A 58095-nucleotide genomic window follows, 5' to 3' on the forward strand; every position below is an offset into this window, starting at 1 on the left:
TCGGATTGTGATGATGCAGTTGCACACAGCGTACTTTCTTGCTGCTTCGTTTTATTGCCTCAATTCTTGGAATTTTGCATTTCTGTTCGTCTCAATTTTTTTTTTTGGTAGTCGCCATTTTCATAAACAATGCTTGACTTGGCAAGATTTTAATGCCTTGCCTGAGGATGGCTCAGTTACTCTGGTTTAGCTCTTATTTTTTGCCGATATAAGTAACTTCAGGTTGAATGAATAGAATGATGGACTCTTCTGATCCTGTGTCGGCGTCTGTCTGCGGAAAATTATCCTTGCTGACCAAGCGCTTTAGCAACTATTGCCTTGTGAACTACATTTCCAGCTTGACAGCTCAGTTCGAGTCATTTCGATTTGGGCGCATGGCAAAAACGGCCTTGTGCTGCGCGGTGTGAGTGCATGTTGAACTCCAGATGGTCAATATCAATATCATATATCCTCATATATCATCAATATATGACCCCCTCTCTCTCCTCTGTTATTGCCTCCTTCATCAGTTCACCCATGGCGTGGTTAGGTGTCCGTTTAGAGTGAGAGAATTGTTCCACCTTTCCTTTGCTGAAAACCACCACGACCGCACACCCAGCACCACCACGATCAATAACTTTTCATTAAAGCTGCATCATGCTTATTGCCACGCCCATTCAGATGCTGTGCAAGAAGCAATAAACCTATGGTTAGCTCAACAGTGGTTGGAAGCAAACTTTAACTATGCAGTGCAGGCTTGAAGAGGCTCTACTGTATGCACATCAGTGTGCTCAGTCCAGCACTGACGTTCTATATGAGAGCAGTATCGCCTCCGATGGCTCTTTCTTGTCGCTCTGCTATTTGATACCGGACGTTTTATTCGTGATGTGCATCCCTGCCTCGCTCACCACGAGTTGAGACTCGCGCAACTGGAATATTTGCGCCCGAACAAGCATTAAACTGTCAAGCTTTGTCAAGCCTTCTTGAAGAAGCTGGCCGCGGGATATGCGGCATGAATGGAAGCATGTAGAGTGCGGAGAGTGGATGACACATGCAACATAACTTTATTTACTTCACATTTTAACAACAGAGGCGAGAGAAGAAGCTTTACACAGAAACATGTGTCGCCCTATGGTGAAGTGATGTGCCTAGAGGAAATGGTCGATCACGTGGATGACGCCGTTGGAGGCGACGTTGTCCGGGTTGTTGATGTTCACACCGTTCACTGTGATACACTCTGAAGAGGAAAAGAAAAAAGTGCGCGATTTGTTAGAGCTGTTGAAGAGCCAGTCGTAAATTTGAAGCAGCCAGTTTCGAAAGCTTGCATTTGGCTTTAGTTCATTCAAACTAGTATAATGCAGCTATAACATTCCAGATAGTACCTCTAAAGTGTAAAGACTCCGTTTGATGGTGACCAGGCGTTCATTATAAAGTATAACAGCAGATCCCTAAATTGGCACAATTGATCATGATCGGAACAGACAGTAGAATGAAACAAATGTGTCATGCATTAACAAATCAATGCTGGAGCTAGACACTGGGAACCTACTTAGTGTGTTAAGGAAATGCAAACGGGAAGTGCTTCCTCTTAACCTGACAAAAATGCGTTAGTTTTCATTATCATCATCGACACGGTTCCGTCCCAGGACAAAGCAAGAGAGCAGAAATAAACGACGAAGTGAGAAAGGGCGTACCTGGGATGATGCTCATCTTGAGCTCAAGGCCTCCCACGGTCTTGAGGACCTGGTTCTCCTGGACTCCAGCACTGTACACAGTGCCCAGCACGATGTGGCGGAGCAGCAGGGCTGTAAAAAGAAGCGAGCATACACGGTCAGTACGCGCATACTAAGGCACACTTTCCGAAGTATTTCGCTGCATCTATGAGCCTAACTGTGGCTGTCGGCGCTTCCTTGCTTATCTAATTGTGCCGAAAGTTGGTCTTGTAGTGTACTGTCTGTCTTTCTTGACGCTCCCAACGACAAGGAAGTAATAGAATAATAGGCACTTGGAAGTGTTTTCTTTCCTGTTAGCGCAGGTTAGTACATATGACAATCGTGATCCGTCTGATACGCTCTCACGTGTACGGATATTGAGAAAATGACCTTTTTGGGGAAGTGGTCCCGGTATACGCACCTTTCAGGGCTTCCCTGTCGCGCAGTACGTTCTCCATGCCAACGGCGTTCTTGAAGGCCTGGTCACTTGGCGCGAAGATGGTGTATGGTCCGACGCCTGCAAAGCAACGGTGAGATGAAACGCCGTTAGCTATACGTTGTTTTTTGGCGGAACGAACTAGTCGGCTCAGGCTCGAAGTGCGTGTCGGCATAGCAACCGCTAAAACCGTCTTGTACAGACCGTGTAGATGGCAAGGGACATAATAAGATTAAGACAAGTGGTGAACAAAACATAACTGGTGAGTGCTTGAGGATACAGTGTCAGTTGTGGCAGTAACTGCAACATCTGACGAGACATCGCCTCCTGAGAGGAGCAATGCGAGCTAGACAGATTATTTGAATTTCACTTAGAGACGCGATCGACACTGGTTTATTAGTCTTTGCTTAGATGATCCAATGCTTTTATTTTCGACTTGGCGGGCTATCGTAGAAACTTTCGTTATCCTGCTAAAGCTTGCAGATAGGGCACACATGATCATAAGTATAGCGTAGTGTAAAGGTATAGTTTCAGACGCCGCATACCTCGTGCGAGCGGCAACATCGAGTTTTTAACTGGCTGTCCCTTTGCTAAGATTCTTCCAGCAGCAGTAGGCTTAGCAATATAGAGTGTTGTTTCTGAAACTGAGCACAAAACAATACACCGCGATTGGTAATGCAACAGCGTGCTGCACAATAACAGGAGCGACAGGCAGAAGAAAGTTGAAAGGGGCTTGCGTGTTGGGGTAGGTGCTTCAGCGTCAGGCTTTACAGAAGTCACATGTACGACTGTCTTGAGTATGAGGAATCAGTAAAGGGGTCATAGTCATGTGTGAGGGATTCCCCGCTAGGTTACCCCGTATTTTACCGATGGCTCAGCGATTACAAATGTTCACGTGACTTTCCTGCGCGATGGCGTCATTTCATGCGAGTGACGACCGCGATGGTTTGGGTGGTCGCGGCGATAACAATGAGGCGCTGAACACTTACCGGAAAGGTACTCCTCGAGCCCGGCAAACTTGATGGCCTCGTCCAACTTCGGCAGGAGGATGGACTGGTGAATGACGTCCAAGATGCTGCCTCCTGGCCGGTGAAGCACACGGTCAATAGTGTAGAACACGAAGTTGCCTTGCTGCTTCTTGGGACCGATGATTCCGCCGGAAGCTGTCACAACCTGCAAAAACAGGGCGCAATGCGCTATGGTTGGCGAGATATGACTGGCTTCTCATAACTGCTTTCAGACAGCGATCTTTTAGCGAGCAGGCTGGTTTTAAGTTCCCGGATGAATATTTTTCAGGTGCCACGCTTAGTGTATATTATTGCAACGCATTTTGCGCCACTCTGAACTTGAAGGAGCCGTTCTCAAAGTGCGTGTGTTCTGTGCCTCCCTGTTGCCAGTTTAGTGTTGTAACCTGACGTCGGTTCGTAGTTTCTGTTGGAAACGAGGTGTTTGAGAGGTGCTTTAAATAAACCTGAAAGCCCCACAGATCACGATGCGGTGTCTAGCATGCAAAAGGAGAAAATTTTGGCGGAAGCTCTTGTCGTCACCTGGTTTTAAAAGCTCCATGATAAGGTTTGGCTTAAAGAAAGCATCGCTTACCCTTCCGTTGAAGTACTTGTTGAACCGCAGCAGGCTTCCTTCATCAAGCGTGGGGAAAGTGCGGTCGTTGTCGATGGTAACCTGGCCAGGAACAATGTGGTACAGCACGAGCTGCCTGAGAAGCTGAGTGTCTCCCTCTAGCTTCGAAAGCAGCTGGCCTCGGATCTGGGCGATGGCGTCATCACTAGGAACGAAGATGGTGTAGGCAGCTGTAACGACGAAAAAATCCGAGAAAAATTGTGATGAGACGCATTCACATAAGCAACGAGCAACGAGCAATCGAGTATTCTTTTCTTTGTACTGATATAGCAGCCAAGAGCAATAGGCTACGTTTGTTACGATTACAAGCGATATCAGCAGCGATCATTGTTTTGTACGTATAGTTTAGTGTTCACAGCTTAAGTGCGAACGAAAGGACGGTAAACAGCGTCTGTGCTTTCTTCTCATCTTGTCTAGTTGTCAAAACCGCAATTCTCAGACGATGCCGCACCTAAATTTTCTTTTGTTTCTGTTGCCGTTACATACCTATATTGCAAGTTTTACATCGGTTGCCCGGGTGGAAGAAGAAAAAACAATCATACGACGCCAAACCTGGAAGTACTCCATTTCGATCTATTCGCAGTGTTCATAACGGAACTAACAAGCTCTCGACACCGACTCTCATTAGCACATATAAAGTGAAACTATCTCTTTGTCCCATCGAATGTAGGAGGCCCTCACGCTTTTCTGAAAGAGCCCTCAGTGGAATGTGTCGCACATGCTCATTTGCGTATTAAACTGCTAGATACGATATCAAACGAAAGCGCGCACATCCCAGTAAAAATAAATGGATTTCATTAGCCATTGCAATGAACCTTAGGCTAGTTAAAGACATACCTCCATCATTGATGAGCTGAAGGACACCGGTTTTCTGCAGCCAGGAGAGGTAGCGTGTAGCCTTCAGCTCTTTCAGCACAAGCGTAAAGTCCAGTGGCTTGCCCTGAAGCTGAATACTGGGACCAGAAATGCCATACACAGCAGATGGCACACCGCTAGTCTTCACTGTTGTTCCGAATGTTTGTGTAACAACTTGACCTGGGATAACGTAAGTTGTTGGAGGTTGGATGTGAAGCTCAGTCTTTCCGTATGTGACTTGGCGACCAGGCTGAAGCAAAACAGATGTCTGAGGCAAACCAACAGTGACTTTAGGAACTCCGACGAGCCTTCCACCGAACTGGATGCTTGTGATGCCAGGGGCGCCAGGTACGACAACACCACTTGGAGTCAAAGACAAGCCAGGAGCAGACGGTCCTTTGGGACCAGCTGGTGCGCTTGGTCCACGTGGACCACCAGGGCCGGCAGGCCCCCTTGGTCCGCTTGGTCCACCAGGTCCACTTGGTCCACCGGGGCCGCTAGGTCCTCCTGGTCCGCCGGGGCCGAAAATAAATGTGGCAGTTGGAGCCTTTGGCCCACTTGGTCCAAAAGGCCCGCCTGGTCCCCTTGGTCCGCCTGGTCCTCCAGGTCCTAGTGGTCCACTGGGTCCTCTAGGTCCGCTTGGTCCAGATGGTCCGCTTGGTCCAAATGGTCCGCCAGGCCCGCTGGGTCCACTTGGTCCTGATGGTCCTCTTGGTCCGAATGGTCCGGATGGCCCGCTTGGGCCGCTTGGTCCTTTAGGTCCAGATGGGCCACTTGGGAAGGGTCCACTTGGTCCTGCAGGTCCACTTGGTCCCCCTGGTCCACTTGGACCGAATGGTCCACCAGGGCCGCTTGGTCCCCTCGGTCCAGATGGACCGCTAGGTCCTCTTGGACCACTTGGTCCAGATGGGCCACTTGGGAATGGTCCACTAGGTCCTGCAGGTCCACTGGGGTATGGTCCTCTTGGCCCACTTGGTCCAGATGGGCCACTTGGTCCTCTTGGCCCACTAGGTCCACCAGGGCCTAGAGGTCCACTAGGTCCCCTAGGTCCACTAGGTCCTGCAGGTCCACTGGGGAATGGTCCACTTGGTCCAGATGGTCCACTGGGGCCCAAAGTAAATGTGGCACTTGGAGCTTTTGGCCCGCTTGGTCCAAATGGTCCTCCTGGTCCCCTTGGTCCACCAGGTCCAGATGGTCCACTGGGTCCTCTAGGTCCACTTGGTCCTGATGGGCCACTTGGGAATGGTCCGCTTGGTCCTGCTGGACCACTTGGGTATGGACCACTTGGTCCTCTCGGTCCAGATGGTCCGGAAGGTCCGCTTGGTCCTCTTGGTCCAGATGGCCCACTTGGTCCGAATGGTCCGCCTGGCCCACTGGGTCCTCTCGGTCCTGATGGGCCGCTTGGGTCTCTTGGTCCAGATGGACCACTTGGGAATGGTCCGCTTGGTCCGGCTGGTCCGCTTGGGTATGGACCACTTGGCCCACTTGGTCCTTTTGGCCCAGATGGTCCACCTGGTCCACTTGGACCGAAAGGTCCGCTTGGCCCTCTTGGTTCAGAGGGCCCACTTGGTCCGAATGGTCCGCCAGGCCCACTAGGTCCTCTCGGTCCAGAAGGCCCACTTGGTCCTAATGGTCCACCAGGACCACTTGGTCCTCTCGGTCCGGATGGGCCGCTTGGTCCTCTTGGTCCAGATGGGCCACTTGGGAATGGTCCGCTTGGTCCAGCTGGTCCGCTAGGATATGGACCACTTGGTCCTCTAGGTCCAGATGGTCCGCCAGGTCCGCTTGGTCCTCGTGGTCCAGATGGCCCACTTGGTCCGAATGGTCCGCCAGGCCCGCTGGGTCCTCTCGGTCCTGATGGGCCGCTTGGGCCTCTTGGTCCAGATGGACCACTTGGGAATGGTCCGCTTGGTCCGGCTGGTCCACTTGGGTATGGACCACTTGGCCCACTTGGTCCTTTTGGCCCAGATGGTCCACCTGGTCCACTTGGACCGAAAGGTCCGCTTGGCCCTCTTGGTCCAGAAGGCCCACTTGGTCCACTTGGTCCGAACGGTCCGCCAGGCCCGCTAGGTCCTCTCGGTCCAGAAGGCCCACTTGGTCCTAATGGTCCACCAGGACCACTTGGTCCTCTCGGTCCGGATGGGCCGCTTGGTCCTCTTGGTCCAGATGGGCCACTTGGGAATGGTCCGCTTGGTCCAGCTGGTCCGCTAGGATATGGACCACTTGGTCCTCTAGGTCCAGATGGTCCGCCAGGTCCGCTTGGTCCTCGTGGTCCAGATGGCCCACTTGGTCCGAATGGTCCGCCAGGCCCACTTGGTCCCCTCGGTCCGGATGGGCCGCTTGGTCCTCTTGGTCCAGATGGGCCACTTGGGAATGGTCCGCTTGGTCCAGCTGGTCCGCTAGGATATGGACCACTTGGTCCTCTAGGTCCAGATGGTCCGCCAGGTCCGCTTGGTCCTCGTGGTCCAGATGGCCCACTTGGTCCGAATGGTCCGCCAGGCCCACTTGGTCCCCTCGGCCCTGATGGGCCGCTTGGTCCTCTTGGTCCAGATGGCCCACTTGGGAATGGGCCACTAGGTCCTGCAGGTCCACTGGGGTATGGACCACTTGGTCCAGATGGGCCACTTGGGCCTCTTGGTCCACCGGGGCCGCTAGGTCCACCTGGTCCTTGTGGTCCACCTGGTGCACTGGGGCCCAGAGTGAATGTGGCACTTGGAGCTTTTGGTCCGCTAGGTCCGAATGGTCCAGATGGCCCACTCGGGAATGGTCCGCTTGGTCCCGCTGGGCCACTTGGGTATGGGCCACTTGGTCCTCTCGGTCCAGATGGTCCACCTGGTCCACTTGGTCCTCTTGGTCCAGATGGTCCGCTTGGTCCGAAAGGTCCGCCAGGACCGCTGGGTCCTGATGGGCCGCTTGGTCCTCTTGGTCCTGAGGGTCCACTTGGTCCCCTTGGTCCAGATGGCCCACTTGGGAATGGTCCACTTGGTCCTGCTGGTCCGCTTGGGTATGGACCACTTGGCCCACTTGGTCCTCTCGGTCCAGATGGTCCGCCTGGTCCACTTGGTCCTCTTGGTCCAGATGGCCCGCTTGGTCCGAAAGGTCCGCCAGGACCGCTGGGTCCTGATGGGCCGCTTGGTCCTCTTGGTCCTGATGGTCCACTTGGTCCCCTTGGTCCAGATGGCCCACTTGGGAATGGTCCACTTGGTCCTGCTGGTCCGCTTGGGTATGGACCACTTGGCCCACTTGGTCCTCTCGGCCCAGATGGTCCGCCTGGTCCACTTGGTCCTCTTGGGCCTGAGGGCCCACTTGGTCCGAATGGTCCGCCAGGCCCACTGGGTCCTCTCGTGCCTGATGGACCACTTGGTCCTCTTGGTCCACCTGGTCCAGATGGTCCACTCGGGTATGGTCCACTTGGTCCTGCTGGACCACTAGGGTATGGGCCACTTGGTCCTCTCGGTCCAGATGGTCCGCTTGGTCCTCTTGGTCCAGATGGGCCGCTTGGGCCGAATGGTCCGCCAGGCCCGCTGGGTCCTCTCGGTCCTGACGGGCCACTTGGTCCTCTTGGTCCAGATGGTCCACTCGGGAATGGCCCGCTTGGTCCTGCAGGTCCACTGGGGTATGGTCCACTTGGTCCTCTTGGTCCGCCTGGTCCGCTTGGTCCTTTGGGTCCACCTGGGCCACTAGGTCCTCTTGGTCCGCTTGGTCCACTGGGTCCACCTGGTCCACTCGGGCCTAAGGTAAATGTGGCACTTGGAGCTTTAGGTCCACTTGGTCCTGATGGTCCACTTGGTCCGAATGGTCCGCCTGGCCCACTGGGCCCTCTCGGGCCTGATGGACCGCTTGGTCCTCTTGGTCCAGATGGCCCGCTTGGGAATGGCCCGCTTGGTCCTGCTGGTCCACTTGGATATGGTCCACTTGGTCCAGAAGGTCCCTTGGGGCCACCAGGTCCGAATGGTCCGCTTGGTCCAGTGGGTCCTCTTGGTCCTGATGGACCACTTGGTCCTCTAGGTCCGCTTGGGCCCGACGGTCCAGTCGGGCCACTGGGTCCAAATGGTCCTCCTGGGCCACTTGGCCCTCTTGGTCCTGACGGCCCGCTCGGGAATGGGCCGCTTGGCCCACTTGGGCCAGAAGGTCCACTTGGCCCTCGTGGTCCACTGGGGCCAGAAGGTCCTCCTGGTCCGCTTGGTCCAAATGGTCCGCTAGGTCCTTTAGGTCCAGAAGGACCACTTGGTCCGCGAGGCCCGCTTGGTCCGCCTGGCCCAGAAGGACCACTTGGACCGAATGTGAAGGTGACAGATGGAGCCTTTGGTCCACTAGGCCCACTTGGCGTTTTTGGAAGGCCGGGGAATGCAAACGAAAATCCTCCGGGTGTAGTTGGCCCGACTGGGCCTCCAAGCATAAATCCTGTTACTCCAGTAGTAAAGGTTGTCACAGCCGGTGCACCAGGGAAGATGGTGATTGAAGGTGCGCCTGGAACCAATAAATAAACATTTTTATTTGGGACTGTTCTTATTTTAAATAGGACATCTTTGAGATACCTTCCTCTGTTGCATTTTTTCGCTGCATTGAATTGCTAAGTGGAAGTATAAGCAACTTTTTTCATTTAAGGGTACATCTCGTCGTAATGGTAAAGGAGCTTATTTGACTGAAAACGGAGCTCTATGAATTGGCAACTGTCAAAAGCTGAAATGGATACTACTGCCACACACTGTTTTAATAACCTGGCTGTTGTCAAGCACTTCTTCTGTGGCCCTCTGGATTCTAGTCAACACCGTCATCCACTTAAATTCAGTGATTACAGAGTTCAAAATCATATCGACTGCATTACTTGTCAAAAGTCGGAGCGGGGGTAGTGAATACTTGAACTTTATGTCGAAATGTTCCAGCGCTAAATGCATCCATTCGAGCTGAACAAATACGAACAGAGCGAAATCTACCGGACTTATTAAAAACAGAAATTGGATGGACTGGTAAGTGACCCTCTGAGGTCGAGACCTGAATTTCTTCTGAGTCAATAATTATCTCGGGTACTACCGTTAAATTTGGCAGCATTTGTTTTCGTCTAATGGGTAATGTTTTCAATTTTTTGTTTTGTAGGCTAAAAATTATTAGCAGTCCCTCTGCGCCATTTGGTGGCGCATAATGTACATGATGCCTTCGCCCTTAGCCCACGGATGACTACAGGCTTTCTTTTGTCATTTTTCGGCTGTGCACGGATTAAGTTTTTTTGTGCTGCGATCTGGTCGGCACGCTCCTAAGAAGTTATTTTGCGTTCTGTCTGCTGGTGGCTGTCAATCTAGTTGTATTCTTCGGTACCTGCTGGTGACAGGTCGCATAGGAGCTTAGCGTGGACAGGAGCATGATGGATTATGAAACTCGGTAGCCTCCTGTTCCTGCTTATATTTTCGTGTTTTTTTGGACACTGGATAGTAGCTTCAGAAGCACCGAACATTGTAAACATTCTTTACCTAAAATTTTTCGCATCCGTAAGTGGAAATATAATAAGGAAGGCATGTTATAACCGAAATCGAACGCAACCAGTTCTTGTGAACACGACGCATGCTCTGTTTTTACTGTCAACTGTAGTGAGCAACAAGCACGATAAGTGCACCGAGCTGAAGAACCCCGTGATGTGTATTCATCAACGGGTTCTGTACTGATGTCGAACACCGCGCTCGAGTAATGAGGCAGTTGCTAGCTAGCATATAAATTTGGCCTGGCGGTACATGCTTACAGGAAGGAACTTGGCGCGACAATGCTGTCGTTGGCATCTGACCGGAATAGTGCCATGTTAGCAGCAGCGTTTCTGGTGAAAGACGAAAATTCCCACAGGAAAACTGCACCTTATGAAATCGGTTCGGGTAATTTATACCGCCAGAAACAAATGAAGCATTGAGTACATTTGCTAGACGCCCACTCTTGTTACCTGCTTCTGTTCCAACTGATATTATGACAAATTTACCGTTTCCTGAAGACATAAGATGTCGGATCAAGTGTCTAAACTACGTTTTGAAGCTGTCACCGCAGTGAAACATAAGAAATCACTGCCTTTTACACGATTATTGGTAAAGATATACCTACTTAGCGTTGCTTGCGAATATCGCCAGGAGGCACGAAAGAAGGCTTACGCGAACTGTGCAGAAAAGCAGCAATACGCTTTCTTCGCATTGTACTCGGGCTATCTTATCCTAAACGGTAGATTAAAAATACTATTGAAGAGAGTCAACTTACCACATGGACCAGCAAACTACACAGCCAAAAAAATGCCATCGATCAAGAAACCCTGAGCTTCTATATAAATTTCTATATGCTTTATCAAAATGAAACGCTTAATTTTATGCAATGTCCCACCAAAGGCCTTTGAGGCCTCAGTAAATGATGATGAAGGGTTTCACACGTTTCAGGGTAACAGGAAACACTTTCCGCCTCCTGTCAAGTCCGTTGGAGCCATTAGGGCACAATTTAGGCCTTACATAGTTGTGCTGTGTAAGAACTACTAGATAAAACAAAACAAAGCTATGCTCGCAATTACTTTAAACTATATAAATACCAGACCTTTACTAAAAAACGTTCGCTGGCGGAGCTGGCCTCAATTTTCTGTGCCATACAGCTCGTTTTTGTGCATGCCAAGAGCTCCCAATATAACCACGTGTTGCAGAAAAGCCTGCCACTAATTTAAAAGAAGTCTTTTTGAGGTAACGAGATGACTTTTTCAACAAAGTAATACTAGTGTTGGCGGACGTCAGAAAACGAGTGAATAATTTCATTAATTAAACCTGTTAACTTAATTATCATAGCAAATTTTGAACTATTACAGCATAGATAGGCACCTGGTGGTAGTTAGAGATTTGCAGCTCACCCATAATAATAGCTATATCTGCTTGGCAATTGGCAGTGGCTGCTGTATTCGCGTATGCTGCAGTTTGTACTCGCGATCTTGCACTGCTTACGAATATTTCCCCCCAGAAGTGTGAGTCTATTTTTTCATGTATGGTGCTCTTAGTACAGTATTTTGTTTCGAGCGTGGTAGGGATCTTTTCTCTCTTTGCAAGAGACCTTGTTTCTTGAAAGTGATGCTATTGCTCGTAAAAGCATTTGCTGAGAGGACTGAGAACCTTGAGCGCTATAATGGGATGCAGGCGCCTTTGACGGTATACGTGAGCCGATGCAGCTGCAATGAACAATGTGCTAAAAAGTTTCCCCGGAGTCCGTAAAAAATTCATGATCACAAGACATTTTATACTGCAAATTTACAAAAGTTTTTCGATATTACGCACACTATGATGGTTAGGGTAGTGTAAACTGTAGAGTTCGTGTTCCGCCGCACTTCTGTCCTGAAATAGTGAAACTGAGGGGAGTTTGTTGCCTAAAGTTTGCTTTAGTTCCGAAAATTTTATCATCCACTCGAGCATCCATACCTGGTGCCTTTGGAACAGGAAGTCCACTGATGAAAGTCAATTTTCCGACGCCGGCTGGGCCGCCTGGCAGCTGTGGGAAGCCAAGGGTAGCTGGCCCTTTAGGTCCGCCTCCAATTGGCAGCCTTGGTGCACCAGTCACACCAGTAGCGCCTGGCAGTTTTGGCCCACGGGAAAGGCTAGGAGCACCCGGAACTTCTCCAGGGAGTGGCACATAGCTAGGTGGCTTCCTCGTTGGTGTTCTGGATCCGCTTGGACCTCTAGGTCCACTTGGCCCTGATGGTCCACCTGGCAGTGGGAGGCCTGGAACCTTAGGAGCAGGTGTGGCAGATGGGCCCCCAAACAAAAATCCTCCTGGCCCAGCAGGTCCACTTGGTCCTCCTGGTCCACTTGGTCCGAATGGTCCACTTGGACCTTTAGGTCCGCTTGGTCCTCCTGGTCCACTTGGAGCACCAGGTCCTTTAGGCAACCTCGATCCGAAGGTAAATGTGGCAGTTGGACCCTTAGGTCCGGCTGGTCCACTAGGGCCGAACGGGCCGCTTGGTCCCTTAGGTCCTCCTGGACCACTCGGTCCACTGGGCCCACTTGGTCCACCAGGGCCGAATGGCCCACTTGGGCCTCTTGGTCCAGATGGTCCGCTTGGTCCCTTAGGTCCACCTGGTCCGAAAGGACCACTTGGTCCGCTTGGGCCCGAAGGTCCGCTTGGTCCTGATGGCCCACCTGGGCCGAATGGTCCGCTTGGTCCCCTTGGCCCGCTTGGTCCTCCTGGCCCGGATGGCCCACTTGGGAATGGCCCGCTTGGTCCTCTTGGTCCGCTTGGTCCGCTTGGTCCACTAGGACCGAATGGACCGCTTGGTCCCCTTGGTCCGCTTGGTCCTCCTGGCCCAGATGGTCCACTTGGGAATGGTCCGCTAGGTCCCCTTGGTCCGCTTGGTCCTCCTGGCCCGGATGGCCCACTTGGGAATGGCCCGCTTGGTCCCCTTGGTCCGCTTGGTCCACCAGGTCCAGATGGCCCACCAGGACCGAATGGACCGCTTGGTCCCCTTGGTCCGCTTGGTCCTCCTGGCCCAGATGGTCCACTTGGTCCGGATGGTCCACCAGGACCGAATGGACCGCTTGGTCCCCTTGGTCCGCTTGGTCCTCCTGGCCCAGATGGTCCACTTGGGAATGGCCCGCTTGGTCCCCTTGGCCCGCTTGGTCCGCTTGGACCTAATGGCCCACTTGGTCCTCTTGGTCCGCTTGGTCCACTAGGACCGAATGGACCGCTGGGTCCCCTTGGTCCGCTTGGCCCTCCTGGACCAGATGGTCCACTTGGGAATGGTCCGCTTGGTCCCCTTGGTCCGCTTGGACCTCCAGGACCGAATGGTCCTGCTGGCCCAGATGGTCCTCTTGGGCCAGATGGTCCACTTGGCCCACTTGGGAATGGCCCGCTTGGTCCCTTCGGTCCACTCGGTCCTCCAGGGCCAAATGGTCCGCTTGGTCCTGCTGGTCCAGATGGTCCTCTTGGGCCAGATGGCCCACTTGGTCCCCTCGGTCCACTCGGTCCACCAGGGCCGAATGGTCCACTTGGTCCTCCTGGCCCAGATGGTCCTCTTGGGCCAGATGGTCCACTTGGGAATGGTCCGCTTGGTCCCCTAGGCCCGCTTGGTCCTCCAGGGCCGAATGGCCCACTTGGTCCGCTTGGACCCTTCGGTCCACTAGGTCCGACAGGTCCGAATGGTCCACTTGGCCCACTTGGGAATGGTCCCTTTGGTCCAGAGGGGCCGGAAGGTCCTTTGGGGCCAAAGGAGAGAGAGGCAGTTGGAGCTCTCGGTCCGCCAGGTCCACTTGGTCCTCCAGGTCCAAATGGCCCACTTGGACCGGCTGGCCCAGATGGTCCACCTGGACCGAATGGTCCACTTGGTCCTCTTGGTCCGCTTGGGCCACCAGGGCCGAATGGCCCACTTGGTCCCTTTGGTCCTCCTGGTCCAGATGGTCCACTAGGTCCGAATGGTCCGCTTGGCCCCTTAGGACCGCCTGGTCCGCTTGGTCCACCAGGGCCGAATGGGCCGCTTGGTCCCCTTGGGCCACTTGGTCCCCCTGGTCCAGATGGTCCACTAGGTCCGAAAGGTCCACTTGGTCCGCTTGGTCCCCTTGGTCCGCTTGGTCCACTTGGCCCCCTTGGTCCTCCTGGTCCTCCTGGTCCACTGGGCCCGAATGGTCCGCTTGGTCCCCTTGGTCCACTTGGCCCCTTTGGTCCTCCTGGTCCAGATGGTCCACTAGGTCCGAATGGTCCACTTGGTCCGCTTGGCCCCTTAGGCCCGCCTGGTCCGCTTGGTCCCCCAGGGCCGAATGGGCCGCTTGGTCCCCTTGGGCCACTTGGTCCTCCTGGTCCACTAGGTCCGAATGGTCCGCTTGGTCCGCTTGGTCCGCTTGGTCCCCTTGGTCCGCTTGGCCCACTAGGGCCGAATGGTCCACTTGGCCCCTTAGGGCCGCCTGGTCCGCTTGGTCCACCAGGGCCGAATGGGCCGCTTGGTCCCCTTGGGCCGCTTGGTCCTCCAGGTCCAGATGGTCCACCAGGTCCGAATGGTCCGCTTGGTCCCCTTGGTCCACTTGGCCCACTAGGTCCGAATGGTCCGCTTGGCCCCTTAGGACCGCTTGGTCCGCTTGGTCCACCAGGGCCGAATGGGCCGCTTGGTCCCCTTGGGCCGCTTGGTCCTCCTGGGCCAGATGGTCCACCTGGTCCGAATGGTCCGCTTGGCCCCTTAGGACCGCTTGGTCCGCTTGGTCCACCAGGGCCGAATGGGCCGCTTGGTCCCCTTGGGCCGCTTGGTCCTCCTGGTCCAGATGGTCCACTAGGTCCGAATGGTCCGCTTGGTCCCCTTGGTCCACTTGGCCCACTAGGTCCGAATGGTCCGCTTGGCCCCTTAGGACCGCTTGGTCCGCTTGGTCCACCAGGGCCGAATGGGCCGCTTGGTCCACTTGGGCCGCTTGGTCCTCCTGGGCCAGATGGTCCTCTTGGTCCGAAAGGTCCGCTTGGCCCCCGTGGCCCACTTGGTGCTCCGGGACCAGATGGCCCACTAGGACCAAATGGTCCGCTTGGTCCCCTTGGTCCGCCAGGGCCGAGTGGCCCACTTGGACCCTTTGGTCCTCCTGGTCCGAATGGTCCGCTTGGTCCAGATGGTCCACTAGGTCCAAATGGCCCACTTGGTCCACTTGGTCCGCCGGGCCCCCGTGGACCTCCTGGTCCCTTTGGTCCAGATGGCAGTGATGGAACTCCAGGACCTTTAGGAAGTCCTGGAGTACCAATCTGGAATGTTATTTGAGGCGCTTGGCCTGGCAGGAGAGGTTGCAGAGCCCCAGGGCCTGTAAAGAAAAACGTGAAAAGCTCAAAGCACTGAAATCTGGCTTAATCAGAATGTTCCATGCCATAGATGTGAGCATGCTAGCATTTGTATTCGTTCTTATATTCAAAACCTATAGGTTCTTTGCATTCCTAACACCAGCTGGTAAGGTATTGTAATCTAAGGGTTGAAAATTTCAGACTGACATTCATGTCACGGCTGTGTATTGACAAATTTTTTGTGTGCGCAAATCGATAATAATATCTCGTGATTTCTTATTGTTTTTCATTAGTTTATCTTTTACATTTCTGAACCCACCAGTGCTGGGTGAGATGCTTGATGGCACTTTAGAGTCTCCACTTGTTGTCTTTCTTGTTCCAAATAGTTCCCGCACTGGTGCCTTTGGCGAAAGAGTGTCTGGTGGCCTCTGTGTGTCATCTGTGGGCGTGTATGGCGTTCGGTCTTGTGTCCTTGGTGATGCATACTGATCTCCTGGTTGCTGTTTGGGTCGTGATGTGTCTGAAGCTGGTCCACCAAAAAGAGAACTTCGTGGCAGCGATGGCGTCTCAAGCGGCATGGAAAGCACTTTTACCTTTTCGCGATCTACGTTCACAACTTTAGGTTCACCAGCTTTTCTCAAGGGATGAGTAGGAGGTAGTGCCTGGCTGATCAGTTCAAGGAAGGAGTTGTCATCGCATGGTGGGAACGTCTTAAATATAGGTGATAACGGCGGGGCCTCGCGGGGATCTTGCAGGGGAGTCTTCAACTTTAAGAAACGGTCGGGGAATTTCTTGTCTCCGGCAGCTCCGGCGGGCGACGTTTGCGCCAAGCCGGGTACCTGGTCTGGAGCTTTTGACTTCGTGGGCCTCAATGGTGCTATTCTTTGGAAAGGCGTTCCGAAAAGAGCCGAGCCTTCTTTCGGTAATCTCTCCGGTGCAGGTTTTAGTGGCGGAAGATTCAGTACGTGGAGTGTAGGGGGAATTCTGTGACTGACCTCAAGCGGAGGAGCCGTTCCGGGCGGATTTGCAGGCGGTGACAGTGGCCTCACCTTTTCCTCGTTGTAAGTGTCCTTTGTTGCTGGCTTAAACGTAAAACTAGGTCCGGTTATGTCACCCGGTCCTTTCGTAAACTGCGGCCCGCGCTTGGGGACCGTAGCACGATTCGATTGGTCATCACTGACGGGGCTAAAAGAGAGAGAGGGAACAGTGGGCGGGGAAAGCGGCTTGACAGATTGGGGGGTGGGTTGGGCTATGGGAACAGCGCCTACATTAAAGGAAAGCGGTGGGACGGCAGGGGCGGACAGGGGCTTAGGTGGCCGCGCGGGCGGTGCGAATTGCAGCGAACCTTGTGGAGCACTGGGCGGCCTCCTAGCGCCGAAGACGGGCTTAGCGGGTTGACCGGGGCTCAGTCCGGGCAAAACGGGAGTGCCAGGGAGACCTGGGAACGCGAGTGTCGGGGCCTTTGGAGCGAGCCCCGTGGGCGATATTGGCCTAGGCAAGACACTGAGCGGCTGCTGACCTAGGACAACGGTCTTGGGCGGAGACACGATGTGGGTGGTGGTCTGCGTCACTCTGCCGGGCACCACGACGTGCTGCACGAGTCCAGGAATCTGCTGGCCCACGATGGTGGTTCCAGGGAAGCTGATTTTTCCTCCCGTGAGCAGGCTATCCCCGCCGCCGTGCGATGGTACGCAGCCGCAGTCTTCGATCACGCTCTGTGGCACCAGCAGTCGGTTAACAATGTGGATGACTCCGTTGGTTGCACCGTCGTCCCTGCTGACGAATGGGACGCCATCGATGAAGAGTTGGCCTGCAAAGTGAAGAGGGAAACATGCACGCACGCTCAGGGGTGATAATGGCAGTAGTAGAGCGACATATATTAAATAGCTCAGCACGAAAAGTTTATTCAGATTCGAGAGAAGCGCTGTCCGAGTGTTTTAGTGACAGACAAATGAACACAAAATTGGAGCAACTGTACAGCTCCCAACAATGCGCCTTTAGGCCATACGCTTTAAGTGCGAATGATTTTATGTCGCTGTTATGCACGTTGAAAGGAAGCGAATTGTTGCTGGTAATAATGCCCTCCCGAAAATGACATTGTTCGGTGTCTGAGCTGTGTGGCGATAAATTTGAATGGCGGGGGGGGGGGGGGGGGGGGGCGGAGTGCTGTTGAATGCCGAGAAGTACAGAAACTAAGACAAGCCAGGATTGACGCAGTTAAGGGGAGTTCTGAATTTGCAATCTATTCTAGTTGCAAGCATAAACAATACAGTCTCATCGGATTATCTTAGTTCGTTGTTTCGTATACTGTGTAAAAACATCGCAAAATCATGTGAAATGACAGCGTGTAATGCCTAAATATGTAGGGAAACACACAACTGTTTCAGCTAAGCATTCCGACAAGGTAAGAAGAAACGTACGATACTGCTGAGTGTATACAACGGTGCAACAAATTGATACCCATGAAGATATGCATCGTTTACTGTATGTGATAGCAGAACCGATAACCGATAGTTTATCTTAATGACAGTGAATACTAAAAAAAGACTGATGTATTTAGGAGCATCAGGATATAAAGTGGTGTGGTGAAGTTAAAGTTGCTTCGAAAGGATGGCCGCGGTTATCAGAAGATAGGGTTAACGAGTTCACTGGAAATGGAGCCTGTCCCACTGCATATCTGACGTGGCTGACAGCGGTCGGGACGATGATATCTCACCGGCTTGGGTTGTGATCTTGAGAACTTCGCCGTCGAGTGGGGTCAGCGTTGCGCCATCCTTGAGAACAGCGCTGAACTGAAGACCAGGGACAATGTGGTGGGAAATAACACCTGAAACGAGAGATATCAACACGACAGGTCACCGGATTGTTACTTATCGCATTGGCAGAGAGCTGAGCGCTTCAGACGCCATAAGAAAAGCTCTCTGTTGTTGACTGATTCTATATGTCCAGGCTGAACGAAGGCTATGGGGCCTAGACATTAACGCTTCGTGTCTATGTGGCCTAGACATTAACGCTTCGTGTCTATGTGGCCTTAAAATTAACGTTTCATGCGTGTTGGCATTTCGGTCAAAGCATACGTACGCTTAAGGAGCTCGCTGTCTGACAGGATCTTCTGCGAGGTCTCCGTCGGCAGGTTGTTGATGGCGTCTTGAGTTGGGATGAAGACAGTGTACAAGTCACCTAGAAAAAAAAAGTAATATGCATGAAATTTAGCATAATAATGGTTACAATCGGGATTCTAATTCCCTTCTGTTCACACGCTTCCTTTCCTTTCGTTTGCTATGCACATCCCCTATAACGCTAGCAACGTCAAAACCTAGATTTTTATGTTTTATATAATTTTTGTTATATATAATTATACAAGTATAATTTTTATTGGCCTTTGTTGGAAAATTTAGGCTAGCCGATAATTCGCCAAGTAGGGTGGGCGCGGCAAGCTTAGGAACGTTCCAATTCAAAATACAAGTTACATTTGCTCTAACACAGCAGTTGTCACCTTGTCAAAGCAATGTAGTTCTGCGACAAGAAAAAATTTCGCACGTCCTTGTCATTAAATTCAAATGTCATATTATGAAGCCGCGATAGTCTAACCTTGGTACCACTTTGTTAATGATCTGACGTAACGCATTTTTAATTCCGAATTTAGTGGATAAAATCTGTGAACTGAAACCAGGGACCAGCGGTAAGTGTAACATCTCCGCCTAAAGGGGAGAGGGTTGAGCGGAAGAATCACGCGAAAAACACAATTTGCACAGAGGACTCACTGTTCAAGACGCTGGCGAAGCCGCTGCTCTGGAGAAGTCGGTAGAAGTATCCGAACTTGGCCTGGATGGTCTGCGAGAGCAGGCTGTCGGCGATCGGGTACAGCACGCGGTCCACGATGTGTACGATGACATTCTCGTACGAGACATCACCCAGCAGGATGTTGGCACCTCCAATGGAGATCGTCTGCGTCACAAATGTAAGGGCATAGAGCACATGACTAAATGAACTCTAGGACAATCAACAGGATAGATAAGCGGGCGAGTTGGTGATACATTATGCGAAAAAACAGCGCGAACAAACGGGGACGAAAGGAAGAATGCACAAGAACAAGCGCTTGTGTCTGTGCATTCTTCCTTTCGTCCCCGTTTGTTCGCGCTGTTTTTTCGCATAATCTAGGACAATGTCGAAGCAACTTCGTTGAGTTCAGTGATCCCGTATTCAAGCACTCACGCACTCATGATGCAAGGCGCCAAGTGAGCCGGTCGGATACGCTTGTAAATTAACATTAGCGAAAGCGACGTCCGCTCACCCTGCCGTTGTCGTAGACCTTGACGAGGATGTTGTCGCCGCCCGCCGTGGTGATCTCGAGGTCGCCGCGAAGGCTGCGGCTGTTCACCGAGTCGCCCACGATGTGGTGCAGCACGAATTTCCTCAGGAATCGACTGTCCGTCTCCAGCATCTTGATGACGCTCGGCGGCAGGGCCGCGAACGCCAGGTCATTGGGTGCGATGATTGTCAGGGACGCTGCGTAAGCAAGGCAGTGACAGAGTTCACCGGCATGCGCTAGTTAGGCATTAGATCGCGATACAGTTGAACCTCGTCATAACAAAGTTGAAGGAGACCGGCAATTACTTCGTTATAACCGTAGGTTCGGTATAGCCCGTGTTGACCGAGCTTCCAAGGGGAATAGTAATTTCTTTGTTATATCCAATATTTCATTATAAACCGTTTCGTTATAACGAGGTTCGACTGTATGTGAAAACGCGACAAAGCGTTTTATACTGCACTCTGAGTCGAAACCGGATAAAATGAGATTAAAGTGCTTAGTCTTCAGGCGAACGGTTGTACCTCGTGGTGGCCGTGTTTACGCCGTCGTGCAGACTACAGCTATGCTTGTGTTTCCTTTGTATTTCGTCTCTGAGAGAGTTATGGTCGGCCTTTTAAACAACTAATGGTTGCGACAACGCGGTTACTCATCAAGTGCTAACACATGGGCCGTTTTTAGTTCTTCCTGGCTGATAGTTTAAAGCTCTTAGTACATTAAATTGAATTTGCATTTCTGCACCCCTCTCGTGTGCCGTAGATTTAGAGACTATGAAAATATGCGCTGAATAATCACGAGAAAAAAAACTGTGCAGTGCGCAACCAATTTGAATGTGTCCATCCTGATTGAAGACCTTCTTCGGTACACATTCAGAATATGAGGAGCGGAATTCCTAGTTCAAGGGTAGACAGGCAGAATATTTGCGGGCAAGACGATTTTTGCGTACATGCTCGCGGCGTGTATCAATATTTCTTTAATCTGTCGTTAGGAGAAACAGAAAGCAGTTTTGCTCAAATATGGCAGCATGCAGCGGCTGTGACGTCCGCTATGCTTGTTGCGCCTTCATATGCACGTGATCAGATGTTAAAACTACCACCAACAGTTAATGGCCAGAATTAACTTCTGTGCTGGCTTACCAGCTCATGTCGTATGCCTGACGAAAATACGAACGGTCGCTTGTACGTATGCAGCCCTGACCAGTCAGTATTAGCACAGCGCTACACTGAACTAGCCGGGTACCAGTCGCGCATGCGCAGTGGCACGCGTGCGTCCCCATTGGCCACGGCGCATGTCTAGCTGGTATCTGGCCGATATGATAGACGTATGCGCTATAGTCTTGTACAAGTGAGGAGTCAAGTGGCAGATGTCCCTCAAGGGAGGTTCTGCAACCAATGGTGTCGGTCTACTGTCACGACGGCGCGGTCAACCGCATTGCAGCTGATAGCGGCGGGGGACAGGCCACATATGGTCTGTAGACAGTGTGCGGTCCGTCTGCTAAATTTTTGCTGTGAAGGCACCGCTATTTCACGCTTTCGTTAGTATTTTTTTTTTCAAAGACACGTTGGCATGACCACAAAAGTGAATACTCACGCAGGGATGCGAGGACGTCTTCGACCTGGGCACGACGCAGGTACTTGCAGAAGACGGTGGAGTCTCGCTGCTGGAGGAACTCGTAGAGGCCGCGGAACTGGCCGACAGCCCGTGCCTCGCGAACCAGGACATCGCTGGATTGCTCTGCGAAAAATAGAGGGGTAGACAAAGAAAGGTCGGTCAACCTGAGTGAGATTTCGAGCTTCGGGACGCCATCAACAAACGCGCCAATTTTTTTACACGTAAAACCAACACCTTGTCTAATGTGACCTAAGGTAAGGGCCACCTAAGGTTCATTCGTACCAACTCGCCCAATTCTCAACCCTTTTCACCTAAGGTTACAAGGTTAGGGTTACCTCCTGCCTGCTTTGAGGTACGAGTATCAAAAACTGTCAACGGAAACGTCGATGTTGCCGCTGGTGAATATTGTGACGGTTGAAGACAATATTGACAAAGAAAAGGAAAGGAAATACACACACCCGCAGTAATATAATGGTGCTGCAAGGCAGTGTCATAAAATAACTGACGCTAAAGGCAGAAGGGCAAAAGCGAAACGAGCTCAGGCCAGCCAAGGACGTATAGCGACCAGTACCTCTAAATGCTTTCCCGGAAACGCAAAGAAACCAACAGGAAAAGGCAACCACATTAAACTAGCAACCACGCATTGCGTTAGCGATAAATATCAGCGTTTCGTGAGTACCTCTGAACTTTTAAATCTTGACCCATTTCGGTTGCAAGTCAGGTGCAGTAAAACATGTGGGAAGAAATGGCTCTCGCAGAGATCGTGAACTGTGTCCCTGTGAAGAGCGAGAAGCCACCGCGTTCAGCGGTCGTCGTACCATAAAGGTCGTGAGCGCAGACCCTAAAGAGTCCCCCGAATGTAACTGTCAGCTATCGGGGTAGTAGTGTGGAACATATGGACGCATATCTTCTCGGTCTATATGCTGTAACAATGTAATCTATAGGTTAAGGGGACACGTGAGTCGGTGTCGTACATCGTCCGTTTCCTGTCAGAAAGTGAACGTCACCAAGTGAGGACCAGCGAGGGATGAGACGACGAAATTTAAAAAAGTAACCTTGGGTGACCACCCCATTCTCATAGCTCGCGCTCGAGTACATGCGTATACACATTTTTACAGCGAGCTTGTGAATGTATGACTGTGAAGGGACGTTCATATACGTGCAGTTATTTTCTTTATTATTTGTATGTCGCCTTTGTGTGAATGTAGGCGCATGCTGTATATAGTTTCTGCCTCTCCCTACTAACCTTTATTCTGTCATTTCGACACCCATCTTTTTATTCCTTTTATTATTTTCATTTTCAATTAGCCACCACTACTATAACTGCAGCTGCTGCTACTACTTGACGCCGCTGAACGGCATCCTCTTGCAAAGGCACGCAGAGCTCTGTTAGCGAGATACCAAAAATAGTTTCATGCAGTGTCTATTTTTCTGTTTTCTACCAAAAAGAAGAGTATTGGACTACAATTCTAGGCCCCGTGCACTGTGTTTCACGCTGGCTTAGGCGTCCTTTGTTAACCAGTAAAGTGCCTTGAATGAGGTCGTCCGTATTTCACACGCCCCTCTGCGCAACGGGTGACGTCGCTCATGACGTCACTGTATAAATCCTTATGGATGAGCTCAGAGTTATATTTAATGCAGTACGGGCCACTGGAATGTGTCCTGTCGGATTAGCTAACGGCACGGGCCGCTGGTGAAGCCTAGACGCCAAAAATGACACGCAGTAAACTATTTCACGCGTGTCGTAGTTCGTGCTAGCACCGATGGCGTCGCCACAGTCATTTTTCGACGCTGCTTCGCTTTAAAAGAAAATCAAAGACTTGAAACAGGGACGAACGCTGTAATCGGACCTAAACAGTGTACTGTACAGCGAAGGATAGTAATCCAATATATGGCATTAACGTGCAGCTGAGGTTCACATATATACTTACGAAGCTAGGCACATTCTATCTGCAGTAAGCACTAGGCTGACGCACGTAATGTGAGTGACTGGTAGCGCGTTACCCAGAGCCGTGCGGATCTTTTTTTCAGCTTGCGTCTCACCACCACGCGACCACCACTTTCGAAAAGCGCACGCGAAAAAAAAGTCAGGAATCAAGAATCAAGAAAGCCAAGAAATCCAGCGAGTCCAGTCCGGGAAGCGTCCTCCTTGAACTGAAAATATGCCCAGATTGAAATCAGCGCCGGGAGGAAAGTTGAGAGAGAGGCGTATGGAAAATAAGAAACCGCTTTGGCCGAGCTGCTCGCCGTTCCGCACTGAACGCGCGTGGCTTCGTTTCGGACAGGATGAGATGCGGGATTAGCGGCGGCTTTTTTATCTGACCTTTGGACGGCTCGACCACATCCGCGGGGATGCGCTTCGCAAGAATTATGGCTCCCCATCCGAGAGCGCCTTCGTCCATTTCTTGCTGGCTGCCCATAGCTCCCCCCCCCCCCCCCCCCTCTCCTGTCTCCCTGGCCCCTGTGCCAACATACCCTCCCCCTCCACCCTCGCCCTCACCCAATGTCGCCACTGGCCATCGCTAGTCGACAGAGCACGAAGAAGAAGGCCTTGAGGGGACGCCAGTCAAATAAAAAAAGAGCAAAAATAACAATAAAAAAAGCGGCCCGACCAGTCAGCAGTAAGTAACGGTTCCTGCGATCCGTCGCATCTGCTTTCCTTCACTCTTTCGCGTGCCTCCGCAAGTCTCGCCACCGAAGGCGACCGGACAGCGGTGGACGACAGGCTTTTGCAAGAGTGTTCGATTCCACTGGACTACCAATGAAGATGGGAGACCCAGCCACCGTCTCGCCAGCTGCATTAGTGCAGCTTGCTTTTTATTTTTTTAAATAAAGTTGAAGATCACGTTCCGCATACAGCTCGAACATGGTCGGCAGCGAGGATGCCTAATCAGCCCTGTTCCGATTCGTCCAGTCAAGGACGTCTTTGGACGATCCGCATCTAAGCGCACGCAACCAGTGCTCATCGCGACTGTCGCGCTCATTGACATGGAAAGGCCGTCGCCGACTGCACAGCGTCGCCGGCCTTGGGTGTCGTTAGGGGGACGCGCTTTTCCGAAGAAACCAAATGAGCTATATTTGTACGTGACAACTTACAAATATAGTTCTAAAAGAGCATTAGCGTCCAGAAAGTGGTACTGGCAAGTATGTTGAAAGGCCCGTAAGGGATACCATCATATCAAGCGCCGATGTTTGCGAGCTGTATGCAAGCGAGCGGCTTTTTCACTTCACGTGATGCGAATGTAAGTTTGTTTATAAGCATGACTTGCTTAGGCTAAACGACGTTGAAACGAATTCGACTGACAGCGACACTTATGGGATACAACTGTCCATAGTTTTATTTTCTGGGAGTGCATTATCGTTTTGAACCTTGCTGGCTGTTGTGTGTTGCTATTATGATGTTGCTATCATGTTGCTAAACTTGCAACAACCATGTTCAGAATTGTGTACTTGCTTGTGCTTCTTCGTACTAAATATTCTGTGTTGGCATGTACGGTCTATTGTTTGCTACATACGCGTTTTTTTTTCCCCGTTGCATAATTTATTTACCCTTTTTTTTTCCTCAGTGCTGTGACTTTTTCTTATTTCCCCCCGAAGACCTTGGTGTGGAACTTTTCGTATAAATTTATGTTAAATGACTGTTTGTGCCAAACTGTGTGCGGGGCAAGAGCCATCGTCGGGCGTTCCGCCTTTTGCTCTTGCTCCTCTTTCTGTATCAGAAAGGAAACAAATAAATCAAATAAAAAAATAAAAAAACTGGAGTTCCTTGGTGCGATATAGGCTAAGTTTCCTTCCAATAGTTCCTTTTCTTTAACTAAGGCAGGCCTTTATGGCACTAGAGAACTTTCCGTGCCGTTGAACGCACTAAAGGCAATCAAATGATGCTTTTCTGTCTGCGGCTGAAGGTGTCCCCGTTCCTCGGTTTTACGTTGATACAATTATATAGAAGAACACGTAATATTGTGCATACGTTCACCACGGAAATAAAAATCATCATAGGCTGCAACGAGAGAGCGTGGATGAGGGAGAGGACGAATGTCGATACGTTGCTATCGCTTCTTTCGCGCTGAGGGATGACCAGAAGTCTGGGAGTGTATATTTTTGCATTTTCTTTGTATAAAATAAATAATGTGCGAGGAAGGGGGTAGGGGGAGAGCAGGCAAGAGGTGAAGTTTTCGCCAGTGCATTAAGTTCACCTGCTTTGCCTGTCAGGTGTTCATAACCTCACTGACATTTATTTAAGGCGATCTTAGCACTTTAATGCGAGCAGCGATTTGCAAAGCATAAAATAATTTACCACAGCCCGAAAGAAAGCGACAACACTCTGTATATGTATCGGTAGAGCAGCTACGTCGTGGTCCAGCTCGTTCATCACCACGGCCTTTCAGCAGGTGTCTTTCTCAGGAGCCATCGGTAACCATTACTTGTGTTTTAACACCTCTTCCTCCACCCCATCTCCCGTATTGCAGTACTGCAGCTCTAGGCACCTCTACTATGGCGACGGGCGTAGGGAACGCGACAGCACGGCCGGAGTGGACGCGGCGACGACGCGCAAAAGCACGTGCCACAGCCACGTCCAGTCCGGCCGTGAGTGGGCGTGGTCCTCATGCCGGCAAAGCCAAGTTGGAATGCCCGCGTGGCGTACTATCGCCGGACGTCATTCCTGGCGTTCCTGCACGTTTCCCCTTAGCTTTGATTATAATCAGCGGGTGCAAAAAAAGCTATAGCCCCTACTTACGCCCATGTTAGATCGCTTCGAGGCCGTAAGCAACTGCTAACGGCAGTTGTGGAAAAACCGAACTGATGCTAGAGTGCAACTAAAATAGAGGTCACTGGAGAAGCTAAAATTTGTTTTCATGGAGTCAGGAGAAGAGGCCGGCAAATGTGTGGTCCTTCGGGACCAAGTGAGGGAGAGAAGGAAATTGAGTTGTTTATGTAAAGAGTTCCACTACAGTTCGGCAACGGGTAGGGTTTCACCCCTCCCCTTCTTCACCATTTTTTGTTTTGTTCAGCGTACGCATTTGACTCAGACGGGCGCGAATTTTCACACGTGTGCTATGTTTATGGCCTTGGGAGAGAGAGAGAGAGAGAGAGAGAGAGAGAGATCGGAAAACCAAACGGCGTATCTGATAAGGCTATAGCTGCTAAATGCGGGCTCAAAAAACACTTGCTAGAATAGCAATAAACGCGCGGGAAAATACAAGGCTATATTTTATTTTTCACGAATGGGCTTTCCGAGCTTTCCTACTTTTCGACATGAAAAACTACTCTGTGGGTGAGATAGGCATCGGGCGAGGCCGCCAGAATCTCAAGTGTCGAAGCAGTTAACGCTTTCCTGACATTTGTCTAGGCTACTATACACTCTAAACACGAATACACCTCTATGGGAGTAAAAAGGGTGTAAACTGCCCTCTATGCGCAGTCCCTTTTTGTATAAGGGAGCGCTGTAAAGGACAGCTTACTCCCTTTTTACGCCTTTCTGTTACGAGTGTACTTCGTATAACCTTGCGACTGCGCTGGGGTGCATACTGATGGTACCATTTCCTTGCGATATGGCTACGTCACTTTTCGCAGAGGCGGTTACGAGCTAAACTAAGCGAGTAACAAAGGAACAGTGCCATATGAAAAAATTTTGAATAGGAGAAAACAACAAAGAAACATCTTGAAACTTGAAAAAAACCACCTAGGCGCAAATAATTTCACAAGGACAAAAAAGAGACGAGGAGACAACGGACAGACAACCAACTAGCCCGTCAACATGCCTCACTGAACAAAGAAACAATCAAGCAAGAAGGTTCCCCTCGAAGACCTTTTTCTCTAATCTATCCATGTGCTGTTCCTGGTACCCAATCGTCATCCGACTTGAAAGCGGCTTCTTTATCGGCTCAGTGTCGCATTTCACTTATAGCGCAAGTGTTTCCGCCGGGAACCTTCGCTACCGCATCATACTCCGCGAGACGAATGGAAATGCCTCCTCTAGTGTGTCCAATTTGTCTCGTGCCGCGAGAAGGCGAGGTGCAAATGTGGCATCCGCAATTAGTCTCCGCCTCCATCATCGCTGCACGAATCGGCTCCTCATCCGAGGCGCCGACCGCTGGTTCTCCGCATCGGAAAAAGCATGCAGACAGACACCTGTTTTACACGGTATCCGCGTGGGAACTCCGCCGAGCTCGGAAATGCTCCATCAATGACCACCTCTGACCTCGTTGACCCCGCGACCCTCCGAACGAGCCGCCCGCGCGCGGTGTAGCGTGCGCGGAGGACAGCGAATGAAAAAAAAAAATGAAGAAAGAGAGAGAGAAAAAGAGGCGAGTGGTGCGCTTTGCTCACGCGCTAAGCTGTGGAAGGTCTCGCACGGCGCAGGTTCTGGAACGGTTAGACTGATCGTCGTCCTATTTGCACTGTGCGGCTTTAGCGGCGCCGTGTTTGCTGATGAGCCTTATTCTTTACTTTTTTTTTGTGACTAGGAAGATGCAGGGAGAGAGTCTAAGCGATTATTTTCATTCACTGGCGGATAATTGTATATCGGGCAAATATGTGGCACAAATATCGACCTTCGGGCACTGGGAACGCCGTGGTGACCACAGTTTGGTAATATCGGTGTCGGAGTTTCGTCGAAAGCTGAAGCGTTTCGGGCGGTCACTCTTCTAATGTCTGAAAAAACTTCACAAAGGAATATGGACGATGTTTTGGCACAGTGATATTGCTCCATTAAGACTGATTGTAGCACAACACAGATGTCATCACGTCATATCTACTCCCGTGCCGAAAATAATTGCTTTTCTTTCTTTTTGTAAAGCAAGGAATATGTGTACCTGTCTCAATACTAAATTTCATTTGGAGCTCTATGGTTTCCTGTTTTTATTTACTATAATTATTTCAGCTGGTGGGAAAGTACATCGTACTCCTACCCGATGTATATAAATATATCGACAGTACAGAGATACCACCATTGCACTACATAAGGGATACCATGTATGTAGCGTTGCACGAATTAGAATGAAATGTATAATAGTAAGTGAAGCTCCGATTCTCCAGTCGTGGACCACTTGACCGCTTTAATTATAGACAATTAGTAGTTGTTTGCATTCTGTTTCTGTAATCACTACCACCAAGCACACATGTTACTAACACATGCAACGTGTGTTACGGCACGTAATAAACTTTAGGCTTGAACTCAAGCGTCAGTTGTAGATATTTAGTAATTTATGTAGTGAATGTGAGAATATGGTACACCGTACGGGCTTGACTTATTAAAAGTAAAGTATGAGGAGGCGCGTCTTCATAGCCACCTGCCAAGCACACCGCAGCTTCGATGCTCAGCGTTCGAGCTTCAATAGTGCTCCTGAGAGCTGTGGATATGTGTTCTCATTTTGGAGTATCCGCGCATCAATTTTTTCTCATAATATTAGACTTGACGACATCACAACTGAGAAAATTATGGCGCAGATCAAAAGGTTGTATGCATTAGCGTTTTGTACAATGAAGCACACGCAAACAACGCAAAAGAATAGTAAAACAACAAAAAAAGAAAAAACGAACCAACAAAGCGTCTCTCGCGTTTTTCCTTTCAAACGACCGCAGTGTCTACGTGGGCACAAATTATAAGAGCCGTTTATCAACCTGTCTCACGCCCGTTCTAAGATAATTCCGCCCTCACAGAAGCTCTTACACGCGCCACCCGTTTCTGCCATAGCTGTTTGTTATACGATCCCACCTACGCTGAGGGATTAACAGTGTAGTACATTGCACATTCAGTGCCTTAAGCGCTGCTTTTCCTTTTTTACGGCTGACACGAACGAGCGATAGAGAGATGCCGTGAGCTTCTTATCCTGGCCGCATCGCAAACAGCAGTTGCAGTGCAACCGCTTTGTAATCCGAACAGCGCGCAGGCGCGAGCGGGACTTTGCCGAATGTATCGACAACCGGATCTCTTACCACCCCCTCTCCTCCTCTTCGGAGAAGCAGGAAAGTGAACGCGCGCCTCTGCCGAATTCCGACGACGGAAAGAGAATGCGTTAGCTCAAAACGGAACCTACGACGGCCACTAAACCGCTTTGCATTTGCCGTCTAAAGCCCCGATCTGGAGTCCTCTCCGTACGACGATTGAATTCGCACCACTGCGATGCGCCATGAAAAAAAAATAAATTTGGAAGGAATGAAGGACAAAAAAAAAGAAAAGAAAAGGGAAAATACTGCTCGGCTGCAGTCTGGTGCCAACTGGACGCTGAAGGAAGATGCCTCCAACCGGTGCCCACCGCCGTCGCTCGCGAAACGTCTCTTGGGCGACATACGTGCCAAGAGTGTCCGATGACGTTCCCGTCTATGCTCTTTAGACACATACCGCGCGTTTAGGCGGACATGAAGGGGGGACCCGTTACTTTTTTTTTTTTTCCATATAGATGCCTATCCTTCTTTGCCTGTCTTAACCTGGCTTCCCACTTTGCTGCATGGTTTTTTCATGAATCGGTGGCGGTGCTCCCAAGATGCGGCCACGAAGTGGCTTCGCACGCGAGGACGGACTTGGAAGCGCGCAACCGGCTGTCCTCGAACGCCGGAAGCGGTGCCCCATGCGCACCTCGCCGGGCATCTCCCGCCGTTCGCGGTCAGTCGGCACACGCGCGCGATTAGAGCGTGCGCAATTTTTTTTTTTTTCGCCGCTGCGGCAAGGATGGATGGTCCCACCCGATGCCCGCCTTTCGGCGGGGCGGGGCGGGACATTGGGGACTCGATTTTCCTCCTCGTACTACTCTCCCTCTAGGTTCTGTGCTGCTTCGTCAATTATCCCGCCGCTGTCATCGGACCCTGACGACGGACCCGCCTCTCTGATTGACCGCTTACGCGCGATTACGGTGATTAGCGATGGGAAATTGTGATTCTCCTCTGCTTGCGGTGGGATGGACGATGGCTTTGACTCGGTCCTTGCCTCTTGGGTCACCGCGCTTATTCTCGAACGGAAACTGAGAGCTGGTTGATGCTGACTGTGAATCAGCAGAGAGGAAGACATTATTGATCCGATTGCCTCGTTAACGGTAGGGCCGACAGGCTACTTTCTCTCATCAACCATACGGCAATGAAGATCTTACAGGACGCAGATTCATGACTACAGATTGCTGCGGAAGTGTGTGGACTTGCGTGGATTTCATGGATTACCGTAGAATAAGCGACAGTGCATACGGTGTGACATTGAAATGTCATGAAAATGTAAGCAATGCTTTTAGCGATCTATGTTAACGGGAAGGGCGAAGTTCAATCTGCCGCCGAGTAGCTTTCTACAGATAATTTACGATTCATTTTGAGCTCTGCACAACGGACCAGGGCGCTTATTGCATGCGCCTGCATCCAGTTTCTGAAAATGGTTGGGGTTAGCATGTCCGTATGTTAATTCCAACGCAAAATATATTTCGGCGCCCTTTGTTTCTAAGTCATGGGTTACTATAGCACATCAAAGAAGCAAGCAAGAAAATCAGCACTCTTGTCTGGCGCGGCATCTCTGTCGTGCCCGTTGCAACACCTCCGACTACAACTGATAAACTCTGTAAACACCCGTGCACTGCTTTCATTGCAAACTGTAAAGTAAAAAAATTCAATAACGCAGATTTGACACTTGGTAACACAAGACGAATTATGTTGCCAGCTGACCTTGTTGTATCGTTTTTAGGGGGTGACAGTGCAGTTAAGGTGGAGTCGCTGTTGCCTCCAGTTTGGCTACCCTAAGAGGCCCGGCCCTAAACGAAGTATGAAAAAGCTGTCTGTAGTATCTACTCTTGCGTGAAAGTCACGAACTTGCGGCCTCAATTAATCCAAAGTGCCCTATGTTCGGAACCTCTCCATCTTACATGCAGTGAAGTAGCTCAAGAAAGTACGTTTCGTGCTGAAAACAAAAACACTGATGAAATCCTGAGAACCCGGAACGTTGTAATCTTCTCTGAATGCCACTTTAAGGTGATGATGGCTGACAGAGACTAGCGGTGTCGAGGAAGACACAGGTTGTACCGCGAACCCGCCGCTACTTGCTTTCTCACGAACAACGCACATGTTCAAGTCCTAATCGCGGTGGTCTCATTTAGTCCGAAAGCGCTGCCCTTAATAAATAGTAAAGTTAGCTGTTATTCGCATACACTGACAATCTCTGGGGCTGAGGTTACTCCGGCGCGTTTCAATGCAGCGAGACCTGTGCACTAAACGAACCGTTGTATCTCCTACCTCGTCTTAACGCATCGTGAGATTGAGCTTGAGCTCAACCAGCCGCTAGATAGCTAAGGGTCCTGCTGCATGCTGCTCGAGAACAAGGTCGTGCGCTCGACTCCAGCCGGCGCCAGTGTATCAGCGCCGGCCAGTCCGAGAACTCCGGTTCGAGTGCGACGGAGGCTAGAAAGCAGCGGTCGAGGGTAATCCGGCCTCTCTATATGCACTGCCACAATCTCCTCGCACACCCACGGCGTGTGTCATTCATGGGGGACGGCGTTCTACAGTTATAATCCGAGCGTGTCTCCCTCGCACACTTGGTCCCGTCGAAGGCGGCGGTAAGCGCGGGGCGGTGGCGTCCCTACCTTCGGCGTTCGCGCAGCAGGTGAGCAGCAGCAATAGTCCGAGCCGGAGCGCGGGCCGGAGCCCTGCGGCGGTCGCCATTGCGGCGCTTGGAGTCGTGGTCCTTTTCCTCGGGGCCTTCTTGGGCAGGGGCCCCGCTTCTTGAGAACACCCCCCGGCTTCAACGGCAGTGCGGCCTCTGGCGCCCACCGCTAGGCTTTTATAGGCGACGACCACTGGCGCGCCGAGGGGAAGCGCCTCCCTCTCTGGCGAGCGACCTTGGCCCCCGCGGCGACGGCGGCCGACGTTACGTCACGCGGAGAAGCTCGCCGCCTGAGCGCGCGCGCGCTTTGCTCTTTGAAGAGTGCGTGTACCTGGAGGTTGTGTCCTCGAAGCACCTGTGGCACGCGCGAGGCAAAAGTGACATTTCAGGCAGTTGAGTCAGTAGTGGCGAAAAATAAGAACATCTAGGTGAGGAAACTATCGGGGGCTACTTATACACGAAGGGAGCAGAGAGTCTTTAAAACCAAGAAAAGGAACTTAGTGAAAGTGTGTAGTCGGGCCTGTTCATTGCTGTGGGATTGGGAGCGGCATGAAAGAAAAAACCTCGTTCGCAAGGAAATAAAATTTTTTTACTGTTCCGTTGATCAGAGAACTAATTTTTTTTTTTCTTCGGTAGATACCACACTTAAAACAGTCAAAATTTTCTGCGCTTTCCTTGCTTTAAAGAGGTTTTAGCTTCTTTCGTGCGTATATCTTAACGAAAACTTCATTTGCCGTATATTTGTCTACATATAACGACTATATAGTATTCGGCTGCCAAGAGCGACTGTTTCTGGTTCGAATCTTAGGCGTGCCGGCCGCACTTCGATGGAAGCGAAATTTAAAGCGGCTGTGAGCTGAGGTCGCTTGCTCTGAACAACACCAGGCGGTCGTGATTAGTGCGCAGCCCAAGGGGGTGGCATGTCTCAGAGCCCGGGTGCATGTCGATGGCCCGTAAAAGAAATTACCAGTACGCAACATTCTTCTCACTAAACTTCAGGCAACATGTTGTGAAGAAGCCAGCGGAAAAAAAAAAAGGACGAGGGTCAGAAGAGAGGACGAATAAGACGTTCACGAGCGCCCGCGAACGTCTTATGTGTCCTCTCTTTCCTCCTTGGTCTGTTTTTTCTGCTTACTTCTTCACAGCATGCAATGCCATCAAGCCCGGCAGCTTGCTCTCCTGATCAGGTAACAGGCAGCTGTTGACCACCTCTCATGCTACTACAAACTTATTTACCTGACAGAAGTAAGATTGTTTCTATAACCAGTGTTTTATTTTTTCTAAACCACGAAATATTAATACAGGTGTGCCTGACGAATCCATCTAGGAGCCACTTTTATTTCTGTTATATGAGGCGTGTCCGGAGAGTAAAACACACCGCGCGCCACCCGGTAAATTACAAAGCTAGTCGAGAATTGACAGCACTGCCATATATTTTGAACCTTATGTTTCCTTTTCCCTTCTGGTTTACAGTGCTCCACCAGCGCATGGCCGAGAAGCACGCTTTACAAATAGCCACGCTGATCCAGATTCACACCAAATACAAGGTGGAATCACTGATGAGTTTTGTTCATGCTCTCAAGAGCCGAACCACCAGTGGCCATTGACATTCTGACCTGTGCTGTTTCAGATGATGTTAAGAGTCGACAGAATGTGATGACGCGGTGCCGTGAATTCTCCGAAGGCAGAGAGGATGTTCATAACGAAAAAACGAGCGCGAGCCAGTCTGTTATCACTGGTGACCTTTCCAAAATAGAAGGTAGAATTCGTAGGAATATTCGGGGGACGATGAGGCACACTTCATGAAATCGAACTTCACGCCTCCAGGCCCAATGAGTGACTCTGCTGCATGCTGACAAACCTTGGAAGAGTTAGGGCAGTGCATTTAAAGCAACTGGCACGGACTTCTGATAAGTAGCGTACGAATGCTTCTCGAGAGTGCCCGGGTACATATCGTGCACGCCACCACCTCGCTTCTGGCAAGATTCAAGTGGAAGATCTTGGAGCATGCCCCGCATAGCCCGGACCTGACGATGAGTTATTTTCACTCACCTGTTCATCTTAAGAAACATCTCGCTGGAAAATTATCCGCCGATAAGGAGTTCACAAGAAGAGACATGACGTAGTCTACAGGTAGGCAGGAGACAAATACGACCATGGCATCCAAAAGCTGATTCCCAAGATAAATAATTGCTTTGATAATTGAGAATAATATACGGAAACAGGGAGAAATGTAAAATGATTAATTCTGAGGGGAAATTTTGTGGCACGAAAATTTTCTAGAGCTGTGCTGGCCTTTGTATCTTAACTTTCCAGACACTCCTCGTATATAACAACTTGCCTAATAGCTTTTATTAATAACGATGCAATTTATACACAGACGACACCACCAACTTTATCTCTAACCCCTAGACCTCATTCTGGCTCTTTGCGAACGTCCAACAGTTCGGTAAGTCAAAATTGAGCTTAGAAACGATAGATGTGGCTTAGAAATGACAACACTTTTTACTTCAACGCTTTTAAAAAAGTTCATAGTATTCACCAACGAGCGTACGAAAGCTAAACTACATTCAAAAGATCGACATTTCCAGCCGAAATATAACAAAATGTGACTGTTCCGTGTTTCTGGGTGTTCAACTCGATAGTAATCTGAAGTATCACCATACTGCCTCAACAGGTAAGAAAAGAGCTGCTGGAGTTCGAATTCTTGTCGCACCCCTATTTAAGCCTATACAACACTAATATTGGAGAATACTTCAAGCGGAATACTGCATAATACTGCACGCACCTCACTTCAGTTCAGGCAATTAACAATACGTCCACAAGAACTGTCACATCCAGCCCCGGAAATGTTAATGTCACATCTTCACTCTTCGCGAACATTTTGACATTTGCCGATCTTACTAAATACAAGTTGGCCATTTTTCTCTCTAGACCCATCAAAATGAACTGGCCATTGGCCAAGCACTAGCAAACTAGCAGTTGACCCTGCACTATACTTATCATCGTCTGTAGCGATGCACAATTACGCTCACTCATTAACCCCTTTATTCGCGGGATTCTGCTCAAGTATTCACTTTCCGCGCACATTAGTGGAGTGGAACCATCTATCGCTATAGTTTTAGACAGTCTATAGAGTGTCTATAGACTTCTGTCTATATAGTCGATAGACTGTCTATAGACAAATCTATAGAGAATGTCTATAGACAAATAGAGAAAAGACTTCTGTCTATAAAGTCGATATACTCTCTATAAACAAATCCTAGAGAACAGTCTGTAGGCAATACAAATTCCATAGAAAGCCTATAGACAATCTAAAGATTTATGGCCATACACATTTAGTAGACTTTTGTCTACGGAAAGTCTATAGGCTATGAATAGACAAAAACCCATCTATAGGAAGTCAATAGAGACAATAAGAAGTCTATAGACTGTCTATAGACCATTCCTATAAGGGCGGAGTGTGCAAGTGATGCTACATTACGTCGTGTATTATTTTTCTCCATGTCCCCCACTCCTTCCCTGCTCTGATAATTTAATATCCGCAGTTCTTTATGAATGAAAAAAAAAGAGAAATAAACACACCATGTGTTAATCTTAACATCCACCTTTGTTAATTCAAACATTACCCGGTCCGCTCTTATAACAAGTTCCTTTCCCAAAAAGAAAAAGCTACTTACGGTAAGCAGGCCTGTTCACTTCACTTCAATATTATTATATAGCATACTACCACTGTTTATTAAGAAGTTCTGTGCAAAGCATCCCTAAAAAAAAAAACTTTACGTGGAGTCCAGTGTACCTAACGGTGCATACGGTGCCGAAGATGTCAACCGCATTTTCTTGCACTGTTCTCATGTTTTTTTTTTCCAGTAGTATTTTCATTATGTTCTCTTGCTACGCTCTTATATGTCTTATATATGCCCGCTCTAGATTAAAATATTTCTGTATTATGTTATTAACTTATTATTTACTTTTGCTTCATCTTTGCCTGTTAATGTGCTGCTGTTTGATTCTTTCGTCGCAGATATCTTGCACAGGAGATCGCCTCAAAGTGCTCTGCTAAGGAACCTCTTCTTTTATGTCACTATATTCGATCACCCTGAAGATCATTAAGAATATTTTGATTCGAATTACTCTGTGACGTAAACACTGTCACTCCCAAACGGCAAATTTATCCTCGCACTGCCGCTCACGTCGCAAGATGTTACGACTCTGCAATTATACAATTTTCATAACAGCCTTCCGCACACCAACCTCCGCATCCAACCATGAAATCACTTCTCTTGTCATGGCTAACCTTACGCCGCTCATCCTCTGGGCTTTCACGAAATAAAATTCTCGCAGTCTTTGTTACTACCTAGGACTAAAGCGTGGCACGACCTTCCAGCCCACGTCACTTCCTGTATTAATAGATCTCGCATATATAATACAGATAACCATGACCATGTCTATCACATCCTCCGTAACCACCATTGCGACACCCGCTCCTTATGTCACAATCCACGAAGGTGCAATGAAAGTGGTACAATTAAATAAACAGAAAAATTCCAACGAAGGCACAAAAACACGGAGATTTGAAATGATGTTTATTCGTAATCGAAAAGTATGTAATCGAAAGCATGATGTGGTACATGGAATCAAAATGTAGTCGCATATTTCACTTAAAAATTGTTTCGTATGTTCAGCGTCATCTGCAGTGCCACTTTTGCGTAGAAGCTGAAACCAGCACCAGGGTTACACTGGTTAAAATAGCGCTGCTAAAAATGGACAACAGAAAAAAAAGAAGCTCAGAAGTGAAGGTGCGTATGAAGAGAACGAGACAACGAGTGAGTGAAAGTGGACGGAAGCCACGTAAACAGCTGAAATAACTGCACATGCTATAACCGTCGTTGGAAACCTTCCTCCTCGGATGCCTCTAACCATCCTCACCACAGAGGAGTATAGCTTACTTGGTGCTCAGCAACCCGGGCAACGAAAACATTGCATGCGTCCTGACCAATAGAGGAAAGCGTGAAAGAGAGTGAACATATTTATCGAGATCATTCACCACACACCCGCCTGCTCCGTCGTAGCTTCTTACCATTGTCCTGCTCCAGAACTAGCTGCCACCCCTCAACACATGCATGCTGCATCGTTGTGCATCATCGGTAGCCGTTGAAGCGGCCACCGGAGTCGGTGACAACTGAAAGTTTTCTAAATGATTGGTCGTCGCTTAGGCGGTAGATTTAAGGATGAACTGCCCTTTACACCCATTCTCATGGCCATGACCCAATATCCCAAAGAAACTCGAATATATAGAGCAACGTCAATGGCAATGTGTACGCTGATGGGCGGAACAACAGGTTAATGGGATCGTTTTTGCTCTATACCAGTATTGCGCACTGTGAGGCTCGCAGTAGAGAAGGGATCCGGACTAACTTCGACCGTCCGAAGTTTTCTGACGGACAGATAAATCTCAGTACGCGAGAAATTTTGGATTTCAACTCCACTGAATCCGAGACCTTCGGCCAGGCTCCGAACAATGCGCTCCATTGAGGAGAAGATGTTGACGAAAACGCTTGCTCCTCCGAACACCGGGCCCTCTCTCCAAGCGCTCCTTCTTCAACTCTGCCGATGCAAAACAACGGGCGCTTGCGATCGCTGAGAAACGTACACAACCCACCTGACGTTCGACTGAGATGTGGAAGTTCGACCCTGGTTAGAGAGCACAGAAAAAGACTTAGTACGACTGAAATGCGTACTTGCAGCGCAGCTGAATCGCGCGAGACGTAAAACAAGGATTCCTCCGTGAAAGCCGCTCGGGCTGAGATGCGACACCAGCGCCGCCAAGACTTTGCCTTTGGAGCCGTCGAGGCTCAAGCGCAGCGCTGGCGTCGCGAAAATAAAAACAATATATATATCAGAACAACTATATAGCGGAAGTATCAAAAAAGCTCCCAGCCGAAAAACACAACAGGAAGTTTCCTGTTGTCAAAGCAGATTTTCTGTAACGTTTTTGGCCAAGAACTTGTAGTAACAGCAGAATTTTCTGTAGGACAGAAAAGTAGTACAGCAGTACAGGCTACAGAAAAGCACTACAAAAAAAAAAAAAAACTACAGTACTGCACAAAAATCTATCTTTACACTAACAACAACAAAAAGTTTTCATATTTTTAACAAGGTTGTGTCCTTCTTTGGACTGGCCAGCGCTGTATTAATGAATTATCGAGTATCGTATACAAGTATAACTGTCCTGTGAGTTTAGTGAGGCTGCATTATACTTCACATCTTGCTTTCGCGTCCTTTCTCTGTCAAAAAAGTCGCTGATTGGTCCGAAGAAGCCCCGTGACTTTGCAATGTCATCTGAACTTGCTCACTGTGTCAGGTGACAGTTCAATTAGTTCAGTTCAATTCAAATCAATTTCCACCTGCCCAACGTGGCACTGAACACCATGCGATTTCGCGTCCTGCGTTAGTCTCAAAAGTCGCTGATTGGTCGCGAGGGCGTTCAACGTCACGTGATCACGATACGAAACTTCAAAACTGTAAACAAGGGGGGAGCGTGCCATCGCGAAAGGGCGAGACAAGCAGGTTGGAGCATCTTCTCGGCGGACTCATCCAGCGCATGACTGGGTGTGTGCAAATCAAAATACGAGGGCAGTGAAAAACATTGTGTATGGGATGACAGAGCCATGTCACATCAACACGCAGCAGCAACATTGATTTTACTGCTATCACGTTCCCTTCTTAAAGGGGCTCTGAAACACCTTCCAAGAGCACATCAACTCTCTCGACCAATGCATTGTGTTGTCATGAACACCTGAGCGAAGTAATGCGCCTCTACACGCAGCAGAGGACCCACAATCACGCGCTAAAGTTGGCGAGCCCTTCCCGGCCACTTTTTTCTGTCCGCACCCTCCTCCGTCCCTCGCACCTGCGTATACAAGATGAAAGGTGGCTATTGGTTAGATTCTTTCAGACGTCAGGCAGCTAGCGTGGCCGCGGCCAATAATAGGCCGCGTAGCTCATGAGGGTCAGGAAGCTCCGCCCCCGCAGGTGGGGCCGACAGAGGAGCGCCGACCTTCCAGCGTGCAAAAACTGGTGAGAGGAGACGGAAAGGCACGAAGACAATGAAATTCAAAATCTGACTACAGATTTTACTCAGCTTCTACAACGCGCAGTAAAAAAATTTCTACAACGCGCAGTAAATATTTGTGAAACGCGATGCTTTAACATCCCAGACATACCGTCCCTTTATCAGATCCCCTTTCAGAGCCCCTTTAAGGTGGCTTAAGCGTCCCCATAATAATTTGTTTTTGCTCATACTACTGAGCACAACCGCCTGCCCTTGCGCCTATCGCGGATTCCCAGTGTGCCGCATGCAGCGGTTGGTGGCCCAGTGACACACACGAGCTACGCGCCCGCCAAGAGCTGCCACAAAAATATCGATGGCGTCCTTGTTTACTACATGCGCTCCCAAAGGAACCTGATTTCTATCCTTCCTGCAAACAAGTTTATACAAACCAATAGTTGTGTGCTTTGCCCTGTTTAGTTTATGTCAGCGAAATAGTCGCCTGGTAATTCTTTCAGAGATTTCCGAGCAAGGCTGGGCAGTACTTTGATGATTGTACAGGGGGATCCACTCCTAAGGTGCACACGCGAATGTGTGCCAGCGCTGCCGTGCATCGAAACAAAGTGGCGGAGGCTCAGGACTTAGACGTGGCCGACGTGGCGCTTCGAGTCATCTCCCGTGCACTTCGCTTTGATGTGTGGTCGGGGAGGGTACAGTGGCGCTCATATCAGCGGACCACCGTGTACCTCGCATGCAGATGCAATGATACACCGGAAACATGTACTTCCGGCACGGACAGAGAGTACAGGTGCTAGATGTGTGTCTTATAAACACAATTTCTTTTGTATCCTACACAGCGTACTAAATTTTACTCAGCTTGGAAATTCCATTGCATGTAGACATTGCATTCAGTGTCGGGAGTGAACCATTACGATTCACTTGGAAAATAGCTAGGAAAAACTTCGTACAATTCACGCTGTACCTCTGCAGTTCTGCAAAACTCATTGGGCGATGCGACTGAAAAGTATTCAAAGGAGACCCTCCAGTGGTCGTCGCTCTCAGAATACGGGTTCATCTTGTGTTCTTCGTGGGCGGCCGCCTACAGCCTTGAGCGGGCGACGTCCTCTATGCTGGTAGAGCTGCACGGAATAAAAGAAACAGACCTCTGCATAATGCGCCGCATAACACGACAGTAAATCGCTGCCCTCGGAGCAACGCTCCCCCACCTCCTTAAAGCGATGCTGAGTACAAACTGAAGCTGGCCTGTGTCGATAGATAGATTAGTTACCCTGTTCAAATGACAAGAAACTAGGTGCTTTCACTGAGAACGGAGCTCCTACATACGCTAAAAGTTTTCAAAAAATTAGACATATGTCACCACCTTTGGTCGTCTTCGCAAGCTAACTGCGATGACCAGCAAAGAGATTAGGTTGGCGGAGGAGATTAAGAAGTTTGCAGGGATACGGTGGCCGCAGCTGGCAAAGGACCGGGTTGATTGGAGAAACGTGGGAGAGGCCTTTGCCCTGCAGTGGTCGTAGTCAGGCTGATGATGATAATGGTGTCCTGAGTGCCGCTTTAACATGAGCCGAACGCCCAAATGGCAACCTTTCGTGCCAGATTCCGATGACCGCGTCACTTCGCTAGCGTCTTTCTGACGATTGCGTTGTAGTCCAGAAGACTTTAGGGTTTTCTCTTCACTTAGGAGATTAAGAGGCGGCTGTAGCAAGCCCGCAGCGGTATTCAGTGCAGACAGTTTTGAGCAATATTGCTCGCTAAATCTGGCGCACCCAAGATGGCGAAAAGTATTAAAATAGAAAAAGTGTTGCTTTCTAATTTATTTTAACACCATGGTTGTTTTTGCAGTCGAGTGACCCGAATATGGAATCAAGCATTCTGCTACTAATCCTTCGTCGCATACAGAAACCCTTTCATCATTGACTGCGTCTCAGTGCCGTATTTATAAACAGCAATCTGTGGACATCGGTCGCTACAAAGGAGGATGCAAAGGATACATGCAAGTTTTACGACACTCTGATTGGTCACCAGTTATTTCTTCCTTCGCAACGCGGGTGTGGTTGCTTTCACTACTAACAGCTGCTATTATCAGCTGCTTTTCGAGACATTTTTTCGAGTCGATAGCTAACGCCTCCGAACACTCACTGGTGATCGGTGCCTTCACTCACAAAACTGCACAGGCTTGGAACTTTATACAGAGAGTGAGCACGAATTCCGGTTGGCCGGTATCGATTGATTACCGCGTTCCATTGGAGGCGTCTTTCACTCAAAACAATGCTGTAAACAAATGAGAAAATAGCAAAGATAAAATACAGATATCGCCAAGCGGCTGTTTTCACAAGCAAACTGAGACGACAACGCTTTCTAAATGCGGATCTTTGAAGCCACACCACGCAAGTATCCTCTTCCTACAAACGATCACGAGTTCCATGATAGCCTCAACGTCATCATCAACGTTCTCAAGTTTGAATCTAGTGGCGGGAAAACATGTCCTATTAATCTCCAATTTTCTCAGCAATGAACTCATCATTTGCTGCGAAACGATCGTCAAAAGAACCATAAAAGGCCAAACAATTGAATTTTTCCCAGGGTACTTTCTACAATCCCATACTCGTTTGTCACTTACAGAGGGGAGTTGGGAGCGTGTGCGGGTATCGGTGAGTATGGTCAGCTGATAGGTACTAAACGCTAGATTTCTGCGTCTCTCTATGAGAAAGAAGGCCACTTGGTTGTGAGTCTTTGCTGTGAACTTCGTAGTGCGACCAGAGAAGACCGCTGCAGTACGCTCTATGCAGCTGCATCAACGGGTGAAGGTGAAGGAGCTGGCCGTGTTCGAGCTTGTATAGAAACCGGGAAGCCCTATGCTTTGCCACGTACTGGGTGAAGACAGAACATTGCCTTCCTCAAGCAGTGGGCGCGGACCACAGGCGAACCTTGTCCCAAGACGGTGGCCCATGGCAAAGGCAGGCAACAGGTAGACACGTGGACAGGCTGATAGACTTTCCGTGCATCTATGGACGTATTTCTGAACGGACAGCATTTCAGTCACTGTTTCGACCTATAAGCTGATGCCTCACAGTACAGGATTTTACGGCGAGAGCCGTTATTGGGAGCCCTCCTTGAGATGTCGTATGGCTGAAGCCCATTGTAGTTCTTGGCATCACTCCAAGCCGATCCAAGTCAATCCAAGCGGCCGAGTTAGCAGAAGAAGAAAAGAAAGAAGAAGAAAGTAAAAGAGGAGAAAGACGAAGAATGAAGAGAAGAGAAGGAGAAGCAAAGGGGGGGAGCCGTCATGGAGAGAAAAATTGACAGGACGGCTCTCGCCGAACGCCCTAAACCATAGCCTAGTTTAGACGGTCATTTTTTTTTTTTTTCATAGAAGCGTTCCTTACTGCTGTAAAAAATTGGCGGGGGTAGGTTGCGAAAGCAAAAGCGCAGTGCCTCCAACTGAAGGAACGCAGTGCGCCGCGTCTACAGGCGCACCGTGGTTACCCTGGGACGACCGCGACGAGACGAGTTGGGGCTCTGTCTCTCTCCGTCTGGCGTGACGTCATCACAGCGGAGGTCATGCTAAAGGTCAAACGTGGTTACACCGCCGGGACGACGCTGAAGGGCTCAAACTGCGAGCAGTATTGCTTTCGCAATAAAAAAAGTGTTTCTAAGAGAGACAAACTTGACTACCTTTGCGATTTTTCTCTTTTTAACAATGACAGTTGCACAGAGGCCGTTAACTTGCTGTCCATTAAGAATGCTATACAGGTAAAAAAGGGAGCAGGCGCTAATGGGAATGTGATAAGTGTGGTAATACATTCAAGATCTGTGCATACCTCAGCCAGGCCTTGGAATGACTGCTAGCAATTGGCCGGTGCGAGCTATCACTGTCACTTGTTACTCGCCCAGGAGAAGGGTGACAAGTGCGGGAGTGTAAAAATCAATAGCTTTACGGGTACTTTCTCCAGGATTAAGAACGTAGCTTGTCATAACTGAGAACTCCCCGGCAGTTCTTCCGGCCGAAGAAAAAAAAATGACAGGAAGGTTACCTCTGTGTTACCCGAGATTCAGCTACAGCTGTTAAAATATTTATATTTCGCAACATGCTGAGGTAGAGAATATAAGAGCGACTTCATATCTGTTCAGTTCTAGAGCGCTCTTTTTACTTTTTCCCACATACTACCTTTTCGACTAGCTCTCATCTCCATTCCGCCCCTCTAAGCGCGCGGAGGCATCGATGACCTTCTCCTCAAACGACGCGTTTCGCAGCAGCTACTAGCACTACTACAACCACCACCACCACCACCACCACCACTACTACTACTACTACTACTACTACTACTACTACTACTACTACTACTACTACTACTACTACTACTACTACTACTACTACTACTACTACTACTACCACCACCACCACCACCACCACCACCACCACCACCACCACCACCACCACCACCACCACCACCACTACCACTACTACTACTACTACTACTACTACTACTACTACTACTACTTACTACTACTACTACTACTACTACTACTACTACTACTACTACTACTACTACTACTACCACCACCACCACCACCACCACCACCACCACCACCACCACCACCACCACCACCACTACCACTACTACTACTACTACTACTACTACTACTACTACTACTACTACTACTTCTACTACTACTACTACTACTACTACTACTACTATGACGATGATGACAAGAAAGGGGGTTAACCGGACGAAGGTTGCAGTTTGCGACCCTGCATTGGGGATAAGAGAAGGAAGGATGAAAAAAGGAAGGAGAAAATAGTGTCAAGTTTAAAGAATCGCAAGTAAGGAAGTAAGGACATGCGTACGGGCAAGTCATGGCCTATATCACGCACTACGCCCTATGGAGCAATATCTATCTGGCAGGCTTTAAGATATGACGTTCATTGAGGCTACCATCCGAGAATCCTCACTTACTTCAGCGGTCGAGCTTAAAGGTAGTCCAGTGTAAGGTATAGCGATTGTCATTGGGAAACAAGTGCAGAGCATGCACAGAGTACGTGTTATGTGCCTGAAACACGACAAACTGTTTTGTCGTTTTGTCGCAACAACAGATTTTTCTGTAGCGCTTTTCTGTAGTTCTTTCTCTACGACTAAGGACAGCACATACAACAGAAAATTCAGTCGCTATTGCAGAAATTTTCGTTACTAGACGTTCATCAAGAAAATTATTACGAAAATTTATTGTCACCGCAGATAATTTCTTGTTGTATTTTTCAACTGGGATGAGCCATATCGATAAGGAAGGAAAATTGCTTTGGCGAAAGAAAATATTTTCCAGATAAGTGTAAATAATGGGTTACACGCATGAAAAATAATCAGAGCACTCATGGGGTGTGTAGGGTAAGCTGTCGAGCGAGTTGGTATTGCACTGATTTTTTCTCGGCAGCAGCACGAGGACGAAAAACGGGCGCACGCAAGAACAGCAGAGGCAAACCAGCGCGCTGACACACACACACAAAAAAAACACACACAAAAAAGAAAGAAACGCAAAGAAACAGCAGAACATCGCCAATACAGACCTGCGCCGAAATAGCTCAGCTGTACGAGAGTAATGTGCGAGCGAGTGGTGATTAGGTTATGTGACAAAATAACGGTCAACTTCAATTAGAAGCGTCTACAAGGCTAGATATGTAGCGATGTGTCTGCCTTCTGGAAGCGTATGCGCAAACGTTTAGTATTCGTCATCAGCTTTCATCATTAGCTCTTATCGCATCTTGGACCAATGCCACAAAACAGATTATTGATGACTGAAACGCTTCCCTGCGCTGTGGGTTATTTTCTGCGTTTCATTGCTTTGTGCCGTGCGATTTATACGAAAAGAGGAAGCACGCAGAATGTGCCACTGTGATGCAGATTGTTGATGCATGTTTCAGAAACCGCTTTTATGGGTGTTTTTTTTTTTTAGTATTAGTGACCTTATTCTGGCTTCTTGCTTAGCAAGCTTTACGTCGCGTTTCTGACCAATTATTTTCGGCTGTGATGTCACAATAAGTATAAACTCTATAGGAACAAAAACAACTCAGTGCAGAGTGTGGAAGCTATATATAGCCCATACTGTGCAGAGTGTGGAAGCTATATATAGCCCATACTGTCGAGTGTCTCAGAGCGGAAGAAACTTACAGCGCAAGAACACGGAATTAGGCATTCTGGATTTTTCAAGAGCAAACGATGAACAGTGTACGAAAGCCATTTCTGCACATATCTTACGCGTCTAGTTGCATACCATAGGAGAAGATCTTAATTAAATCTTAATTAACTAAATTCATTTAATAAGCCATTTAGCCACTGTGGTAAGCGTACATGTTTATGCTGGAAACTTAGAAGCGGTCGTCTGTATAGGTTATTCCATTTGGTAGAACTCTCCGAGCCCGCCAGTGTTCCGAGATATTCACCTTGAAATTTCCAACTAAATCCCGCGTAGTTGCGCACGTAATGCGGGGACGATCGGCGGCAAACTCTTCCCATTGTGCCCAATTACGGAGGACGCTTCGTCTGTGAACGCTGTAGAACAATCGTTAACCGTTACACTTTCACTATGGGCTAGCAAAATCAAAGAAACGTCATACTTACCATCTGCGGCGCACCATGGAGAATTTCACGCCCACCTTTAATTCTCAGGTATAGGTAATGCGAATTGGCGTAAGCTCCATATATGCCAGCTTCCTGTGCATTCACTTGAGTGCGCTAAAGAACTTGTTAAAATGTGAATGCGGAAACATCTGCCCGAAGATTTAAGCACTTTACAGTGTGGATTTTAATTTATTAATAGACAAGGCTAATTAGTTTACAAGTGGTATTACACAATTGTTTTAGAGCAGAAGCCTTGTTATAAGTTATAAGCAGGCGCCATCGTCTTCAGCTTAACGACGCCCATTGCATCGCACATATCCCCCCAATTAACTCTGTGAGCAGTACTCTTAACTTAAAAGTTCTGGTACTGTCACTGTGTTCTACCGCCAAGTGAATTACACAGTCCTAAGGTCAAATTATGCAGAGGCGGCAGTTATTAAAGAGCAGGTTCAGCAAAGCAGTTATATAGTTATGTCTATTTAATTGCTTTTTTATCAGTGTGCTGCGTTTTCGAACTGCGTTCTGACTTGTTCTGTTTATCTTCGTGCTGCTGAGCCGTTTCTATGTTCACTTCTTCGCCATGGGCTGTTTTTTTTTTCCACAACTATACAGTGATAGGGATTTATATCGCACTAGTAGCACGTTTGTCGTAGCACATATTCATTGATTTCAGCCCTCCTGAATCACGCTTCTGACCAATGAGAATACAGTATTATTGCCGTGTTCACACACGCTCCAAATTAAAGTTCTCTGTAACCATGTGATCCACTCTGTGGTTCACGAAGAGTGGTTAATGCAGCTATAGTTGCCACTTGGTTGACCCGTAAGAGGATGCTGAGTTAAGAGCTTTTTTTTTCTGTTTTTCTTGGTTTGGTTCAAGGGTCGCGTCCTATGTTCGCGGAAAAATGCGTAGTTGCGAAACCAGTATCAGCTTCTAGAAGTGCTGTCTTTGCAATGTTTAAAATAGACTAAAACGACCATGGAGCGGTGCATAGAGAAGACTCACGTCTTGACGGAGATACTTAGATAAGAGGAAATAAGAGAGTATTCCTTCCCGGGGACTAAATCTGGAAAAAATGGCCAGCTGCCAGTTCCGTTGTCAAGTTGTGAGGAACACTGTGCGTGCAGACTTCGAAAATTGTTTAGTACGTGAGACTGTTGAGAAAAACGCGAACATGCAGAACTGCTTATCAGTGGCACAGTATATATGTCGTAAGTTTCCCAACGTCACGATTATCAGACTATACGTGTTCAAATTCTGACCTACGAAGAGGCGCCATTACAACTAACAAACGCGGCATGTCATGAGAATGGGGCATACAACAAAATGAGCCGCGTGAGCTTACAACAGCTCGCGTTGAAACCACCGCGCCAGGTGTAGTGAGCCTCGCAGCTATATCTTGTAATGACGAGTTCTTCAGATAAAGAAACTGCTTTTGTGTTTCTCCTCCCCCTCTGTACTACTTCTGAACGCATATGCGCTCTCTAGCAGGCGTAAAAACTCGTGGACGGGGATATCCCGTTTTGGAGCGCGAGCCGACACACTCGTCGACATGATCCGAAAGCGTTACAAGCACTCAAAATGAATGGAGATTGAAGCACGGAGTGGGCCAAGTAGGGAGACAGTTTACGCAGAGAGAGAGGGAAGAGCGAAAGAGTCGAAAGCCGATGACGAGAGAAAGACAGAGAAAGAGGGGAGGGGAAGGGGGGAGGGGGTGCCGCGTACGATGCGCTTCCTTCCTCCTGGAAGACGGCCAACCGGCGGGCTGGCGGGCGAGCGAACAAGCGGCTCCTCAGGCGCCGGGCAAGGTGATCTCGATACTGTCCCGTTCTTTCTTTCTTTCTTTCTTTCGAGAGAAAGAGAGAGAGTCCCGTTTGAGTCGCCGGATGAGCTGAATCCTCTGCGTGGCCTTGGCGTACAGGAACTCCGGGAATGAACTGGTTTGCGGAGGAGCAGGCTCCGCTGGGAAAGACGGTGACCACGGCCGGTGCCATAGCGGATCCGATGTGTGCTTATGTCCGAAGCCGCGTCGGCAGGCGTGACACGTCCTTATACTTCTTCGCGAGATGAGAAATAGAAAAGATGAGCCGCGCGACGGGGTGGAATACCGGCATGCGAGGCTGACAACTCCATCGGCCATTTTCCCGCTTGCAAACTTTGTGGACTGGCCCGTTTTGCAGCTGTTCGTCGTCTCCGCGGAGGTTTTGTTTTTGTGGACGAATGCTTTCCCTAGTCGTGTCATGGGAGAGACCGTCTGGTTCTCACATTGTTCTCCCCTTCGATCATCTCGGAACTTGGATTTATATTCTTTTTTTTTTCGCAAGAAGAGTCGTTGCACTCCTTTACTTTTTTTAAAAAAATTCGACCGCATCTGGCGCAATATATTCGACCAATTGCTTTATTTTATGTGATTATATGGTGACGATGGCTTGTAACGAGAAAAACTTGTTGAGCTAGTTCGTCCATTATTTGACGCGGAGTAACTGCTGCACGAAAAGGATAAGGACGGCGAAGAAAAAAACAGACAAAGCGCGAACTTTCCACTTTTTCAAGTCTGAAAAAGAAAAGTGAGAAAAAATTCAAAGTCGGCGCTTGAGTGTGTTGAAGGAGTTTCTGCAGGGAGTGACCCTTTCGCCCAGCAGTTACTTCGCGTTCCTCGACCAAGACTGCCACTTACATTTATTTGAGGGTTATTTAAATCAGACTTACCCTAAATTATTTTCCTGATGCAACGTACCCCAACCCAATTTTCCCAGCTCAAACCCAGCTTCAAGCCAATTTTTTGTGCTTGAGTCAATGGGAAAATCGAATTAAATTTCGTTTCATAGCGCTATGAGATCAACTTTTCTCGTACCTGCCTTATACTGTCCGAGTTGCTTCCTATAGCCCCCAGAGGCCACATTTCGAAATGAAGAAGCGCCCGTCTGCCGCACAGTATGAGTGCACGTCGAAATTAATCCGTACGGTGCCCCCCCACCCCCCTTCCCCTTGTGCTTCGGGGCGTGAAGCCTCACGTAGCATGCCACACCAGTTTTATTTGTTTTGTTTGTACATGCGTTGTTATAGCGCCTGTGGGAGATACATGGCAGGATTACTTTTTTAAAGTTACTAAATTACATTACAAATTACTTTCCAAAATTGAGCGCATGTAATTGAATTACATTACCAATTACTCCTCGCGAAAAGCAATGGCAGTACATCACAAATACTTTCGAAAAATAATGCAATTACTTCTAAACTACTTTTCAGTCTTCATGCGTCCAGAACGCCAAAGTAAATTGAGTAAAAGACGCACCAACCTCTCTAAACGCGACGAACTAATTCCTTGGTTTTCCCGCCAAATTTCGTCCCATCAACAGTTCCTTCAACGATCTTCTTTCATATGGCACGAACCAACGTAAAAGTAAAATAACGTCCTCAAAACAAGAAAACAGAAGCACGGCCGATCACTCGTCATTTTTATTGCCTTCAGAACAAATCAGCGGCGAAACCAACGCCTTGCTGCCCGGAGTTGTCTCCGCCGTTTGAAGCCTCCGAAGCACGTTATTTAATATAACTTCGGTGGTTCCAGAATCGTCTTCGGCAGCTTGCGCTGAGTAGCGCTCGCGCCATGCGCAATTCAGCCTGCCTCAGATTTGCGACCAATGACAGCTCTCGCCAAACTTCTTAACTGAGCCGTAGCCGAGTTTTTCGCCTAATTTTTTCGTTCCGCTCCAACGTGGGCTTTTTGGCCTAAGTAGGTGGTTTGATGATGGGTTGCGCTTCTGTAGGGTAGAGTTGGGCGGGCGGGGTTGAGGTGGCGCGGTGAAGATAGAATGGCGGTGAGTGGGTAGGCAGCCCCCTATCGGAGGGAGATACGGTAGAGAGGTGGCTGGTGGGTGCTGCTTTTGGAGGGTGAAGCTCTTGTACTGAAGGCTTCACTTCAACAGACTCCAGATTTCCGGAAGGGGGGGGGGGGGTTACAGAAGCACTGCTTTCGCTTGAAATGCTTACCGACCATGCAAAAGCATGCCGCCTTCAAAATGGCAAAGGACATGCAGGTTTGCAGAGTTATCAATCGAAGAAACGCTGACGTCAGCCGTGTTCCGGTACAACACCTGCGTCCTTATGCTTTTCAGTGGGGTGCAAAGGCACATCCCGTGATGAACTGCGGAAATTAAAAGCAAAGGTCGCCTCGCTATTCAATTAAGTGACCTCACTCCCATGTTTCCACGGGAAGAACAAAAATATCTCGCCGTCATCAGCGTTGTTCACTTGAAGTGGCAAGCGGGAGAAGGTGTGTGCATGAATTACAGATGTTTACGAACAAAACCTTCCGCCGCAGCATCACACGCGACGAGTGACAGCCGGGAAACGAGCGTGGCGCAAGGCATCACTGCGCGAAACCTGCGCGCCGAGGTGTTTGCCAAAGCGTCGATTACGCGGCCCTCAGCAACGACGGCGTACTCGAGTGTCGCGTGCCCACGCGTCGTCCGAACAAGAAGCTGCCGCCGCCGTTAGACGGGGGCCCCCGAGCCAGACAACGGCTCAATGTCACGCCAGCATCCGGAAACGGCCACCGTGGCCGATGGCACTCGGATCCCCCGCGTAACCCGGCGGCCTTGGCTGGGGCCAAGGAGACAATGAGGCGTCAAAGTCTACGATGAGCCCACCCCCCGCAGCAGCGTATAATTAGCTCCTTTGCAGAGGGCGACGTGCATTGCTAACCTGCCACTGTGCCTCTCTTCGGTATTTGGGTTCAAAGTCTCTCGGCCATCTGTGTGCCTTCCATTGATCTCAGTTCCGGTACAGCGCTGAGAATAGGTCACCGGCCCTGTGCGAAAGAATTGGGACGGTGCCTGTACAGTGCCTTACGGACGTCTAAGGAAGAAGCTTGCCAGTGTGACGAGAAAGCCTTGGAAAGTCTCTAGTTCCATTTGTAGCCGTTTTTCTTAATGTCTTGCTGAATTCACTTTACGGCGACCTCGCTGTTCACTGCTTTGTCCACCTTTCGTCCACTGCTATAGCGAGGCCACCATATACCAGCAACTTCCTCGCGGTGGCACTACTAATTATTTCTTGCTGCCCTCGACTACGTAGCCTTTTCCTTGGTATCAAATCGTTCACTAGCACAGCGGTTTTCAATGCGTTAGCATTACTTCGGCAAAATCTGTCCCGTCTGTTGTGTGATGCTGCCGCCGCCCATCATGGATGCCGCCGCCCACTACCAATCCACCTTTGCTCTCCACCCATCTCCACCCTCCAGAATCCTCTGCTCACCACCAAACAATCCACTTTCAACCCACCACTGACCAACCACTTCCTACCTCCACAAGGCCTCCTCCATCTACTTATGCACCTTTGCTCTCCTTCACTTTCCCGAAGCCACCCGCCACAACCAACCAACCAACATCTACTCTACAGAACCTGCACCCACCACCAACCATCCACCTCCACTTTCCAGAAGGTGTTACCCACTACCCTACCACTCAAATCCACCCTCCAGGTGGTTTCACCCACGAGAAGCTCACGCAGCGTTGAAACAAAAAAAGTGACGGGGAAATACCATTCAGAGAAGCAACGCGAAGGCGATCACTGTAGAAGCGAATTGAACAACCAATATTCTAGCGCAGACTTGTCCTGAGTCCTTCCTGAGTCCCGTTTCTTCTTCTCAATTATGGGTCGAATGTCATCAACTAACATTAGGTCTCTTATTCGCAATTCCCTCGCTGTCTTAACCTTCCGCATATCACTTTAGTCAATTTCAGGATTTGTATGCATAGACGCCTAGCAGACTGAAATGACATCTTGTGTGGAGAATTAAGTGATATAAGTTTGTTAAGCAAATTTAGGAACGAGCTGTAACTGTCGGACTTCTTTCGAGATCCACAGCGTTCTGTCACTCTCCCTACCACCTCAAATGAATCTGATGGCAGCGTCCTTAATTCGCTGCTTTCTCTCGTCCCGCACACAGCCTCAACAGTTTTCTGTTGCGGTCACGTGCTTATTCTCGTTGGCTCGCCAGTTGTTTTGAGTCGGGTTTCCTAGAGTCGCATATTTTTCTGACCGGACTCCGAAATTCTGGCGCAATTTCAAGCATTCACAAAATGTCACAGTAGACAAGGTAAATTTTTCATTTGTGGTTAAAATACTTCTATTTTTTCTTGGTCGTTAGTGAGAGTCAGGATGTTCATATGGCGCTGGCCACAGGCAGGAGGAATCGCACTGAGAATTCAGTTTCTGTTACTGAAACACTGTGAACAGTTGTTTTTTGTTCCGCGTCGTCCGTTGAATATCTTGACGACCATCCCCGTAATCACTGCCTGCTCAACACTGATTCTTATCACGCCTCTGTTCCCGCGACCATCCGATAGTTGTAAACAAACTCCTTCTCCAGCCCACTTCTCCACCGCAAGTACCTAGACTCAAGAAAATTAAAAAAAAAAAGTGCGGACATGATAAAGTGAAAGATAATTGAAAGAAACTCGCCAAGTGTACTGACTTCATGTAAACATCTTCTGTCTTTCTACCCTCCTTGTAGAAGGAGAAATGATAGCGATAGATGTCCGCGAGCACTTTCAGAAACAGCACGAGATCGAGAAAGACACACTTCCTCCTCATCTAACTGACGCTCCATCAGCACCGGCAAACGCCGCCGATAGCGGCTCCCGTGCTCCGGCCACGGTGACAGTGGGCTGGAAACTTTTGACAAAGACTGCAAGCTACATGTCGTCAGGAACAACTACCTCTAAGATTGGGATGGAATTCTTTGTGGACGAAAGTAGCAATGCAATGACGCTAGATTGCCTTATACGGAATGTGCTTTTTTCAGAGATGCTGCCACGCGAGGGAACATGACCTCCGTGATTGACCACCGTAACCAGGAATTTCGGACAAGTGCTCGCTAGCGCGGCTGAGCTTTTCAGCCCATGCCGCTTCAATTTTAGTGGTCGCGTTTATTGATGTAACCAATCGTACAGGTGACAGACTAGGTTTTTTCACACGATTTAAGTTCGAGATGATCTCCCACACACCATAGAAGACAGCGGCGTCTTGATGACTCACTTAACGCTTGTTGTTGTTGTTGATGCGACTGAGAGAAGGATGAAAAGGAAAGTGCACGGGCCTGCCGACTGGCTCGAGCCGAGCCACCACCGCTGCTGCCTCGTGCAAATAGCGGAGAGTTAAAAGGTAAGAGGAAAGAGTGAAAGAAGAGACGCGCGTCGCAACAACCGCGTCCGCCGAAGCGAAGACGATGGCTGAAACAACGGATACACCAAAACCATTAAGCGTTTAAACAATAGGCGTCTATAGAAAGGACGGAAATTTAGAGCCCTTTTGGAGGGCAATAAAGTGATTTATGAAGAATTAGCTACAATCGCTTCTTTTCAAGCTCTTCAAGTAGTACAAGGACTGGACTTTCTGTTATTCAGTGCCATGTTTGTCGCAACACAGAAAAATTGTCCAAAACTGACATTTTCACGACCCGGTTACTCCGTCTCACTCTGTAGGACTATAATGCATTTGATTCCGCACGCACGTATGCGTGACACCATTGCCGAGTGGTCTAACTCTACACCTCATTGAAAAAGAGGTTCTCAGGCCGAACCTTTGATACTGCAGATAAGAGAAGGAAAAAGAAGGCCTCGTTATGACATACATGACGTAAGCCAACAGTCACTGAAACCAAGGAGCATGGCGGATGTTTTTTTTTTTAAATTTGATTTGCGATTTTCATTAATGGGAGATTAATAGGGTATCATAAATACCATATATATACTGAAGATGACGACCGTAATATTGAAACAATGAACGACAGATATCATTACGGAGTACGCAGTAGAAGTAGGCGGTAGGATGGTTCGGCAGGATACCGGGAAGCTATCTCAGGCGACTAAAGATCTGATTAAGAAACGCCAAAGCATGAGGACGTCTAACACCATAGACAGAAGAGAACTAGTAGAGCTGTCGAAGTTAATAAATAAGCGCAAGGCAGCCGACATCGAGATATTTAACATAGAGAAAATCGAGCATGCTCTAAAGAGCGGAGGTAGCCTAAACGCAGCGAAGAGAAAACTAGGCATAGGTAAAAACCAGATGCATGCGATAAGAGACAAACAGGGCAATGTCATTAGCAATATGAATAAGATAGTTAAAGTAGCCGAAGAGCTTTACACAAATCTGTACAGTAGCGATTGTAATCAGAATGTTACTGAGAGAGGCCTGCCGAGCTCAGCAATGGGAGATCCCGCCAGTAACGAAGGAAGAAGTAAAGAAAGCCTTAGGAGCAATGCAAAAGGGGGAAGCAGCTGGTGAGGATCAGATAACAGCAGATTTGTTGAAGGATGGAGGAGAGATTGTGCACGAAAAACTAGCCACCTTGTATACGCAATGCCTTGTGACCTCGAGCGTACCTAGAGCTTGGAAAAACGCTGACATTATCTTAATTCATAAGAAAGGATACGTCAAGGATTTGAAGAATTACAGACCGATCAGCTTATTGTCTGTTACCTGCAAGGTATTTACTAAGGTAATCGCTAATAGGGTCAGGACGACGTTAGTCTTCAATCAACCAGATGATTAGGCAGGCTTCCGCAAAGGGTACTGGACAATAGACCATATTCACACTATCAATCAGATGATAGAGAAATGCGCAGAATATAACCAACCCCAGCCTTCATTGATTACGAGAAAGCACTTGTCTCAGTAGAAACCTCAGCAGTCATGCAGGCATTGGGGAATCAGGGTATAGAAGAGTGTTATGTGTAAATATAGGAAGATATTTATAACGATTGCACAGCTGCTAAAGTTCTCCATAAAGTCAGCAATAAAATTCCAATAAGAAAAGGTGTCAGGCAGGGAGACACGATTTCGCTTATGCTATTCACTGCCTGCTTACAGGAGGTATTCCGGGGCCTGAAATGGGAAGAATTGGGGATAAGAGTTGATGGAGAATACCTAAGTAATCTGCGATTCGCTGATGGCATCGCCTTGCTAAGTCACTCAGGACATTGAACTGAAAAGCATGATCAATGATTTAGATAGGCAGAGAAGAATGGTGGGGCTAAAAATTAACGTGCGGAAAATCAAAGTAATATTCAATAGTCTAGCAAGAGAATAGCAGTTCGCAATTGGTGGCGAGGTGCTGGAAGTAGTATGAGAATATGTCTATTTAGGGCAGGCAGTGACAGCTGATCCGGATCATGAGAGGGAAATAACTAGAAGAATAAGAAAGGGGCGGAGTGCATATGGCAGGTTCTCTCAGATCATGAATGGCAGTTTACCAATATCCCTGAAGGGAAAAGTATACAACAGCTGTATCTTAGCGCTACTCACCTATGGGGCAGAAACGTGGAGGCTAACAAAGAGGGTTCAGCTTAAGTTAAGGACAACGCAGCGAGCTATGGAAAGAAAAATGATAGGTGTAACGTTAGGAGATCGTAAGCGTGCGGAGTGGTTAAGGGAACAAACGCGGGTTAATGACATCCTAGTCGAAATCAAGAGGAAGAAGTGGGCTTGGGCAGGGCATGTAATGCGAAGGCAAGATAACCGCTGGTCCTTAAGGGTAACGGAGTGGATTCCAAGAGAAGGCAAGCGTAGCAGGGGGCGGCAAAAAGTTAGGTGGACGGATGAGATTAAGGAGTTTGCGGGAATACGGTGTCCGCAACTGGCGAAGGACGGGGTTAATTGGAGAGACATGGGAGAGGCCTTTGCCCTGCAGTGGGCGTAGTCAGGCTGATGATGATGGTGATGACGATGTTGATGACGAAATACCATATTATTAATTTTAGATATTTGCGCACTCCTAGTTTTAATGCTGGAGACTCTCGAATTAAACGGAGAATATCTGAAATCAGTACGCTGAGTACATCGATATTTTTTATCTGATTAATAGTTATGACACATGCCGGGTGCTTAGAATAGCAGGGCTTTAAATGCCCCGTTTAGGTGCCTTTGTCAAACATCAAAACGCGACTCGATAAGCAGGAAAGCTGCGCATGAGACCAGCGTTGCGCATGCTTACGTTGAGGAAGCCGACGGAGGCATCGAGGATTTTACACAACCTCCTCCGTCGTTTTATTATCCCCGCGTCTGTCAGCGAAGCAAAGCAGTAAATGCCGCACACGAAGAGCACTTCCGCCTGGCTGGTTCTAAAATAACAGGATTCGCAATACGTTCCGTTCGCCCGGATCACACGAGGGGGCGTGACAAGGCGCCAGTCTAGACGCGTGAGCCAACCCGCGAACCAGGGAGATTCGGAACCTCTTCGAAGGTGCTCCTCGTTGTAAACAGCATCAATCACCTAAGCGTGTAGCGTGCTACGCGGCCTGTTCTCTACTCTCGTTTGGCAGCTTACCACTGGACTGCACCGCGCAATGGGTACCGAGAGTTTTTGCCAAGCTTCAGGAGTGAATTTTTTTTTTCATTGGTTTACTGATTATGCCTAAATTGTCGCTTCTAAATTATCATAACTCTTCATAATCGACGAACAAAACAATCATGCATAACCTGATGTAAAGCGTTTTGTGGGACCCTTGGTAAACAGCACTGAGCAATAAAATATTTAAAAAATTCAAAACAGAGCATCAAGTGTTGTACTGTATCGGTACTGGAGAACTGATAGCTGCACCAACAAGAAGAATAAATTAGGATGGGAAAGTCTTCTTAATCTCTTGTTTCAGATGTATCCCGACAAAACCGGCATTCGAAAGGAAATCTGTTTACACAGACCACATTACGTCTCTACTCACACAGGTCATTATTATTTTTTTAAAGATTTTGGGATACCTAGCCAGAACTAACGTGTATGCCAGTTCGTTTTTTGTTCGTTCCATCAACGAATGGAATCGGCTTTCAGTTCACCACGTGTACTTGTACTCTGCAAATGAAGATTTTTTTTTTTTCAATTTTGTAACCTCCCTGCTTCAGCGCCCTCGGGCTAAGCGGGGAAATCGTTTAATAAAGAATAAAAAGATGAAAGAGGAACTTACCTAGCAACCTGACCACCGTGTCAGGCGGCAGCTCAATAAATCGCGAGAGGCTGCCAGGGAAGAGCAACCCGGGTGGCAACCCACCCCAAGCAACCCAAGTCCCACCCATGGCAGCACCTGCCATATAAGGGCAGTGGCGCATCGATCGCTTGACAGTTGCACCAATGCTGCAGGAGTGCTAGAAAGACTCCCAGGCATCTATGAAAGGAGAGAATGACCAATTAGGCATGCATGGACATTAACCCATTATCGCTGTACGAACAACTGCCATCCGTGAACGCTGCACCTGAGCACCGAAACCGAAGTGAAAACCGAACTGCTAGCGCCCCTAATTTGCATGTGAGCATGCGACTTAACTACGTAAATAGATCATAATTTTTGTTATATATTTTTTACTTTCCATTCGATTCACTCCACACTCAGACATTATGCTCTTTCTGGGCGTGATAAACTCATACATAGATGAATCGTTATCATAATGTGCAAGATGACTTCTATGCATCACCGGACTGGTTGTTGTAGAAGCGTGTCGGTGAAAATAATCCGAGAAATTCTGTTCGCTAGACCGGGATCATCTTATCTTCAAATTCACTTTACAGCTAAGAGCTTTTAAGCTACCGCTGTTTCAGTACCCCCAGTTTAGAGTCCGTGCAGAGCGGAAGAAGAGAACAAAAAAACACATTTAAGTCGTGCCTCGTTAATACGACCCCCGTTAGTATGGCCAACTCGAAATTATGCCCGATTTTTTTAGGACAAAAGTTTTCTAATGCATTTACGTCTCGTTAATGAACAGGGTAGAAAAAGGTGCCGTTGGAGCGCTCTAAACACGAATATGCCTGTATGGGAGTGAAAAGGGAGTAGAAAGAGAGTAAGTTGTCCTCTAGCGCACTCTATATTATGAAAGGGAGTGCGCTAGGAGACAGATTACGCCCTTTTTTTACTCCTTTCCGTTTAGAGTGCATACATTTTTTTCAACCTTGATATCGACAGAGGAAAGAGCAAAACCTCGACTTCCCAGGGTATATCTTTCCTTTCCTGTACTTTGAGACAAAGTCACCAGCAAGAGGAAGAGTGAAAGTGGAAATGCCTGAGTGATATCCTTTTTTTTTTTTTTTTACTCTGTCTTCATGTTTTAGAGCGTTAAGGGGCCCAGTAGACGCGAATTGTGATTTGCCGTACAGCATGACTGGCTGTGAAAAAACTCTTCTGCAGCTTGCGCTGCTTTGAAAGCCGCAATCAGTAGCTCTCACCCTACCGACTGCAGCTATGCACTGTCAGTTCATGGGATGTGAACAGTCGTAGTAGGAGATTCGTCATCCCTCCATGAGGCGCCATCATGCGTCTCATGGACCACTGAGTAAATCGGAATGCCCCAGGATAATGGCGGCTAGGCTAACGCAGTTCTAGCTCACACGATTTTGTGTAATTTCAACATTACTGTCCCCAGTATGTACAGAAACAGACGTCAATCATATGGCGTTTATTCTTAACATACTCTTTTGTACCCATGATTCGTTATTACGGAAGACTCGCTTTATGGACAGTTTTGACTGGGAACCAAAGTGTGCATATAAACGAAGGAGGACTG

The 58095-nt window shown here is 48.8% G+C and overlaps 1 protein-coding gene across 3 annotated transcripts; it reads right to left on the reverse strand.

Annotated features, from left to right (window-relative positions):
* Positions 1-1024: 1024 nt before the first annotated feature.
* Positions 1025-32012, reverse strand: LOC149358367 (uncharacterized). Of its 3 annotated transcripts, XM_089570424.1 has the most exons (15): positions 31831-32012; positions 21257-21400; positions 19652-19866; positions 19122-19305; positions 18439-18537; positions 18074-18184; positions 16877-17167; positions 16703-16795; positions 12039-15380; positions 4603-9090; positions 3727-3935; positions 3117-3300; positions 2113-2208; positions 1674-1784; positions 1025-1216 (listed from the first exon to the last, which is right to left on the reverse strand). In XM_089570424.1, exons 1-15 carry the CDS (start codon positions 31907-31909, stop codon positions 1128-1130), a joined length of 9735 nt encoding a protein of 3244 aa, XP_089426550.1. In that variant the 5' UTR covers positions 31910-32012; the 3' UTR covers positions 1025-1127. The 3 variants fall into 3 exon arrangements, with proteins under 3 accessions (XP_089426550.1, XP_089426551.1, XP_089426552.1); XM_089570425.1 differs by lacking the exon at positions 16703-16795; XM_089570426.1 differs by lacking the exons at positions 16703-16795; positions 16877-17167; positions 18074-18184; ... (3 more) ...; positions 21257-21400; positions 31831-32012 and adding an exon at positions 15677-16675.
* Positions 32013-58095: the final 26083 nt, after the last annotated feature.

Source organism: Amblyomma mixtum, chromosome 2, assembly GCF_055824585.1.
Source record: "Amblyomma mixtum isolate Tamu chromosome 2, ASM5582458v1, whole genome shotgun sequence".
Taxonomy (NCBI): Eukaryota; Metazoa; Arthropoda; class Arachnida; order Ixodida; family Ixodidae; genus Amblyomma; species Amblyomma mixtum.

What these genes read in the sequence shown, in the direction of transcription:
- LOC149358367 (XM_089570424.1), bottom strand. Translation starts at nt 31,909, where the DNA reads ATGGCGACCGCCGCAGGGCTCCGGCCCGCGCTCCGGCTCGGACTATTG. An exon ending in AGGTCTACGACAACGGCAGG is followed by an intron (nt 19,306 to 19,651) that starts GTGAGCGGACGT and finishes TTTGTGACGCAG; the next exon opens with ACGATCTCCATTGGAGGTGC. An exon ending in CGACAGGGAAGCCCTGAAAG is followed by an intron (nt 1,785 to 2,112) that starts GTGCGTATACCG and finishes TTCTTTTTACAG; the next exon opens with CCCTGCTGCTCCGCCACATC.